This window comes from Bubalus bubalis, chromosome 11 (genome assembly GCF_019923935.1).
Source record: "Bubalus bubalis isolate 160015118507 breed Murrah chromosome 11, NDDB_SH_1, whole genome shotgun sequence".
Lineage (NCBI taxonomy): Eukaryota > Metazoa > Chordata > Mammalia > Artiodactyla > Bovidae > Bubalus > Bubalus bubalis.
The window spans coordinates 16624559-16695334 of record NC_059167.1 but is presented as its reverse complement, the minus strand read 5'-3'; the positions used below and the strand labels follow the sequence as shown (position 1 = coordinate 16695334).

Below are 70776 nucleotides of genomic sequence, written 5' to 3'. Positions count from 1 at the left end.
CAGGCAGGTGGTCTGAGCCACCAGGACACACTTATTAGAATGGCCCAAATCCAAAATACTGATGAAGTCAAATGCTGGTGAGGACGTGGAGAAATAGGAACTCCCATTCATGGCTGGTGGAAATCAAAATGGTGCAGTTTGGTGATTTCTTACAAAGGTAAACCTACTTTTACTGTATGATGCAGCGATTGTGCTCCTTGGTATCTACCCAAGTGAGCTGAAAACATGTCTGCATAAAATCCGGCAAGGGGGGGCTTCCCTGGTGGCTCAGTGGTAAAGAATCTGCCTGCCAATGCAGAAGACACAGTTGGATCCCTGATCAGGGAAGACCCCACAAGCTATGGAACAACTAAGCCCATGCACCACAACTAAGTCCAGAAGCCACAATGCTGGGCCCACGTGCTGCAACGACTGACGCCTGCTCTCCCCAGAGCCCGTGCTCCACAATAAGAGAAGGCACCGCAATGAGGAGCCACACACTGCAACTAGAGAGTAACACTTGCTTGACCCAACTAGAGAAAGCCTGCGCAGCAACAAAGACCCAGCACAGCCAATAAATAAACAAATAAATACATTTTTTAAAAAGCCTGGAAGCAAATGTTTACAGCAGCTTTATTCATGATTGTCAAAATTAGGAAGCAACCAAGATGTCCTTCAGTAGGTGAATGGATAAACTGTGGTATATCCAGACATTGGACTGGTATTCAGCATTCAAAAGAAATGAGCTATCAAGTCATGAAATGACATGAAGGAAACTTAAATGCATATTACTAAGGGAAAGAAGCTAGTCTGAAAAGGCTACAGATAGTGTAATTCAACTGTATGACATTCTAGAAGAAGGGAAATTATGGATGCAGTTAGCAGATTAGTGGTTTCTGGTGGTTACTGGGGAGGAAGGAATGAATAGGTGGAGCACAGAGACATTTTAGGGTAGTGAAATTACTCTGTATGGTACTATAATGATGGATATATGCCATTATACATTTGTCTAGATCCGTAGAATGTACAACATTAAGACTGAATCCTAAAGTAAATGACGGACTTTGGGTAAAGATGTGTCAATGAGGTTCATCATTTACAGTGCACCGCTCTGGTGAGGATGCGGATAGTGGTGAAGCCTGTGCCTGCCGGAAGGATAGGAAGGATATGGGAAAGGATATGGGAAATCCCTGTGGAAGGATATGGGAAATGATATGGGGAATCCTTGTGGAAGGATATGGGAAATCTCTATACTTTCTGCTCAGTTTTGTTGTAAACCCAAAAATGCTCTAGAAAATAAAGTCTATTAAGAAGCAGAAACAGATAAAACACCATAATGTATATGGTTAAGGGCATGTGCCTTGGAGCCAGACTGTGTTTGAGTCCTAGGTCTGCCCCCTAACGAACTGTGATCTACAGCAAATTAACTGAACATTCTATGCTTTTGTTTCCTCATCTGTGACATGGGGATAACAATATGCCTGCTTCATATTTGTGTGTGTGTGTGTGTGTGTGATGATTTAAAGAATTAGTAAATTTTAAATCATTTAGCACAGTGATTGTTAATTAATTATTTACTCAATTAATATTAGCTACTATTAAAAATGTGAATCTTTTTTAAGAGTTGATTTCATTTGTTTGGCTGTTGCCACCACTGACCATAGCAATCCCTTGTACTCAGGAGAGACAATTGATGTCTGACAGAATGGAACTTCTCTTTATTGTATGTTGGTGTAGAAGATCTTTTTCAGAGCCAGAGCTTTCAAGCCCACACATGCTCTGAGACCCAGAGAAGATGCTTCTTAATAGGCCCAAGCCAATGGATCAGGCAGGGAAAAAAGCAAGGTACCTACATTTCAGATTCCCTGGTGGCTCAGCTGGTAAAGAAACCATCTGCAATGCAGGAGACCTGGATTCAATCCCTGGTTTGGGAAGATCCCCTGGAGAAGTGAACAGCTACCCACTCCAGTATTCTGGCCTGGAGAATTCCATGGGCTGTATAGTCCACGGGATCGCAGAGTCAGACACGACTGAATGACTCTCAATTTCAATTTTACATTTCATTTGCCTGAGTGACCTGGCAGATCCCCCAGTCTCCATTCTTTGCTTCACCAGCCAAACACTCTTCGGTCTCTGATATCACTCTGGGGAAGAAAGCTCTGTGTTAGAGTAACAAAGATTGTTGTTCAAGCTTGAGGTAATTTTATCATCTTTGACCATTGCAAACACCCTTGAGTACCATGACCTTTGAGAGATTAGTTGAGAACAGCTGATGAACTTTGACATTTTTTCACATACTTTTAATGCATTTAATGTTTATTGGACATTCTCCCCAATAGTTCTATTAGCATAATTGAATTTGGAATTTACACATGTGCATTTGCACTGCAATTAGGATTGCTTTTTAAAGGACCTAAGAACTTTAAATGATATATATTGCTTTAGGATACAGAATGAACTAGGTATTAATGTAATGAAGATCAAGTAGTATATACAGTAGTTGACTTCATCCAAAAAGGGTCACTTAGCCACAGCCTGTAAAGAAACCAAATGAGTGCCCTCAATAGGCAACTCCAGCCACTTCCCCTTCCATGAAGATCCACTTGCATCACCATTTCACTGGTAGTGATAATTGTGATCGAGGCATCTATCTCATGGAATGTTAAAGTCTGCCAGGGGCTTGCATGAACATCAAATTGTTTCCTTTGACCCTCACAACAGCTTTGTTAGAGGAACCTGACGCTCTCGGAGACCAAGGATCCCACTCAACTTTTTTCAGTTGGTAAGAGGCACCATTTGGACTCAGTTCTTTGGCCAAAGCCATGCTCCATCCTTTAAGTTTTAACACTTTCTCCCTTTGCTGGAAGTTGCATGTCTAACTCCCCACCTCTGCCTTCTCCGCTGGTAGACCTTCTACTTAGCTCTGGTACCCATGTAGCCTCCAAGGAATGAGGCAGATCACAACCAACCTAGCACCCTAGCCAGTGATTGGTCTAGAGATGGGCGTGTGACTAAATCTGGCCAATGAGATGCAAGAGGGGTGTCTAAGGAAGCGGTTTTTCTGACCTTAAAAACTGAGTGTGGAAGAAACCATCTTCGATTGGTGCGCAGAGCGCTGTCTTTCCGCCATTTTATTTTGATTTCTGTTTTACTGTTCATGATGTCTTTTAAAGAGCACCTGACTAACTTCCTTTGACTGGGCCTATGGGCCCTAGCTTATCTCTGTTGACACAGAGACTGAGTCTGGGATGTAATGGCACCTGGCTACTGTTCCACACTAGCCCAAGGCAGGGAGCCTTCCCCCAGGGAGAGGGTGCAGCTGTCTCTGCTGGATGAGCCTGGCCAAATGGGAGCATGTGTGGACTCGGGTCCACCAGTTGCTCTTAGAGGAGGCTGGCAGCCAACCCCCTGACCACACATGTGATTTACTTTGATGCTTCAGTAACAGTGGTGGGGGGAGGGGTGACAGGCAATGGTGCCTCCTTAAGGGAGCTTTCTCTGAGACCATGATTACTAAGCCCTGTGGCTTGGAAAAGCTTTTTCTTCTTTGAGAGGCCAAGTCCCAAATGAGAAACCTCCAAGAACCAGAAACTAAGCTTTTACACATAGACATTAACCCCCTGGGTCTTCCCTGGCAGTCCAGTGGCTAAGACTTGGTGCTCCCAATGTAGCGGGCAGGGGTTCCAACCCTGGTGGAGAGACTAAGATCACAAAGGCAGCATCAGTTCAGTTCAGTTCAGTCGCTTAGTCATGTCCGACTCTTTGCGACCCTATGGACTGCAGCATGCCAGGCCTCCCTGGAGGCCTGGAGATGTCCAACTCCCAGAGCTTACTCAAACTCATGTCCATTGAGTCGGTGATGCCATCCAACCATCTCATCCTCTGTCATCCCTTTCTCCTTCTGCCTTCAATCTTTCCCAGCATCAGGGTCTTTTCAAATGAGTCAGTTCTTTGCATCAGGTGGCCAAAGTATTGGAGTCTCAGCTTCAACATCAGTCCTTCCAATGAATATTCAGGACTGATTTCCTTTAGGATGGACTGGTTGGATTTCCTTGCAGTCCAAGGGACTCTTTGCCAAAAAAAAAAAAAAAAAAAAAAGAAAAAAGAATATTAACCCCATAGTACCTTGGCCAGCTTCCGAAATGGGTTTGGTAAATCTTAACTGGATATGTAACATTAACAGCATAGAATGATTACATGGTGTTTCTGTTTTCAGAGTGAATCTTCTATTGCTTCCTTCATTCTTCTGTGAACCCCTGGAGGAGGGCATGGCAACTAACTCTAGTATTCTTGCCTGGAGAATCTCCATGGACAGAGGAGCCTGGCGGGCCACAGTCCATGGGGTTGCAAAGAGTTGGCCATAACTGAGCAACTAAGCACAGTGCATAGCTGGAGGTAGGTGAGCCCTGCTCAAAACCAGGTCTCAGGGCTCCCTTCTTGTTGCTTGAGCAACAGACAGTCAGAATGGCCCCTGATTTAGGGGAGATCCTAAAGAGATCCCTGAGATCCACATGCCCCACGTCCAGCTGGCTTCACCGCCCTTGTCTATTTTGCTTCCAGGCAGTCTTCATTGCTGCCAGGATCTTGTCTTTTTGAGAAAGTTCCAAGCTCTTCTCCCATGCAAGCAGCACCCTGAGCCTCTGACCCAAGCTGGGTTCAGACCAAGGCTGGACACCTTGTCAGGGGAGATTCAAACTATAGCATCCAAGCACTCCCTTGCTGAGCCCTTACTGGTGCGAACCACTGTCCCAAGTGTTTGCAGGCAGTAACTCTTTGAATATTTATATATTTAAATCTTTATAATACCCCTATGTTTATGTGTTAGTCACTAATTTGTGTCCCACTCTTTGCGAACCTATGGATTCTAGCCTGCCAGGCTCCACTGTCTATGAGATTCTCCAGACAAGAATACTGGAGTGGGTTGCCAGTTCCTTCTCCAGGGGATCTTCCTGACCCAGGGACTGAACCCAGGTCTCTCACATTGCAGGCAGATTCTTTACCATTTGAACCACCAGAGAAGTCCCCAGTACCCCTGTGGGTTGGGTATTATCACACACAGCACCCTCCCCCCCCATTTTAATGATGATGGAATCGAGCACAGAGCTGTTAAGTAACTTGCCCAAGACCGCACAGTTAGTATGTATCAGAGAAAGGGACAGTCTGGTTCCAGAGTCTATGCTCTTTGCCACTGTGCTCTACTGCCCTGCATGATGAAATAACCTTTGAAGATCAGATAAGTAGATGAAAACCTTGTGTTTGGATGGCCACGGGTGACAACCTGAGACCTCATGATGATGGAGATCTGGGAGAGTTAGGGCTGGGCAGTGGAGTCTGAAGAGACCCCCTGGAGCACTGAAACTGTGACCCGTGGGAGAAGGGAACACGTTCCTAGGAAGCTTTTGATAAGACACCTGCTCCTGTGAAGAGAGGAAGAGGCCTGGGGCACCAAGCTGATTTGGAGAAGAGGCTCTGACCAGGAAGAGAAAGGCTGGTTTCTCTGTCTATCTTGTCTATCATTCTCCTTTGCACAGTTGTAATTATCTAGTTAATTAGCTAATGACTTATTCACCAAAGAACTGGGCCAGCCTTGTTCACGATTGTATCGCCACAGTCCTGCACATGGAATGAAGTATTTGTTGAGTGAATGAATGAAGGAAGGAATGAATGAAAATCCATCCCTGTGGTCTGAAGTATACTTTCAGTCGGAGCGCTGGGGAAGGCTCCTGAAGGGGAGGGCACAAAAATAACAAGTTGGCATTTGAGGAAGTATTTGAAAGGAAAGGCAGGCTTTAAAAAGGAGGAAGGGGAGGATTAGAGAGGTATATTTAAGAGATAGAGAAACACTGGCGGGAGGCGAGGGTAGGGAAATGTGGGCATAAAACCTGAAAGGGAGCCTGTGAGGCTGGCCGGGGCTACCAAAGGCTCCTTGTCCAGAGGACTTCTCTGGCTGCAGGGCGAGCGGCCCCCCTCAGAGCCTCATCCTGCGGCCAACCCAGATGTGTCCTTCTAACAGCAGTGAGTTCTATTTAATGACTGTAAATGTTTTCTCCTCCTTGCCCAGGGACAGCACCCCCCCTCCCAGGTTCCAAGTGTGGGGAACTCTTCTGGTTCCTGGGTTGAATTTCTGTGAGCTTGGCCTGGGGACAGGTATGGAGCTCTCTGGAAGGCACCCTTGGGCCAACTCAGGGTGGTGTGCTTAGGAAAGTAGGTGGCAAAACCTGGCCTGGATTGCCTGGAGCTGGAAGAGCGTTCCTAGAAGTGAAAAATCCCATCCCTCCCCCTACACTGGGGCTCACACAACAGCCCAGTCATAGGGCCCCCTCCCCTTGGCTCCTTCCCACACCTCCGTCTGCCACACCACCAAAATTGTTGAGTGTAAGAGGAAACGCCACCTCCCGCAGAAAACCTCGGGGACGTTTTTTTTTTCCCCCTTCGATAAACATTTGCTGAAATAACTTTTTTATTGGTGGTTGTTTTAAAACACAGAGCATAAAAAGAGTCCTGAGAATTATTCCCATCATAACTTTTGTTCAGCTGGATCTATGTCATCAGCGTGGGCCTCAATTTCCTCATCTATAAAATACAGCCCCTTCCTCACTTAAATATTCTACAAGTGTGTGCTGTATGAGGAGTGACTGATCTTTTATATTCTGCTCAGCATCTGTTTGATGAATATTCCTTAAGTGCTGGGAGCCCAGAGTGCTTTCGACATTATTGGGGATACAAAAGATATTATATTCTGACTCTTGCCCACCACTTATTTAAGTGGCCATTAAATGCAAACCTCAAAGTCAGTATATGACAAGTGCTATAGGAGTTTTAGAAATGTAAGATATCCCTGCATCTCTGGTAACCTCAAGCACACTGGAATGACACTGTGTATATGAAATAAACAGAACACTTTTAGGGACTTCCCTGGTGGCCCAGTGATTAAGAATCCACCTTGCAACACAGGGGATGTGGGTTCGATTCCTGGTCAGGGAACTAGGATCCCACGTGCTGCAGGGCAACTAAGCCTGCAAGTACCAAGCCTGGAAGCCACAACCAGAGAGTCTGTGTGTCTCAACGAAAGATCTGATATGATGCAACTAAGGCCCAGTGCAGCCAAATAAACAAAAAATTTTTTAAAAGAGAGAACAATTCAAAATAGCATATGATTACTGATAGATGGGTGGGGATATGCTACTCAAGGTTGAAAGGGAGAAATCTCTCTGGGTTTGACAAATCTAAAAGGTTACTTAGCAATAGGGCTTGGGTTGGCTAAAACGTAATGAGGATGGTGGTAAAGATGATAATGACGAACACAGGCAAACTTACTGAACTCCGCGTGGCAAGGTATTAATAATAAGTATCACATTGAATCCTCACATCAACCTTCTAAAGTAGGCACTATTATTGTCTCCATTTGGCAGACAGGGAAACTGAGGTCCAAAGATTTTATGGAGGAATTTCACCAATCCATAGTAACACTTTGTAGGTATGAAGGGACAGGGGTTAAGAAGAAAGGAAAACGTGAAGAAGGGTCCTCCATCTGTCTAGAAGCAGCATTCCTTGGGTGCTAAGTGGAAACATTTTCATAGCATAATGTCAACGCTTTCAGATTAAACTCCTTCTTTTAAAAATGACTTGAGGCCTCTAGAGTCTATATCCCTATGTTTATAATGTACTTTCCAGATCTGAACAAGTAAAGAGGACTCATCTCAGATCTTCTCTATGTTACATGTGACCATACTGACAACCCATTTTGGCTTCCGTGGCAGTGGGGAACCCACTCCTGTGTCAAGGGAGATGAGATCTGCAGAAACTTGAGGTTCTGTGCTTCTGGGGGTACTCTTTGTCTGCTAACTTCTTTGCCTCCTCTTATAGCCCCAGTTTGTTAATTATCATCATCTCCTAAGACTGAGTCCTAGGCCAGCTTCTGTTTACTCATTCATTAACTCAAAATTTGTTAATCACCTACTATCTGAAATTCAATATTTCTAAAGATCATCTTTAAAAGAGTTTGGTGATTCTACCTACAGTCCTGGTGTCAACTTCAGGGAGCACCTATATATGCATCACTTACACCAATAACATCCCCACATGGACCTTTCATCTTCTCCCAGGTGTTTTCAAGACATATGCTGAAACAGAATATTCTGGGAGCACAATGCATCAGCTCCTCCCTAGATCCCTTAAGTCCTCATTTCCCCATTTTAATGAATATCATCCATCTTCCTGGTCCTCTATTGTGCGTTTTTATGGGCAAGGATGATATCTTCTTTTTGCTTTGCCCCCTCAAATAGACTGGTATATAGTGTATGCCTCACAGCAAACATTCAAACAAAGGTGTCTAAATTATTTAAATGCCCAACTGAACTCTGAACTGTAATAAGGCAGCTCAGTGTAGTTCTGTACTTGGTCTCAGATGGTTGAGTGGCAACTCAAATTTTCTTCTTAAATACTTCAGCCATGAATATATATACATACATATATATGGGAAATTTTAAAAACTTTAAGCCAGGCACACCCCACCCCAAATCACTACCACGTAGACTTCTCCTCCTACCCTAAGGAAGAGAGTGGAAGGCTCACTTCTCCTGGTCTCTCCTGTAGATATTTCATTGAACCAGGGGAAAGTAGGAGGAAGAAACTATCGTAAACAGGTCTCTGTATTTTTTAGACTATATAACAGCCAGTCTCAACTTCTTGTTTGATTTTATGATACCATCCTGCCCTTCACCTAAGAACTCTCTGTGGCATTTTTTAAGTGTAGTTAATTTTTTAAAACCTTGTTTTTGAAAAATTTGTGATAACCCCATGGATCACTAGGGCCACTGAAAGACTGATATTGAGATTCGTTTTACTTATACCAGGAGCTGCAAAATCAAATGCTTCCAGAGGCCAGGCAAGCCATGTAAATGCCCCAGAAGGCTGGGTAGAAGCTCTGGCAAACTGAGGGGTTTAAGTCCACCCAAGGGGCCAGCTTCAAGTAGGCTGCAGCCCACTGTTGCCATAAGACAGTTCATGATGGGATATATATTAATGTTCACTAGGACATAGTTCTCTTCTTCTCCTGGTACATAGGAGGACTGAATTTCTCCACCTTTTTGAAATTAAGAATGGCCATGTGTCTTGTTTTGGCCAAAGAGATGTAAACTAAAGTGAGGTATGTTACTCCAGGAGGAAATATTTAGCTGCTGCTGCACGGCCCCCTCCACCTCTCTCTCTTTCCATGCCATCTTGACCAGGGACACATTTGCTGATATGGAGGTGCCATACTGAGCCATCACCTGCAGGACAGCTGCCCTGATTGTCACCTCAATCCACAGTGGTCTTGTGTAGTAAGAATCATCTCTTCTCATGTTAAGCCACTGAGTTTTGGAGGATGTTTACTACTGCAGCATAACCTGTCCTAACCTATATTTCTGTTTTTGGATTTTTTTTTCCAGGAAATAACTTTTTATTTTCTGTTGGAGTACAGTTGATTAATAATGCTGTGTTAATTGCAGGTATACAGCAAAGTGGTTCAGTTATACATGTATCTATTCTTTTTCAAATTCTTTTCCCATTTAGGTTGTTACATAATGTTGAGCAGAGTTCCTTGTGATATATAGTAGGTCCCTCTGGTTATTCGTTTAAAATATAGCAATGTGTACACATCAATTCCAAGTTCTCTAACTGTCCCTCCCCGCTATGACCCCCCAACCATGTTTGTTCTCTAAGTCTGTGAGTCTGTTTCTTTTTATGTACATATAAAGTTTTATTTATTTATTTTTGGCTGTGTTGGGTCTTTGTTGCTGCGCAACTTTTCTCCAGTTGTGGTGAGTGGGGCTACTCTTTGTCGTGGTGCATAGGCTTCCCATTGCAGCGACTTCTCTTGCTGTGGATCTCGGGCTCCAGGACATGCAGGATGCCATAACTGCAGCCTGTGGGCTCAGGAGTCATTCCCGTGCTTTGGAGCACAGGCTCAGTAGTGTGTGCACGGGCTCAGTTGCTCCACAGCATGTGGCATCTTCCCCGACCAGGGACTGAACCGGTGTCTCCTGCATTGGCAGGTGGATTCTTTACCGCTGAGCCACCAAGGAAGCCCAAGTATATTTCTTAAACTGATTATTATATGTTACCTTTGATTTTTTTCAAAAGCACAGAAATGGAGATTTTTGAAATCTTCAATAAGTTAAAAAAAAAAAGGAGTTTAAGGTTGACCAGCAAAGCCAAAGTCACCCTGGCAGCTGCTAGTTTGCAATTTTTGGTCTGTACAGTTTGAGTAGAGAATGGAACAACTAATGAATGATTTTTCTATTGTGCAACCATCCTGTCTGAACTCCTACGTTGCTTATAGGCAGTGTCACTCAGTAGCTTTTAGTTACTCTTGGTCTAGCGGTTTATTAGTGTTCATGTCATCCTTCCTAACTAGATGGGAGGTAGGGACAGGCGAGGAATCATGTCTTAAACTTTGTGTACCTCACAGGCACAAAATATAATTTCAATAAATTCTCAGCATGAAGGCTAGTTAGTTGGTTGTTTACTCTGAATATCACTTCCTTCACTAACAGTGGAGGAACAGGTGTGGGCAATTAATTCTTTTACCTTGTCAGTTCACTTTTTCCTGTTTGCAAAGAGGTTGGGATTCATCAGGGCTTCCCTGGTGGCTCAGACTGTAAAGAAGTTGCCTGCAATGCAGGATACCCAGGGTTTGATCCCTGGGTCGGGAAGATCCGCTGGCAACAGGAGTGGCTATCCACCTCAGTATTCTTGCCTGGAGAATTCCATGGACAGAGGAGCCTGGCAGGCCACTGTCCTTGGGGTCGCAAAGAGTCGGACATGACTGAGCAACTAAGCACACATGGGCTGAGATTCATCAGTGTCCTTTAAGCTTTAAATAAGTCAGAAAAGCAAAACAGTGTATTAATCAGGACTTTTCTAGCTGCAAGGAATAGGAAACCTAAATTCAAACTGCCTTAGGTAAGATATAATGTACAGCTTTCTGCAACTAAAAATGCCAGAGGCAGGAATAATGTCAGGCCCGGCTGGATTGAAGAACTCAGACAATGCCATCTGAACTTTATCTGTCTTGACCTCCATGGCTTGGTTATTCTCCTCTCTACTCTTCTTTGCATTAGCTTCACTCTCAGTAGACTCTCTTACATGGTAGCTTCTGGCAGATTCAGGCCCAACTTTCGGTAGCTTCTCTTCCCAGTAGGTCCACAAAATTGCTAGTCTCATCAGGCTTACTTGGGACACATGGCAGGCTCTGAGGCAATGCACTGACCAGGGCTGGATATATTAACCAGGACTTTTTTAGCTGCAAGGAATAGGAAGCCTAAATTTAAATTGCTTTAGGCTGGGTCACTTGTCCATCCCCAAGAGCCAGTGGTAGATCAGTTCCAACAGCAAGGCAAGGAGAAGCAGACCAACGTGAACATAAATAGGCCAATTTACAGTCTCTCCCTCCAGAGACTTCTAGAGGCAATGACTATGTAGAAGAGCCTAGTAGAGGATCATGTGGCTGGAGGTCTGTCAGTAATGCCTAACGCGGCTCCCATTAGGCATTACTGACAGAGGTCTTAAAATTTAAAAGCATCCATATCAAATAATGGAGGAGACCTAATGGATATTATAGGGAGATGGAAGGAGCTAAAGATCTCCAAGTTACCGCTTGGTGCCACCCCTGTAGTGTATTTTATTTGTGAACGAAGCAAAAGCCCAGTTGGCCTGCCAGTGCACCAGTCAACAGTGGAGAGGACTGATCTAACCACACAAACTAATTATTAGTCCCACACATAGATCAGCATCATCGACTGAATGGACATGCATTTGAGCAAACTCCGGGAGATAGGGAAGGACAGGGAAGCCTGGCATGCTACAGTCCATGGGGCTGCAGAGAGTCGGACACGACTGAGCGACCGAACAACCCATAGATCAGTTTGTTTTTCCAAAGTCTCAGATGAAGACGCATAGAGTAACATTCTCCCTGTTCAGTGTTTTCTTCCACATAACTGTCCAGACTTCAGTCTCAGGGAAACAACGTAAGCTGGTTTCACAGTACCCAGCTTTGATCTTTATGCTATAGAAAAGGTGTAGTTGACCTTTCTGTAGCTGAGAGTCATGTTTTTTCACAAGACTATCAAATTACCACTCATTTTCCATTGTACCTTCTTTCAGGGCCTTACTTTCTTTTTACTTGCTAACGTCAATGCTTTGAGGGAGAGAGTTGTCAGTGAAGGTGAAAATGGTCAGTGTCATGGGGATTTGCTCTGTCTTTCCTGCCATAACACCAGTCCTCTGATCCAGAAATACTTCCTGCACTGGGGCCATAAGGAGAATAGGACCTCACTGTCCTCCTGTTGAAGAGACCTGCTCGCTGGGCTCTGCTCGCTTGCTCCCATCTGTCTCAAGGCTTGTTGTTTCTTTCGCTCTGAGCATCTGCACTCCAAGAAGGCATGAACTTTTTCTTTCACTTCCTTTCTTCTGCGGGTGATGATCTGACATCACCCTGAGAAAGAAGCTGAAGGTCGCCGAATATAAACACTGTCACTCCTCGCTGGCTGAGGCAGAAAGGCAGAGGGTTGAGTGAGCACCCAGGGGTCTGGAGGAAGGGGACAGAAACCACGATGCCAAGGTCTTGGGCGCCACTTGTGTGCTTGAGGGCTCAGGGTCTCTGTGCCTTTATACACTGAAGGCACCGGGGAGGACACATTTCCTCTGGAGTCACCCTTAACCATCTGCCACTCTAGGAGGATGAAGGTAGGAGTCCAGTTGGCAATGGAAGTTGTCATGGGGAAGAAGGCCATTTGGGGTGGGCTGAGGGCTGGGCTGCTCACAGGAGTGTCCCTGGGCGGAAAAGACTAGGGGGCAAACTGTGTGAGCCACTGGGAAAGGGAAAGGGGCTCAGGTTGCTGCCCAAGGAAGGCAGGTCTCTCGCACTGAACCACCACCCTGGGTCTTAAGGACAGCTGAAGTGGCCAAGTGGGCTAGTGGGTCGGGGGGAGAAGCACCCAACAAACGCCTTGGTCCTCTGCCCATCCTTCTATAGAAAATGAAACAGGCTTGCGAGATATTTCCTCACTCAGTGCTGAAGTGTCCAAGGATGAAAATGTGTTGAAATCTCTCTCTCTCTTTCTCTCTCTCTCGGTTTGGGAAAAAAAAAAAAGAGCTAAGGATTGAGGAAGATGGTTCAACACAGGCTACGTCTGCTCTCCAAGGGGCTCTGGACTTGTCCCGCCGCAGCCTTCTCGGCTCTCCCGGCCAGAGCTCGTGTCTCGCGGTGGAAGCCGGGCGGCGGTGCGCGGGGGATGCTCTTACATAATCGCCCGGCCGCGTCCTGCTTCCTCGCGCGCGCTCCTGCACCGCGCGGGCTTGGAGAGCCTGGGGGGAGGGGGGGTACCGCGATGGAGCCGGGGCAGGCGCTGCGGGGCCGGGGCCGCCCCCGCGGGGGGAGATGAGCGTGAGGAGCTGCGGGAGGAGGGTTCGAGAGGCGGCGGGGGAGGTGAAGGTCAGTGGGTGTGAAGCGCCCGATGCACACCGCCCCCCCGCCCCCGGTCCTCCCCTGTCCCCTCCTTCCCTTCCTCTCCGTCCCCCTCTGACGTCTGGAGCTGGCAGCCCGGCCGGTTCCGCATTCCCGACCCCTCCCCGCCGCCCAGGGGCCGCTATATAGCCGGGGCTGATGCAACCCGTCCCGCCGCCCGCCACAGCCTGCGGGAGGGACGCTCGGCGGCCGCGACGGAGGTGGGGCGCTGCAGCGGCGGCGGCGGCGGCGGCGGCTGGGCTGGCGCCGCGGCGGCTCCCGGGCCGGGACGGGCCTGGGCACCGGGCGGAGCTCGGCGGCCGGGCGGCAGCGGCGCTGAGCGGGCACGGCGCCTGCAGCAGGGCCCTGGCCCCGGGGGCGCCGCCTCCGCCCGCGGCTTCTGCACGGTGGGTGCGAGGGCGCGCGCGCGCCGGGGGGCGCCGGGTGGGAGGGAGGGGTGGGGCGCGCCGGGCGCGGGCACCTGGGACGGCCGCACACCCCACACCCCCAGTGCGGGCGGAGCGCGCCGGAGCCCCCGGAACCCGAGCCCCGCGGGGAGGCTCCCGTAGCCTTGGGAGCCCGCGCGGCCCCGGAGAGGGGGCGCTCTGCAGCCCGGACCCGCTCCCGCTAAGCGCCCGCGAGCGGGTGGCTTTCTCTTTGGTTCCCGCCCTGGGACGGGAGGCTCCGTCCGCTCCCGGGACGGCCGAGGAGCTCTCTCTGCCTCCCTCCCGCGCGCTCCTCCCCCGTCCGTTTTGCAGGGAGGTGCTCTCGCGCGGCGGGGAAGGCGGGTGAGTGGGGAGAAGACGGCCCTGGGGTGGAAATGGAGGGTTGAAGGCCTGGGAGGTGCAAGGGTGCCGGTGGTGGAGGGATGACAGGGACCTGCTGGCAAGTCGTGCCCGCCCCTCCCCTTCGCAGGGAGGAAGCGCGGCTCCCTGAGGACCTGGAAGAGGGCGCTGACAAGGGCTGGGCTCTCCATGCAATGAAGAGGGTTTCCCTCAGGGCCATTGCTCGGGGATTCCCCCTCTCGGAGGGGGGTGTGGGGGGGTCTAAGGGCGGCCGGGTCCCCTTTGGGCTCCCCCAACTGCCAAGCCAGGTTACATAAGGAGTCAAGCCGGCTGCGCTAGGTAACCAGCCCCGCCTCTCCGGCCCAGCCCAGTTTAGACGGCTCTCTTCTGCCTCGCCCCTCAAAAGAGCCTGAAAGGTTAGGACTTAACACGGCCTGGACCCCTGATCCCGGGGTTGCACTCCCAAGTTTTGCCTGGGTCAGTGGTGGGGTCGGGGGTGGGACAGGGAGGCCCTCTGCTCTTCGGCAGGGAGGATGGGCTGTCCCGCGGCTGAAGATGGAAAGAACTCGACTGATCCCTTGGGTCAGCTGGGAGGGCAAGGTTGCTTGACCCTTGCCCACTGTGCCGCCCCCCACCGACTGGCATCTAGGACACTGGGCTGTGGCCTGACCGCACGTGCTCAGAGCAGCTGGGTTCAGGTCTTCTTCTCACAAGAGTTTGCAGACCCGTGTGTGTTCCCAGGTTTAAATCTCGGTGGACTGTCCTCAGGGTCTTGGTTTGGGGAACATGAGAGACTGGAGCTTGAAACTATGCTTGGGAGCCTGCTTATCCTTTAAGACCTTGCAGAAAACTGTGTTCACATGTCATCTGCCTTCCCCCAGGGTTTTTAAAAACACCTCCCATTGCTTTCATCTTCCCTGCCAATCTGGCTGCAGTTTGGATGGACGCCTTATCTTCCTTCACAGGTTTCTAGGGGAGAGTTTAGCCAGGTATCAGGTGTGAGCATGGCTCTGATTTTATATAAACCTGACGACCAGGGAAGAGAAGCACGATCTGTTCTCGTGCCTCGGGCTGGTTAAGATTTCTCCTTGTTTAAAACACGGAGAACTGATTTCTCAAAGACTCGTCTGTTCCCCTTCTACTCTGGCTTTGGTTCAGAGCTGTAGGTAGCCCTAGAATCTTCTTGAAGAGCTGGGTGCTGTGAGATTTGAAGGGCAGCTAGAAAGCATGGATTGGTTGAGATGGTCAAGAACCTGCCTGCAATGCAGGAGACCCAGGTTTGATCCCTGGGTCGGGAAGACCCCCTGGAGAAGGGAATGGCTACCCACTCCAGTATTCTTGCCTGGAGAATTCCATGGACAGAGGAGCCTGGAGGGTAGAGTCCATGGGGTTGCAAAGAGTCGGACACAATGGAGCAACTAACACTTTCACTTTCACTCAGAAGGCATGGATGTAGAGGCTTCTGACTTTTCTCCTGGGTTGGTTGCAGCCACCTCCAAGGAGATGTGTTGATAACTGGTGACAGTGTCCCCCAAGGAAGAACTTGGACAAGAATCTCTCCATTCACTTGCTGCCTAGCTTTTGCAGCCACCAGCATTTGTCGTTGCCTCTCCCACCTGTTTGCAGGATGTGTAGGCATCTTTTCCAACCTGCCAGACCCTTGGCAGAACCCTGAGACGGGCTAGGCTCTCCAGGCCTTGTTTGTTGTGGGGTTGCTGGTGTTGCAGTGGGGCTGTCTCTGACACAAGTGTCTCTGTTTCCAGTTCTGCTCTGGAAAGAAGGGGCCAGTGCAGACTCTAGGTTGGCCTGCTCTGTATTCATTCAGGCCCAGCTCAACTTCAGCAGTCAGAGCCAGGACTGAGGGCAAGCTACATTCTTTTCTGCTTTTCTGCTGCAGGATGCAGTTTGCTTTTTTTCCATGTGAATGAATTATGTTGGAAACCGAAATAGGAAGAGAAAACTAGAGTGTGTATGGGTATGTGTGTGTGCATACCTATATAGGCAGGGGGAAAGCAGCGGGCACATTATTTTTCCATTTTCCTTTAATTAAGGCTCTGTGGAGGTGTGTTTGAAAACAGAGGGTCTCCTATGCCTTTGAGGAGGGTGAGAACACTGTTTTGGCTGCGTCCCGGGCCATATGCAGCGTATGGTGGCCAATGAAACTGGGCCTGGCTCGTTCTGTTGCTTGTCTTGGCAGTAGGTTCCGTGGCTTGTATTACCAGCTCTGGAACTTACAGGCTGCCAAGCTCTGTATGCCTGTGTGTGTGCGCGCACACATACGTGTGTGTGTGTATGTGCGCGCTTGCTCTTGTGCATGTGTGTGGTTTGGCCTCTCGAAACTCAGCAGAGACAAATGCCTTAGCAACCCAGGGTTGGAATTTTCGGCCTGTGTTTCTTTACACTCATGGCTGGCTGTGGGAGGCCCGGCCAGAGCCCACCATTCTGGGTTTTTTTCCTCTCTTTTTTTTTAGTCTGTTTTCTTGCTCCTACCCATGGGATTCCATTTGTGGAGCTCAATTTCTAAAGCTTTAACTGGCCGATGGCATAATTTTTTAAAAAAGGGCCAAAGGATCGGTCACAGGCTGTGTGTGTGTCTGTGCTATGTATCATAATATGAACTCCTGGAGCCAGGAACAAGACAGGGTGAGCAGGGAAGAGAGTCTAGGAGGCCCAGAGACAGTTCCTTCTCAGCTGCTTCTCGCTGCTCAGAATAAGGATCCAGGCAGAAATGACTTACTGTGTATTTACTGAGCACCTACATTAGGCAGGAGAGAAAGCCTGTGCTTATAAGCAGGGCTTGTCTAAAGCATTTCCCTGGTCTCTGGGGAAGAACCTTTCTTGGGGATACATTCTAGTTTCTTTCATGGCTGGGTTGGCTACGCAGGGCTTACACTATGTCAGGGGCTTCTTCTGACACCTACCACCCCTCATTTTTTCTTATGAAGATCTGAGGAGTGACCCCTTCTAAGCAATGTAGGGGTACAGTGAGTTGAAAGACACAGCAGATACTGGCCCTCTTCTTCTGGAGGTGGGCATGGAAACCCAGCCGTGGGAGCACCCTGTTGCCAGTGATCGCTGTAGTTGTCCTGGCTGGCGAGATGGAGAAGCACTTAGGAGAAACCGAGGCAAAGGGCAGGTGCTGGGTCTCATTCTCATTTCCACACTTTTGTACCCAGCCCCGATCTGCCACCTGTTGTTTCTCTTCTGCAGTAACTGCCTGGATGCAGGATGGTCCTGCCCTCTTGAGGTTTTGAGTTGGAAAGGAGAAGAGCAGAGAATCCTCTGGGCCGGGCTGGGCGTGACGGTGGCGTGGATCCTCTTCTTGGCCATAGGATAGGGAGATTGGTGTTCGATGGGAACTGGGAACAATGCAGAAGGAACCTCGAGGGCTCACCCAGCACTAGTGTTGCTCCAGGAAGGAAGGCACTCAAAGCCACACTGACGTCATGCTCACAGGTGCTGTTCCAGGTGCTTTCCAAGCGTTAACTAATTAAATCTTCTTCTCAGCCTTACAGGGAAAGTAAGGTGACTAGTCCCACTGTGCAGCAGAGGACAGGGAGGCACAGAGAGGTTAGGGAACTTGCCCAAGGTCACACAGCTAGTAGGAGCAGAGCTAGGATTCATACTCAGATGATCTGGCTTTGGAGTTTCCACTTTTAACCTGCCTCACTCTCCTGCCTGCAGAGCTGAGCCAGCCGTCGGAGATGGTCTTCTGCTGCTTGCCCTTGTGCTCCGTCTCGGAGCTTTCTCCACCTTTTCCTCCTTGCCTCCTGGATCTCCTTGTCTTTTGGAAGCTGATTGGCCTGCATCATTTCAGATTCCAGGAGAAAGGTCATCTCAGATAACTCCTTAGCTCCAGGGACAGATTTGGTGTTTAATTCTCTAAGATTCATGATTGTTAGTGCTGTGCTCTGTGATATCTGGCCTGGCAACTTTCTGGCCTCTCTGCCCTCTACTTGCTGCCATGGACTTCTGCCCTCTACAGCTTCTTCCTGGGAATCTTCTGAGGCTCCAACTCCTAAGACCTCCAAGTCGCTCTTGTTGATTTCAATTACCAGCTGCTTGCTCTTAACTTCCAACCCCACTAGTGCTCCTGGGGTCTGATCCTATGAACTCCATTGCTCCTTGACCTGCTCTCACTCACCTCCACTTTCTGCACCAAGCCTTGGGCCAGTGGCACTCATTTGCACCCCTATTTCTGGCTCCCGATGCCTGCCCAGGCCAGCTATTTGCTTAGAAGGGAGCTAACCCCCAGGGATTTTAGAGCTGTCCTTAAACTTTTGTTTTTATGGGCAGAAAGTTCATGAGGCAGATCCTAACCTTTTCTTAACCTGTCTTTTTGGGAAAAAAAAAAATCTGTCTTTGCCATTTTAGATCGAGATGCCCATTATTGGGCACTTTCTAATAAGACTAGCCTTTCAGAAGTTGGGACTGTTGTTTATAGATACTCCCATTAAAAAAATATAATAATATCTTACAGGTTTACATACAGTAAACAAGGGAAGAAAATAAGAGGGAAAAACTTATCTCTACACTTCCTTCTTTTGGCTGGAATGACTCTTCATCTTAATGTCTCACATTAGGGCCCATTTTTGGAACTTGACGTGTTTTGTGGTTTTTCTTCTACTTGTATTAGGCAGTACCCCCAGACCATGTGCCTACAAGTCCCTGAGGAAGTCAGGATAGAGACATATCAGATCTTTTCTTTAGGTTCTTTTCCCCTTGGATCTACCTGGTCCCTGTTTCTTTCAAGCTGGCTTTTAGGGAGCTGCATCAGACCATCCCAAATCTTAGGCTCAACAACAGCGTAGGATCCACTGTGACCTCCAGAATGTTTTCTGTCTCATTTATGCCTTGCTTGTCTGTCTCATCTTGGATCTACACAGTACCCAGTTTTTCTCCACTGGCTAGTTTCCAGGTCGTTCCTGGTCAGTGTCCCAAATTGCCAAAGTCTTTTTGATTCTAGGCCTGTCTTTTGAGGCACAAGAGCTATTTGCCAATATGGGTCTTCTGCCAGCATATAGAGTTTGCTCTTTCTTTATGCAACCCAGTTACTAATGAGACATGGAGGATGTCCTCCATGTCATGGAAGGCATGGAGGATCTTTATGTTCCATATGGACCCCTGGGCCCAAAGGGCAACACTCAGTTCTTCCCTTAAATCTCCTGCTGTTTAGTTCTCCTTTTCCCACTAAATTGTTTATGGAACAACCAGTCTGGGAGATGATTTCACCTCTTGTCATCTTCCGTCTGTCTTCCTTGAAGTGGGTCAATTCCTCCTGACTGTTGTGGGTTCCCTGCCACCCCTCTCCCCTTCCCACACACACCTTCTAGTCGATCCCTAAATCACTGCAAGTTTTCAAATCGCCCAAGTTGCCTTTCAGCCAGGCCTTGTCAGCTAGCTCTTTCCAGTTAATGGGGATCCAATTATTAGAGGCAGCTGCTCCAGCTCCTCCATCTCTGCACCCCCCCCACGCCACCCCTGGAGCCATGTAGGATGACTTCTTGCTGGTGGATGTCAGCTGTTGTGGTTGTCTTCTTGGAATGGCATGTGTTAAGGACTTTGTGGTTTGTATCTGAGCATTTAGGGGCGCCCTTGAGGGGAAGGGCAGGAGAGGGAGATTTTTTTTTCCCACTTTTGCAAAGGAAAGCCTGGTGCCTAATCCCCCTGAGTGAGGCTTGTCCTTGGGGTGTGTTTACAGAGGAGCAGGAATGGGAAGAATTCATGGGGCTGCTGCTCCCAGGGGGTGCTCCCTCTGGCAGGGGTGGGGTTCTCACGGTAGCAGAGAATTCATTATACTTTGGGATCATTTGTTAGTGTCTCATTTATACCATCTGTATGAAAATAAACAGAAGCTGCAAGCCGAGCCTATCGTTCCCGGAACACAGAGGCGTCTGGCTTCCATCTCCTGAGATGGCTTAGGCGAGGAAACATCCAGAAGCCTCTGGCGGATTTTTCTTGGGGGCTACTGTGGGAGCGCATGGTCTGGAGGTGGATGACAAGCGTCTAAACCTCCAGAGACAGATCCTCACCCGACTCACTGAATTTGGCTCCCCCATGAACGTATCCCTCGTTCATTCATTCAGTCAAGTTTTTGTGGATTATCCTTTCTGTGCCATAAATGATGCAGGCATGGGGTCCCATGGGGCAACAACAGGCATGCCTGTTGCTTACCTTCCACTGGCTAAGTGGCCACATGGCACATTTTGCCACATGCGTGGGTCCTTACACTCCAGGGAGGTTCTGGGACTTCGGGCCAAGGAGAGGACCTTGCACTCTATTTTGCTTTGCTCCACACCTGAGGCGTGGTGCCTTCCTCCCCTGTTAGGGGTTGGTGTTCAGTTGAAGTGCCAGGTATAGAACATTGTCAAGTTTCCCAGCTCCTGTCCACTGTGACCTGCTCAGTTAAACATCCTTCCTGGGATTGCTGACTCTTTGTAGCATCAGTTCAGGTCTAGAAGGGGTGCTGGGGGTGGGGGTGGGCTGTTGTAGGGTTTTTTTTTCTTTTCTGAGAAGAAGATATGAGTTTGCTTTGTCAGTTTGGCTCAGGTAGCCTGAAATTGGGCTTCCCAGGCGGTGCTAGTGATAAAGAACCGGCCTGCCAGTGCAGGAGACATCAGAGCCGTGGGTTCAATCCCTGGGTCGGGAAGATCCTAGGTATGGTTTCCCCAGACAGGAGTGAGTCCTTATACTGGCCCTTTCTTATTCCCTGCAGGAGTCCCCAGAAGACATGTGACTCACCCACTGTGCCCTGGAGCAGCCTCTGGCCTGGCAGCCTGTTGCCCACTCTGCACTGCAGGCCTGGCTCCAGAGGGTGGAAAGTGAAAGTGTTAGTTGCTCAGTCATGTCTGACTCTCTGTGACCCTATGGACTGTAGCTTGCCAGGGTCCTCTGTCCACGGGGTTCTCCAGACAAGATTTCTGAAGTGGGCTGCCATTCCCTTCTCCAGGGGATCTTCCTGACCCAGGGATGGAACCTGGGTCTCGCACATTGCAGGTAGATTCTTTATCATCTGAGCCACCAGGGAAGCCCCAGAGGGCGGAGGAAGTGACTTTATCACCAAACCTGGATTCCAGTCCAGCTCAGGCCTAGAGAGGGTCATAGCACATTGACCAACCACATATAAGTGGTCCCAGGGACTGTTTCTTCTATGTCTGGACTTCTGCCTAGCCTGTCATGTAGTTCTTCAGGGAACTTCTTGAACCTGGATCTCCATGGAAAGCAGAGTAGAGGGTCCTCTATGCAAGAGAATGATCCTCCATTGTGGACTGATGTCTGAAAATCCACCATTAGAAGGTCATTTCTTCCGCACTAACATTTCTTGGACCACCAGAAGGGAAATAAAAAGGGTGGGGTGAGAAAGCTTTGGTTCTAAAATCCAGGGCCCAGGAGTCCAGCTCTGTCCCTCTATAGCCGTGTGATGGTGGGCAAGTCATTGAACCTCTGAGCTTGTTTCCTCCTGTACAAAATGAGGATGTGGTTTAGATGAGCACAGGGCCTCCTCCAGCTCTAAGACTATAACTTGATGTGAATGAGCCTGAGATCCTTTTCTGAGAATGGCCCAGGGGACACTGGGTGCTGAGGAAGGGGAGAAAGGATGTGGGGTGGGGAATGGGGGGTGCTGAGTGGCCAAGTGTGGGAGGCAGAGCAGGTAGAGCACAGAGGAAAGAGCCTGGGGCCCGAGTGTAAGGTGGGGTGCGAGGTGGGGCGCTGTGTGCAGAAGACTTCATGGCAGATGCGGCTGGTGCTGAGGATGAGATGGCAGGTCTGCTGTCTGCTCACAAGTGCCTTTCTTTCAAGAAAGTTGATGTCCAGAGGAAGTGTTGGTGGTCTCAGGGTGCAAATCACCAACATGTTTTTCCCCCCAAAGTGCAGAACCAATTGAGAAAGAAACACAGGGTTGGATACGGAACCAAATTTCACCTTTAGAAGTGAAATGGAGATGGAGAAGGTGACCTGGGCTCATGACCCGAATGGCCTCACTAATATGCTGCTCTCCTTGAAATCTAGACGTGAGAGCCTGAGACCCAGACAGCATGGCCACAGGAGTAACTGCCCAGCAGAGGCGTGAGGTCTGATGGACATCCCGTCTTCCCTGTCTCGCTAAATACACCCCTCTCCGTGGTAGAGAGATGGGCCAGAGTTTCTCCCCCAGGATTTCCAAGACAGATGAAGTGTTGATTTGATAGCCCTGTGCAGAGATGCATGAAGAGGTGGGGGGGTGGGCAGAGAAATTATTTTCTTTATAGGACTAGAATCCAGAAGCATTTTTGTACTAAAATACCACTTACAAGGCTGCCTAGAAGCCAAGAATGTGTACAACTGATCTCCATACTATTCTCAGTGCCTCTCAGCTCATAGTAGGTAGTTGACAATTGGATGGATGGGTGGATGGTTGAATGGATGGATAGGAGCCCCGTAAGTGACCGTAAAGTCTGGCGTTACTGGCAGACAAGGTCTCTTCGCTGCCATCTGTGCAGCGAAGTGATGGTTTCTTATCCATGAGCTTCCCCCAGTGAAAGGAAGGAAGAAATAAGAATTCCCTGGGTGCTGACCTGTCTAATTTATGTCTTTCTTTCATGCCTGAATCTGTCTTCCTTTGCACACCTTCTGAGTCTGGAGGAGCTAGAATATGTGCTTGCTTTGAGAGTGAAGAGCCCGTGGAGGACTTTTCTTGTCCTGGGCTCCACGGGGAAAGCACATGCTAATTAATTCCATCTCCTTTGCCTCAGTCGCTTCCTCATAGATGCCAGGTGCAAGAACTCTCACACGCACACACACTGTTAACTTCAATTTGCTTCATCTCGTATTCAGGGTGTCTTAACAAGTAGGCAGAATGGGATGTGTGATTGGAGGGGAGGCACCATGCCAGCCTCAAAATAGCTCCCTCTTAAACATGTGCAAAGGTGCTCGATGTGCCTCCATTCTGATCCATTCCCTTTGGAGGCAGCGAGCTGCAGTCTAAATCCAGCTCTACCAGTTTTAAAGTGTTCAGTCTGGAGTGAGTTCTCTTTCTAAGCTTTCCTTCTTCCTCCATGTCCTGGGCTCTGATCTAGCCTTTTGGGGCTGGTGGAAGGATGACCGCAGTGCTTAGCTCAGAGCAAATACTGAATCCATGTGGCCTGTGATTGGGTTAAGCATTGCCTAGGTGCCAGTGATAACCTTGGTGTGAATTGATTGATCAAGTTTCTCTCGATAACAGAATGGATGTAAGGGCAGGAAGAGCAACTTGGGGTGGAGAAGGGGTTTAGGGGGACACTGGTGAAAGAAAGGGTGGGGTCCCGGCAAGACTTGGGACTTAAGCCCCTCATGGAAGCTCTCACCCGGCTGACCGTGCCTGTCCTGCTCTTCTGTCCACTCCAGGCTGGACTGCCACTCCTCCTGCTATGATGCCTGGGCAGATCCCAGACCCTTCCGTGACTGCGGGCTCTCTGCCAGGGCTTGGCCCCCTGACTGGACTCCCCAGTTCGGCTCTGACTGCAGAGGAGCTGAAATACGCCGACATCCGCAACATCGGGGCCATGATTGCCCCTTTGCACTTCCTGGAGGTGAAACTGGGCAAGAGGCCCCAGCCTGTGAAGAGTGAGGTGAGTGAGCCTTGTTCCCCCAGGCAGGATCTTGGGGAGGGTAAGATGCCTGGGTTAGCATCCCAAAGTGAAAGTGAAAGTTGCTCAGTTATGTCTGACTCTTTGTGATCCCCATGGACCACAGTTCATGGAATTCTCCAAGCCAGGATACTGGAGTGGGTAGCCGTTCCCTTCTCCAGGGGATCTTCCCAACTCAGGAACTGAACCTGGGTCTCCTGCATTGCAGGTGGATTCTTTACCAACTGAACTAGCATCCCAGGTCTAGCCCTAAACTTGCCAGGTGACCTAAGCTTTGCTGTTTAATGTGGGGTCTGAGGACCAATAGCATCCATGTCACCCTGGGGTTGTTAGAAATGCAGAATCTCAGGCCCTACCCCAGATCTTCTGAATCAGGACCTGTATTTTTAACAAACTGCCCCCCTACTCCCCAACACACACCAGGATATTCATGGCCACATTAACATTTGAGAAGCACTGGGCTAGGTCAGGATGCTAAACCTGTCTCTGGTTCTTCAAGGGGCACAGGAAGAGTGATTAATCATGAAAGTATTGAATAATACCATCTGACCATCACTCTGGAGTGTTGAGGGGGGCGGTGGTCAGCGGAGGCAATGGAAATGTACACATGCTTTGAAAAGTATATACGGCAAAGCCAATATTGGGTTAGTTAAAAAAAATTGTTATCATTGGTCACATCATTGTCTTTATTGCTCTTGGCTCCAGGTTGGAGCTGAAAGCAGGAACTTGGAGGAGGGCGTGGGCTCCCTTCCCAAAGCACTGCCAGAGCCGGGCCTGGCCTCAGTTGCCCAGCGTCACCCGTTTTAGCTGATATTTGCAGAGGACCCACCGTGCAGCCTGCCTTCCTCAGGTCCCTTGCAGCTGCAGCTCTCATGAGCCTTCCTTGTGGAACAGCAGCATTTCCCTGGGGACTAGTGAGAAGCAGAAGTCCCCCAGGGTGGGTGATCATCAATGCTGGGCACGCCCTGGGTCACTGCCCCAGGGCTGGCAATTTGTCCAAAGGCCTGCCCTTGTGAGGTCCCTGTCAGGGCCATGTTTTCAGAGGCCAGACTGAGTAGCTGCCCACCTGGAAGGGAGAAGGAGCTGGTGCTGGGAGCCATGCTAAACATACTAAAGTCACTTCTGTCGTGTCCAACTCTTTGGTGATGCTGTGGACTGTAGCCCACCAGGCTCCTCTGTCCATGGGATTCTCCAGGCAAGAATATTGGAGTGGGTTGCCATTTCCTTCTCCAGGGGATCTTCCTGACCCAGGGATTGAATCTATGAATCTACATCTCTTGTGTCTCCTGCGTTGATAGGTGGGTTCTTTACCACTAGCGCCACCTGGGAAGCTGGAGAGGTGTCAGACAGCAGGGTCGGGTGGGGGAGCTGAGTCTCAGATGCTGGGCTACTCTCGGGGAGGGAGCATTCAGAAACGTGCTCCGGGATGGGGGCTCATCCTGTAGGATGGAGCTCACAGGGCTGGACCTCCCAGAGAGGGGGACTCTAGGTGGAGAAAGGTATCCAGGTACTGGTGGGGGTTGGGGGGGGGCAGTTGGGTATTTCATGGTGCTTCTGCTGTGCCCTCTGCCCTTTGTCTCCCCCAAAAGCACCATAAAACTGCACAGAAGATCTGCTGGGAGCTCAGCTGGCGGGGGTGGCATGCTGGCCATTGGCGGGGCTGGCCATGGCTCTCAGGTGTGTTTGGTTTGGCCTGCACAGTGTTTTAAAAGAAGCTGGAGCCAACCTTTCACTTGAAAACTTGGATTTTAACCTTTGATTACAAAATGGGGCGATCTGGCCACAGCCGGCCCTGTGCTGGCGTGGCCATAGCTCCCTGAAGGGACCCTCTTCACTTTCCTCTCTCTCGTCTCCCACGGGCCCCTGAGCCTCTCTGTTAACTCTCGATGATTTCGCTTCCCCTTGTTGGCTTGACTTTCACTGCTGCCTGCAGCTCTCATCTACCCTGGGCTACGTGGCCCCTGCTGTAGACTTTTGTACTGGAGACACCTGGGTTAGGTGCCCTGTAGCGGCTCCCTAGAGACTGTTGATGACAAGATAAGAGTGGATAGTAATGATACTCTTCTAAATTGACTTCATCCGTGTGCTGTGGAATACACCTCCCAGCTTACTCGGTGCTCTCTGCATTCTTCGTGCAAAGACTTGTCTTGGGTTTTTTTTTGCTATTTCACTTCCCCAGGCCCAGAACTTGAAAGTATCCATTTCTGGGTCATTCCACAGTATTTAAAACCATTTAAAACCAGTAGCTGAGCAGGGGGCACTGAGGCTGTTGGGGTTGATGAAGAGCCAGGTGCCTTGGTCTCTGGGATCTGCCCTGGGGAGGGGGGGCAGGGGCTGAGTTACCACCTCTTCCCTCCACAAAAGGTGCCAGAGGAGCTTTCTTTTTTGGAAAATGCCTTTATTTGGATTGCATATTTTTACATTTCACAGCCTCCCCCAATTGGTGGCATATGCCCTCTACCTGACAGTGACGTGCTGTCCTCACAGGCACCCACAATACGCACCATCCAGGCTGTGAAAATAACAAGCCTTTTTTTAGGGTGTATTTGCATGTCCTCTCCCCCGCTGTCAGACTGCTGTGCTGCGGAGGCGATGAGGCCAGATGGAGGAGCACAGAGGCGCTGGTGTGGAATAAGGTCAGCCCTGCACTGGGAGCCGACCTGCAAGGCGCTAAGTCAGACCCAAGGTGGGTGGGGGGTCCCTTCTGAGAGCAACTGAAAAATAAAGGGGGTTGAGAGAGAACCTTGCCACTGGGAACCTTACATCCTGAAGAGTCATTTGCATATGGCACACTGCCTTTGGGGAATTTTCACAGTAGCACTTGGACTTGTAAAAGTTTCTTGAATAACCGTAAAATACGAATTTACATCTATGGAGCGTTTAATACGTAGCAGGCCTATTGCTAACGGCTTAACACGTATGATCTCTTTTGTTCCTTACCTGGTCCTGGTGATCCGATTCTCCTCCAGTTTAAAGAAGAGGAATATGGGACCTCCCTGGCAGTCCAGTGGTTAGGACTCCATGCTTCCGCTGCAGAGGGTCAGGGTTCAATCCCTAGTCGGGGAACTAAGATCCCTCAGCCCAAGAGCTGTGGACAAAAGAAATTTTTTTTTTTTAATTTAAAAATAAAAAAATAAGAGGTAGTTGAGATCCAGGGAGGAGGAAGTCAAGTCACGCAGGGTTGCACAGCTGGAGGATGGCAGAGCTGGGAGCTGCACGGGGAAGACACCGCTGCTGTAACTGGCGGGGTGCATCTGGCACAATGCTGGGCATGCTCCGCGAAGTATCTCACCGAACCCTCTTGAGAACCCTCTAAGTCATTATTATTACTGTTGTTATTGTTATGCCCACAGTATGGATGCTGTCAACAAGTCTTGGGGACATCCAAGGTCGCACAGCTGGGAAACAGGCCTAGGCAGTCTGGCTTTTCAGCCAAAGCTTTAACCTCATGCTCTGCTGCCCTTTGTGCTCACTGCCTGCCTTCCAGGATTCTAATCAGTGCTCTAGCAGGCTGGGGAGGCAGATGAACCTGGTCCCAGAATGTTCCATCATTTTGATGACGTGGCCCGATTAGCGCTGAGCCCGGCAGTTCTGCAGCCGTCTCATCTCTCAGGCCCCCAGAGAGTGGACAGGCCAAGCCGCTGTGCAGGCAGCTCCATCCCAGCCGGCTCTTGGGCTGTCCGCCTTGTGGAGGCCAACAGCCTCTTGGGCCATGTCCAAATACACAAAGCAGTTGCGTAAGAGAAAATCGGAGGAATTAAGTTAAAGGACAGGTTTTGTAATGATAAAGTGCTTCGTGCTGATGTTGTTATTATTATATGGTTGACACATCATGTGTAACTATTTTCATGCCAGCTGCTTTCCTGCAGTCCGTTTGTCCAGCAGATACTTGCTAAGCACCCACTGTGTGCCAACCACTGGGCCAGACACTGGATATTGAACCGTAAGCCAAGTAGACAAAACCCACCTTCTCTTGGACTATGTATTTGGAGTGGGGCATCTGAGAATAAGCAAATTCACATACAATATAAAAGGCCAGGTAGTGGTCAGTGTCATGAAGACAAATTCAGTAGACCAAGTGGATGGCCATTGGCCAGATTGCGTGTTGGCTAGGGCATGTGGGCATGTTATATTGTGACTTATGGCAGTTTTAGAGCTGATGCTTCTGTCTTGCCTCTTTGTTCTTCTTTCCTTTCCAATACTCCTTTTCAAGGCAGCTTTGCTCCCTGGCTTTCTCCAGAGCTTTCCTTCCTTCTTCCATTTTTTTTGTTCTGTAGCCTCTTAAAGCTGGACTCCTCCACCAAGCACTCTCTATTGTCCTGGAGGTCTCGGCCTGTCCCAGCTGGGTCATCTCTGAGTGGGCTACTTTGATTGTGGTGGCCACACCCTGCCTCTGGGCCTGGAATACATTTCCAGTAGTGGGGAAGGGAGACTAGAAGCCCTGTCCTTGCAACCGCCCCCCCCCCCCCCACCCCCGCTAAGCACTGCTCTAACAGCCTGCTGGATAGAACCCCTCACCCTCTGTGCCACTCTGGGGTGCTCTAGTAGGGACTCAAGTTCGTGGGAGGTTAGCCTGGATGACCTTTTAAGAAAGAGATTGCAAACTGTCATTCCATGGGCAGGAGTCAGCCTACAGATGAATCTTGTTTGGCCTTCACCATGTGGGTTTTTTTCTTCCTTTCTTTTTTTTTTTTTAATTGAAAGAGTTGCTATATTTAAAAGTGAGGAAATGTGGACTTTTTGGCTTCTTTAAAAAACCCAGAATATGTGGCCCCTCTAGGCCCACAGCCTTATATGCACCAGGAAGCTGGAACTGAGTAGCAGACATTCACTGTGTTGGCATGTGGGCCTCAGTTCTCTGCAGTCCCCACTGCCCCCTATTGCCTTCTACCCAGCCCATTTCACACCCTGTCACCAGCCTGCTTTTGAGCCTGTGTCCTGTGTTTAGGTTCCAAGGACGGGGACTACATCTTTCATTCCTTCCTTTTTGTTTCCACCAGACGGTGGACAGTGCTTGGCCTATGAAAGTGTTAGTCGCTCAGTCCTGTCCAACTAGTTGTGACCCCATGGACTATAGCCTGCCAGGCTCCTCTGTCCATGGAATTCTCCAGGCAAGAATGCTGGAGTGGGTAGCATTCCCTTCTCCAGGGGATCTTCCCAACCTAGGGATTGAACTTGGGTCTCCTGCGTCACTGCAGGCAGATTCTTTACCGTCTGAGCCACAAGGGAAGCCCGTCTGGTCTATGGATTGTATGTTAAGACATGCTTGGTGGTTTGAACATTAATTAGCTGTATCGACTCGGCAAGTCACCTAAACTTTCCATCCCTTAGTTTCTATATCTCCCAGTTCTCACTTCCAGGCATTTGTCCATTTTTTTTTTCTGTTTGTGAGCATAAGGGACTTCAGGCTACAGGCAAGAGGACACAGTGAAAATCAAACCAGCCATTCCCAAACTTGGTTGATCATCAAAACCACTTGGAAAGCTTCTTACGAATCCAGATTCCCAGACGCAACCTTAGGCCCAGGTACTCAGAATCTCTGAGGGTCCAGGGAATCTGTGTGTTTAGAGGGCCCAGGGAGTACTTGGCTACATTTGGGAACCTGACTTTCTGTTTGTACTTCTTGTACTCTTCTGATTCCCCAGGAATCAATGTCATTCCATCATGGTTTGCCTTTCCAGCAAAATCCATGTGGTGACTAGATCCTTATCCTCACCATCCTGAAAGCAGGAGAGGAGACTTACCTGTTTGTGGATTTCACATTGGTCACTTCCCAACTTCTCTAGGGGACCCTCGAGAACATTTAGAAGGTTTCCCCCTTTGGAAGAAGTGGGACTTTGAATCAGTGAACTATTGTGTAATCTTGGAAGGTGTGCTCACTCTTAAGAGTTTGCTCACCAAAAAGACCAAAATGTTCATCCATGTTTAGCCTGAGCAAAAAATTGCCCCAAACCAGCTGATGTGCTGGGTAAATGTTGGCCTAAGCATGCTTGTGTTTTTAGTGATTTAAAACATAAAGGCAGCCCACTGACATTTTTTCGCAAGCCTTGCATAATTGGTTTTTAATTTGTGGCTCTTTGGAATAGTGTTGGCCTTATTCCCTCTGACTCAGATGCTTTTTCTGTCTCGTACTTGCTTGGCAGAGAGATCCAATCTGTCCCTTCTTGGAATAGAATCTCCCAACTCATCTTTGAAATCCTAAGTTTCCACTTTAGTTCCGTCACTCTTTGTTAGCACATTTTCCAAAGCTGTTAGCTTCCCCCACCCCACTTTAATCATTGAATTTGAGGGCGAATGATAGCTAAAGATAGCCGTGCATGTGTTTAACTTTGACCCCTGTGGTATTTACTCTTATTTCATACCGTAACCTGAGCATTCACAAGGTTCCAAACTTTTTTTTTTTTAAACTTTAAACTTTTAATTTACTATTGGGGTATAGCCAATTAATAATGTTGTGGTAGTTTCAGGTGAGTGGCGAAGGGACTCAGCCATATATCTATATATCCGTTCTCCTGCGGATCCCCTTCCCCTCCAGGCTGGCACATAACTTTGAGCAGAGTTCCATGTGCTTGTTGGTTATCCATTTTGAATATAGCTTCCCAAACTCCCTAACTATCCCTTTCCCCCAGCAACCATAAGTTCATTTTCTAAGTCTTTGGGTCTCTTTCTGTTTTGTAAGTTCATTTGTATCATTTCTTTTTAGATTCCATATGTAAGGGATGTCATATGATGCTTCTCCTTCTCTGTCTGACTTACTTCACTCAGTATGACACTCTGAAAGTCCATCCACATTGCTGCAAATGGTGTTATTTCATTCTTTTCAATGGCTGGGTAGTACTCCATTGTATATATGTACCACATCTTTATCCATTCATCTGTCGATGGACATTTAGGTTGCTTCCCTATCTTGGCTATTGTAAACAGTGCTGCAGTGAACGTTGGGGTGCATGTATCCTTTCGGATCGTGTTTTTCTCTGAATATATGCCGGGAGTGGGATTGCAGGGTCATGTGGTAGCTCTATTTTTAGTTTTTTAAGGCACCTCCATACTGTTCTCCATAGTGAAAGTGAAAGTGACTCAGTTGTGTCCGACTCTTTGCGACCCCATGGACTATATACAGTCTATGGAATTCTCCAGGCCAGAATGCTGGAGTGGGTAGCCTTTCCCTTCTCCAGAGCTTCTTCCCAACCCAGGGATCAAACCCAGGTCTCTTGCATTGCAGGCAGATTCTTTACCAGCTGAACCACAAAACGAACTCAAATGGCTTACAGACAAATATATGTATGTGAAAATCTCTTAGTCGCATCTGACTCTTAGTGACCCCATGGACTGTAGCCTCCCAGGCTCCTCCGTTCATGGGATTTTCCAGGCAAAAATCCTGGAGTGGGGCGCCATTGCCTCCTCCAGTTCTCCATAGTGGCTGTAGCAGTTTCATTCTGACTAGCTGTCTAGTAGTCTTCCCTTCTCTTCACACCCTTTCCAGCATTTGTGGTTTGTGCATTTTTTGATGATAGCCATTCTGATTGGTGTGAGGTGATATCTCATTGCAGTTTTGATTCCTAACTTCTTTTTTAACGTCAAAAGAATGTTATCCTAGCGCCAGGCCCCTTGGAGAGGTGGTGGTGGGGACATGGCTGGATCTGTATGTTCTTAGCAGAAATCAGACATTTCCGAAAAGTTCAAGGAGTCCCATGCTGCCTTCTTAGATCTCTGCCTTGAGATGGGGATAATAATAGCTCCTACCTGCTAGTGTTGCTGTATAATTAAGTGAACTAATGCAGGTAAAGAAGGGCTTCACATGATGCCTGGCACTTAAGAAGATACACAACAAATGTAAGACATGACTGCAATGACTTTTCAAATGAGTCAATCAGATGGTTTTATCATTGATTCAAAAATTGATTCTTGGGCTTTCATTTGCTTGTGGTATTTTATCCTTGGAGGTGGTGAGTGGCCTGAGTGAGTGGAGGTGTCCAGGTGTCAGGGGAGTGGGGCAGCAACCTGGCTGCCTAAGCAAACGGGCTGCTTCTTGGGCCTAGAAAGAGCTTTGGGCTTGGGTTCAAGCTTCTGGCTTCAGAAATGGCTCCATCGCCTACTCCCTGGACAACTTTGGACAAGTCAGCTGATCTTTTTGAGTGTAGTTTCCTTGTCTGCAAAAGGAGGAAACTAAAACTCTTGAAATTTCGTGGTGAACTTAAAGTGAGGTACTGTGTGTAAAGATAGCCTGACTATAGTCATCGCACCCTTACATCACCTTTACTAGGGACTGAGTCCACTTGCAGTGAATCACACTAGAGTTTCTGACAGCAGGGGTCTTTTCAATGTGTTGTATCTATGACCACGGTGTCAGAGATGCAAGCTGACCTTCTTGTTTCTGGTTGTTTATGTTTAAACATAGCCAGAGTTTTAGTTACCATCACAAACTGTGAATGAAAAGGCCCTTCAACCCTCAGGTTTCCACTAAGTTGCCCTGAGTGACCTCTTATCTCATTTCCTGTGGTGTTAAGGGCATTGCTAGTTTCCCAAGAATCCTCCGTATTTTTAGCAGCTCTGTCAACGCTGGTCATCTTACATTGGTGTCCCCAGACCCGCTGGCAATATAGACTCAGAGTTGGGAAACTGAGTCCCCTCACAGGTCCTCCTCTGGCTGAACAATTCTGCAAGTGTATAAGTGAAAGTGTTAGTTGCTCAGTCGTTTCTGACTCTTTGTGACCCCCTGGACTGTAGCCAGCCAGGCTCCTCTGTCCATGGAATTCTCCAGACAAGATTTCTGAAGTGGGCTGCCATTCCCTTCTCCAGGGGATCTTCCTGACCCAGGGGTGGAATCTGGTTCTCCTGCATTGTGAGCAGGTTCTTTACCACCTGAGCTGCCAGGGAAGCCAACTCTGAAGCCAGCCAGATCTCTTTCCCCTCTGCTGCTGCTGCTGCTAAGTCGCTTCAGTTGTGTCTGACCCTGTGCGATCCCACACACGGCAGCCCACCAGGCTCCCCTGTCCCTGGGATTCTCCAGGCAAGAACACTGGAGTGGGTTGCCATGTCCTTCTCCAATACAGGAAAGTGAAAAGTGAAAGTGAAGTTGCTCAGTTGTATCTGACTCTTAGCGACCCCATGGACCCCAGCCTACCAGGCTCCTCCATCCATGGGATTTTCCAGGCAAGAGTACTGGAGTGGGGTGCCATTGCCTTCTCCAATCTACTGTGCCCCAAAGATACAAGACAACTTCAGGAGAGCTTGAGCTCAGAGACCTAGAAGGACATTGAGCAGATTCGGGCTGGCTGCAGAGATACTTGGAATGAGGTTGGTGGGCTAGAACCTGTGTGCATGCTGGCCTCTGTGGGGCTCACTAGCTGTGCTCTGCTGTTTGACTGCAGTGTCCCGCTTTACTAAGCACTGTGCACGTGCATGTCCTGGGTGACAGCTTCTTCTGTGGCTTGCCTCCATGCCGCTGCTCCCTGTCTCTCCCCCGAACCAACCCCAATACAGAACCTTGGCTCTTTGGAAGCCATGTAACCAAACAGGACAGCTGATTGGAACAGTCTGGCTCTAGAGAGGTTACTAGACATTTGAGCTTCAGCTTCCTCCCTGTCTCACAACAGATACAAAAATTAACTCAAATTGGATCAAAGACCTATAGTAAGAGCTAAAACCACAAAACTCTTGGAAGAAAAAGCCACAAATCTACGTGACCTTGGATTAGATATGACACCAAAAGCACAAGCAATGAAAAATAACTTGGACATCATCAAAATTAAAAACTGTCATGCTTCAAAGGACCAAAAGTGAAAAGACAGTCCACAGAATGAGAACTTTTGCGAATTATAGACCTGATAAAGGATTTGTATCCAGAATATATAAAGAATGATTAAAATTCTTATTAAAAGACACATCATATCATATTATATCATATCAGTCGCTCAGTTGTGTCCGACTCTTTGTGACCCCACGAATCGCAGCACGCCAGGCCTCCCTGTCCATCACCAACTCCCGGAGTTCACTTAGACTCACGTCCATCGAGTCAGTGATGCCATCCAGCCATCTCATCTGTCGTCCCCTTCTCCTCCTGCCCCCAATCCCTCCCAGCATCAGAGTCTTTTCCAATGAGTCAACTCTTCGCATGAGATGGCCAAAGTACTGGAGTTTCAGCTTTAGCATCAGTCCTTCCAAAGAAATCCCAGGGCTGATCTCCTTCAGAATGGACTGGTTGGATCTCCTTGCAGTCCAAGGGACTCTCAAGAGTCTTCTCCAACACCACAGTTCAAAAACATCAATTCTTTGGCGTTCAGCTTTCTTCACAGTCCAACTCTCACATCTATACATGACCACAGGAAAAACCATAGCCTTGACTAGACGGACCTTTGTTGGCAAAGTAATGTCTCTGCTTTTGAATATGCTATCTAGGTTGGACATAACTTTCCTTCCAAGGAGTAAGCATCTTTTAATTTCATGGCTGCAGTTACCATCTGCAGTGATTTTGGAGCCCAGAAAAATAAAGTCTGACACTGTTTCCACTGTTTCCCCATCTATTTCCCATGAAGTGATGGGACCAGATGCCATGATCTTCGTTTTCTGAATGTTGAGCTTTAAGCCAACTTTTTCACTCTCCACTTTCACTTTCATCAAGAGGCTTTTTAGTTCCTCTTCACTTTCTGCCATAAGGGTGGTGTCATCTGCGTATCTGAGGTTATTAGTATTTCTCCTGGCAATCTTGATTCCAGCTTGTGTTTCTTCCAGCCCAGCGTTTCTCATGATGTACTCTGCATATAAGTTAAATAAGCAGGGTGACAATATACAGCCTTGATGTACTCCTTTTCCTATTTAAAACCAGTCTGTTGTTCCATGTCCAGTTCTAACTGTTGCTTCCTGACCTGCATACAAATTTCTCAAGAGGCAGATCAGGTGGTCTGGTATTCCCATCTCTTTCAGAATTTCCCACAGTTTATTGTGATCCATACAGTCAAAGGCTTTGGCATAGTCAATAAAGCAGAAATAGATGTTTTTCTGGAACTCTCTCGCTTTTTGCATGATCCAGCGGATGTTGGCAATTTGATCTCTGGTTCCTCTGCCTTTTCTAAAACCAGCTTGAACATCAGGAAGTTCACGGTTCACATATTGCTGAAGCCTGGCTTGGAGAATTTTGAGCATTACTTTACTAGCGGGTGAGATGAGTGCAATTGTGTGGTAGTTTGAGCATTCTTTGGCATTGCCTTTCTTTGGGATTGAAATGAAAACTGACTTTTTTCAGTCCTGTGGCCACTGCTGAGTTTTCCAAATTTGCTGGCATATTGAGTGCAGCACTTTCACAGCATCATCTTTCAGGATTTGGAATAGCTCAACTGGAATTCTATCACCTCCACTAGCTTTGTTCATAGTGATGCTTTCTAAGGCCCACTTGGCTTCACATTCCAGGATGTCTGGCTCTAGGTGAGTGATCACACCATCGTGATTATCTGGGTCGTGAAGATCTTTTTTGTACAGTTCTTTTCTGTATTCTTGCCATCTCTTCTTAAAAGACACATAGCCTAATTTAAAAAATGGACAAAGTATCTCAATACACATTTCTCCAAAGAAGATATATGAATAGTTAATAAGCACATGGAAAGATGCTCAACATCATTAGCCATCACAGAAATGCAAATCAAAACCACAATGAGGTACCACTTCACACCCACTAGGATAACTGTAATAAAAAGGACAGATAATGACAAGTATTAGTAAGGGTGTGGAGAAGTTGTAATCCTCGTCCACTGCTGTTGGGAATGTAAAATGGTGCAGATGCTTTGGAAAACAATCTGGCAGCTCCTCAAAAGGCTAAACATAGTGTTACCATGAAATGAAAGTGTGTTAGTCGCTCAGTCGTGTCCGACCTTTGCAACCCAATGGTCTGTAGCCACTCTCCTCTGTCCATGGGATTCTCCAGGCTAGAATACTGGAGTGGGTTGCCATTTTCTTCTCTCTATGACCCATCAATCCCACTCCTAGGTATATGTGATCGAGAGAAATTAAAACAGAAACTTATACAGGAGTGTTCACAATATCTCAAAAGTGGAAACAGCCCAAATGTCCATTAGCTGATGAATGGATAAAATGTGCCATATCCATATCGTGGAATATTATTTGGCCATAAAAAGGGATTAAGTACGTACCACAACATGGATGGACCTTGCAAACCTTACGTGAAAGAAGCCTGTCACAAAAGACCACATGTTGCATGAGTCCATTGTTATGAGATGTCCAGAAGAGGCAGATCTGTAGAGACAAGAAGGAGAACTGGTTCCCTGGTGCCTAAGGTCGGGAGAGATGGGCGAAGTTGGTGTGATGGCTCAATGGTATGGAGTTTCTTTTGGGGGTGATGAGAATGCTGTAAAGTTAATTGTGATGGCTGCCCAGCTTTGTGAATCTACTCAAAGCAATTGAAGTGTGCACTTTAAGTGGGCTGAACTGTATGGTATGTGTGAATTTTATCTCAAAGCTATTGTAATACGGGCAAAAGTAATATCTACCTCACTTGGGTACAGGGAGGATTAAAAGGGATACTGTATGTTAATCATATAGCATGTGTGATGCGGTGATGCCACAGCCGTGATGCCACACAGCGTGTATCGATGCTCCAGAATTAGTAGCTATGATGATTAATACCCCTGCTACTGCCCCTTTTAGGCCAATAGTGGCAAAAAAGCCAGGGTCTGGTTAGGGATATTTTCTCCTCTCTCTCTCTTGTTGCTAGAGGCCCTGCAGAAGCAATGGGAGCAGCCTGGCAGGGTTTTGTATGGAACTTGGGAAGAAATATGGCATAATCCTGCTTATTCATTAGCATCCCCTGGAGGGCGTTTTTAAAAAAATACCGAAATTCATCCCAGTGATTCTAGCTCAGTTGGTCTGGGTGGGGCTGGCAGGTGGTTCTAATCTGTAGCCATTGGTTGAAACCCATGTTACCTTATAAACTGGCCCAGGTCTTTGAAAGAGTAAGGACATTTGCCTTCAGGACAGAAGGATCACATGAGCAGTGGATTTTATGGTTTGAAAACTACTTTACATAGATTATCTCCTTTGATCTCTTCAAAAACCTTATGAGGTAGATGTTTTTTTAGTACCACTAGTTGTTAGGGAACCAGCAGCTCAGAGAGATTAACTTGCCAGAGTCTCATTTTTAAGGCATAATTTTATCTAATCCTTTTTTTTTTTTAAAAAAAAAAAAGCAAGTTCTACACCCATGCTCATACGTGTTAATGATCAAATCTGACACTTTGGAGAGCACTGCCAAGGTGACATCTGGTGCCAGGTGGGTCTGTTTTGTTCAGAACAAAGGTCTTTCTGCTACTTCTCTTTACTGCTGAGCCTTGAGAGTGCAGGGCAAGCTGGAAGACCATTATTTACGTATGTATGTGTGTATGTACTTATATAACACATACACACCCGTTTGCAACTACCAATTTATGTGTGCAGGGGAAACATAAGACAGGAATAATTTGGATCCTGAAGCTATCATAAACCTTCAATTTTCTCCCATAACCTCTGAGTTAAAGATTTTGCATCAACCGGAACTCATTTTTATATTCTTCTTGAATGACTCTAATAAGTATATGATACAATTTGAGCCCCTTACTAAAATACCACCTTTATCAATTTAGTATATCGTTGTTGTTCAGTTGCTAAGTAAGTCTTGTCCAACTCTTTGTGACCCCATGGACTGTGGCACACCAGGCTTCCCTGTCCTTCATGATCTCCCGGGGTTTGCTCAAACTCATGTCCATTGAGTCAGTGATGCCATCCAGCTTTCTCATCCTCTGTTGTCCGCTTCTCCTCCTGCCTTCAATCTTTCCCAGCATCGGGGTCTTTTCCAATGACTCAGCACTATTCAAAGTCAGGCGCGGACCCAGTGGCATCTGGGAGTGTGTGAGAAGCACAGACTCCTGAGTCTCACCCTAAACCTACTAAAGCAGACTCTCTAGAGGGTGGGGCCCTTGAATCTGTGACATCAGAAGCCCTCCAGTAGGTTTTGATGTTCTCAGAACTGAACATCGCTTCCAGCTCTGACTGGTGATGGTTCTCTCGGAGAATGGCTACAAGGGCTTGAAGCCACATTTTTCTTCAAACCTATCTCAAGTTTCCTGGAGGAATCTGCATGCCATCATGTGGTATCTGAGTGTGTAAGGCAGGGTTGTTCTCTGAGTCTGCAAACACCTTAGCATTTCCAAAGCAGTTATTTCCAGGTCTTGTGATGCTCCTGCTGCCAGCATTCACACCCAAAGGGACTTCCCAATTAATTAAGCTGCTGAGCTTGTCAATTGGCCAGCTCCTTTATTGTTGTAGAAGGGCGAGAATCAGATACACTGTTCTGATGCCAAAGGAGCTTTCACTTGCTGTATCTGGCCCAGACTTTTCAGCAGCTCTGGTCTGAGAACTGGGCAGTGGGGGCTTTCAGCCCCCGTCATCTGTCTAGATGCTACGAAACCCTGCCTTCATCCACTATGAACTTTAACTGCAACCATTTCGTTGTATAAGTCATGCATGGTGAAATCACCCTTCCAAGCTCCAGGCCAGGCATCCCTGGCTGTCAGTTCCTTTGACCACTGTCATCTGGATGGGATTTTTATTAGCTGGCTTTCTGTTTCCTCAAAGTAGAGGTCTCCGTTTCGCTCAGTGATTTGTTATCTGTGCCTCGTGTCTGAAAGAAATTGGCTGAAATCTGTATTTCAGCTGCACACCCTGCATACAGATTAAACGGAACTGCGTTGGTGGAGAATAATTAAGCCAAGGACCTTGTTTTTCACCTTCATGATGAAAGACGAATGACTTCCAACGCTTTAATAGGATGATGGCACTTGAAATGTTCTACTTTGGCCAACTCGGGACTTTCAGAACAGACCTGTTCATAAATATTCTTTGCAACAGCTGCATTTTCATTTAATTATAGACTGTCATTCAGTCACTTGCAGGGGCTCTTGTCTCTCTCTTTTTTTTGCCCTGTGCAATCAAGGTATATTACACGGCTCGTTGTTATTGCTATTGTTAAAGACCCAGTTTCTATTGTATGATTAACTCTTTTTGTGAAGAAAATGGATTTTCCCCTGTCAGGTATATTCTGCTTCTGACCATTCTTTTGGGGGTGGGGAGAATCTCATATGTGGAGGCTACTATTTCTGTCCTTTTCTCATCTTTTTGAAGTGAATGTCAGTTGGGCAAGAAAATTGATTGATTGCCTAGTGGGAAACCAAACCTCCCTAAACCATAAATATGAAACAGGCCTGGAATAGACAGATTTCAACAACAAAAAAGAGCCATCATTCTTCAAATAGCTCTTGTCCGCAAAAGGATTTCCCAACAACTTTTGTCCCTTTTCTCTTCCTCTGCCTGAGCCAAGGTGATTGTTGCCTCTATCTCCCAGCCTCCCCTCCACTTTCACAGTAACAGAGTTTGCCCTTCGATCAGCAGGGCCATCCACAGATGGGTGCCACCCTGCCCAGCTGGCTATTTCAGGCTTTGTTCCAAACACAATGCTGCCTTTTCTTAGTGGTAGAAACAGGCTGTTCTCCACTGCTTTTGAGAGAATGGCCCTTTCCTACTCTGTGCATAAACCAGCCTCAGGCCTTGGGTGGCCTATTTTTTTAGAGGTTCTCTTAACCCTGGAAAAGGTTTTGACTGAGGCCCATGAGGCAGGGGTCATGAGATGCTTCCTCTTACTGAGATGCAAGACCTCAGAGAAGTCTGTTTGATTAGATCCCCTATGGCTCTAATGCAACAAGAAGAATAGGAGCGGGCTTTCATCCTAAAGGAGGTATTCCCTGCTTCTTTCCAGAAAGCAGTGGGGTTCTGGGTGGTCTCACCACTGTCTGACCCAGAGACCTGCTTGGACTCACTCTGCTTCCCTGAACTTGAGTTTCCAGCCTTTGGATGCGGCAGGAATCAAGGATCTCTAGGTCTTCTTAGTTCCAGAACCTCAGGATGGAGAGTAGCTTGCCACCTTGCTGTTCCCCGCGCTTTCGTGCAGAGGCCCAGTGCCCTGAGCAGTCACCTCTCCACCTGCGCTCGCCCCCAGCCAGGAGAGCCAAGTACAGCGAATTGGCAGGTGCAGCCATTGCCTCTGCCAGCTCCTGTTCAGAGCCTTCACCTGGTGGTTGGCTGGGCTGGAGCTTTGAGTGAGCATGGCATCCAGATGTGTGGGTTTGCTTATAGGTGAGAGTGTTGGATTACAGCCTGACAGTGGGGACAGTTGGAAAGGGCACTGGGTTGGGAGTCAGGAGTACTGGGTTCTTGTCCAGGTCCCCAGCTCTGGGGATCAGGCCTCCCTTAAGCAAACGTTTATTGAGTGCTACTGATGACCATAAACTCTACAAGGTGCGGGGCACGCAGAAAGTCAACAAAATACGGACTTTGCCTTCACAGAACTCCCATTTTAGTGGAGGCAGAAACTAGGGCTAGAATACAGCACAGTAGAGGCCAGGATAAATTCAGAGTTCTATGGAAGCCCAGAGCAGAGGAACACCTCCCCAGCTTGGAGGGGATGAAAATCAGGGAGGACTTCCTGTAGGAGGTCACACTTGAGCTAAATGTACAGCAATGAAAGTAAACCAAGGGGACAGCAGAGGCAAAGGCATGAGGCCAGGGAAGTGTGAGGTATAGTAGAGGCTCAGTGTTGCAGGATGAGGGTGTGGGATAGATGAGAGGTGAGACCAGGGCAGGTGGGGCCAAGTCACCAGGTGCCTTGTTGGGTGTATTAAGGAGCTTGGGCTTTATCCTGAGGGTAATGAGGAGCCCCTGAAGGTCAGTAACTGGATCAGATTTGCATTTTAGAAACTTCCCTTCAATGGCTGGAGTAGAGGATGGTTGTACACAGTCAGGAGGCCTCCCAGGAGGTGGAGCAGAAGAGAGAGAGATGGAGAGACAGAGAAACAGAGACGAGAGAAGAGAGAAAACCTGGAAAATGGCAGGGGGGTAGAGAGTGGAGAGCAAGTCTGAGGATGATATAGGATGTAGAATTGGATGGCTTGTCTGGTCAAAACTGGAGACAGGGGAGGGACAGGTGAGCGGCAAGGCCTGTAACCGGGTGGGCAATGGTGCCCAGCTAGGGTGGAGAAGAGAGATAAAGCCACCGGTTGAGGACAGTCTGGATCGAGCATCCAGCAGATAGTGGATGTTTTGCCCTGAAAATAAAGACTTGGTTGGCATTTGAGAAGAGGTGGTGGCTGAAACCACTCAGTGCATATAGAGGGTCCTGGGCAGGGAGGTGGGCAGGGCCCACAGCCCCTGGCTCCCAGCAGCTGTGTTTATGTGGGAGAATGTCTGGTATGTTTGGTATCTGGGTGTTTACTTCCCAGGGTGCTCGTGGGTCCCTGGTGTTGAAATGTGGTTCCTCCACGGAAGGGGGAGGGTCCCAGCAGGCACGGCCAGGGCTTGACTTGGAGGCTTGAGGGCGGTCACTCAGGCCTGCCCACTGACAACTTGTGTGCCCTGAAGCACCCTCACCCTGCAGTCGGCCCCCAGGGCTCCTTTTATGCCGGGTTCTCTCTGTGTGGGAGGTGGGCCTGGGGCAGCACAGGCTTCACCTAGAAAGACAGGGCAGCTGGAATTTTCAGAGCCCTTCCTGTGTCCCCAGCTCTGGGATGAGACTTAAGTCGTCATGGCAACCCTGTGCAGCACGGCTCAGTGTCCTCCTTGTACAAGTGATGCTCAGACAGGCTGAGGGACTTGCCCGGAGCACTTTTTAAAAAAATGTTTATAGAAAATTTTATTCAACATATAACATCTTCCAGCAAAAAAAAAGGCAATACACAGGAAGAGTTGGTGTACAGAGCTGCTAGGGTGGACCCAGGCCTCTCAGGCCCCAGAGTTCATGCTGACAACATTGATGCCCCAAGCCTCAGATAAGCCCGCTTCTCTCTGCCTGGGAGACAGTTTTCAGTCTAAGATAAGTCTTTCAGCCCTTCACTACTCTGCTTAGCACTGCCGGTTTGACTTGATTTTTCCCTCTCGGTTTCGGCTGGGCACCTGCCTCATTGTCCTTTTCTCTATTGCTTTGTCCATTGAGAGTTTCTGTGTTTGCCATGCCTGAGGTTACCAAGTGTCACTGCTCTTTCTCATCCTGATTCTTTGCGGGTCTGTAAGAAAAGACCCTGATGCTGGGAGGGATTGGGGGCAGGAGGAGAAGGGGACGATAGAGGATGAGATGGCTGGATGGCATCACCGACTCGATGGATATGAGTTTGAGTGAACTCCGGGAGTTGGTGATGGACAGGCAGACCTGGCGTGCTGCGATTCATGGGGTCGCAAAGAGTCGGACGTGACTGAGCGACTGAACTGAACTGAACTGAAGATACATATTTGGAAATGCTTATGAAATGTCAGGATTCAAAAATCACATCTGGGTGACTTGCCGCTGTGTGAGAGCCACGTGGCTGGCAGACAGGGCCTGAGAGTCATGACCGGAACGGGGTGGGCCCCCCTGCGTAAACTGTGCTGCTTTCATGCTACACTCTTGTGTTAATTGCGCAACAAATATGCTTTACTTAAAAATACCCAGGCAGATATATGCAATAAATAGCCAATGGGAATTTGCTGTGTGACCCAGGGAGCTCAGCCCAGTGCCCTGTGACAACCTGGAAGGGGTGGCATGGGGAAGGAGATGGGAGAGGGATTCGGGACAGGGAGGGGATACATGTATTCCTGTGGCTGATCCATGCTGTTGCATGGCAGAGGCCAACACAATATTATCCTCCAGTTAAAGCACTTATCCTTTGATTAAAAAAAGAGAGAGAAATACCCAGGCAGGAAAAAATAAAACGGTCATTGTCCTCACAGTTAGATGCTTAATAGTTCCATTCCTGGGCATGGAGCTGAAAGGGTCAGTCGGGGTCTTGTTACCCAGACAACCTGCCCTTCGAAGAGCAGGAGATGCTCAGGCCCTGGGCCCCAAAGGCCTGGATTCGAAGCTGTCACTGCCCTTTGGGCAGCCTTGATGTCTTGATATCAAGCTTGATATCATGAGTTTGCACATGTGTGAAAGTGAGGAAGATAGTAGGTCTGTCCTGCTTGGCTTCCTGAGACCATTTAACCCCCAGGGCCCTGAATCCCCGGGGTTTCCTTCCTGCTGAGGTGACCCACCTCTGTTTGCTCAAGAGCTCGTCTGCATCCAGGCTCTGCCGCTTTCCCAGCTCTTCTAGAAGCATTGCTCCTGGGTAGGCCTTCTCTCCTGGATTCCTGGGGACCACCCTCTGCACACCTGGCATCACCTGACTTCACAAGAGCGGGACCCTGGTGTCACACGTATCTTTCAGTGGCAAGAGGCAGAAACCTTCTCCAGCTCCCTGCAAGCCAATGGAGGAATTTCCAGGGTAGATTCAGATTCATCACGGACCCCGAGGAGACGAAGCACAGTCAGGCCTCTGCAGGCGTGGAATCAGCGTTCCAGTCTGTCTGCTGTCTGTCCCTCTGTCTGTCTGTACCATCGGCCTGTGGCCACGCCTCTGTGTTTCTGTCTTTGTGGCTCTGCCCCGTACTCTCTGTCTCTCTCTCCACCCATCTTGTCTCTCTGTGTTCTCTGCCTTCCCTGTCTGTGTCTCTACCTTTCTCTGTCTGGAGCTCCCTCTGTCTCTCGGGGTTTGGACAGGATGCGGCAAGCCAGATGCCCAGCGTGTGACAGTTAAGGAGACACCCACCCTCCGGGTGCTGACCCTGCCCTGGCACAAGCTCCAGAGATGAGCACCTCCTTAAATCTGTGCCCTGGGCCCCTTGCTCACCACACCCTGTCCAGGCTGTGCTTCTCTCACTCTCTCGCCCATCCCCTCTGTTTGTTCGACTCGCTCCTATAACCGAATGTCTGTTTCTGTCTTGCCGGGTGGTCTCTGCTCATCTCAACACATCAGCAGCCTGCTCCTTCTGCTTCTCTGGGTTGAAATTGATTGTCCAGCCTGCATACCCCCTGGCCCAGCAGTTTAGTTTCAGATTTCCTCTTGGTGAATACAGCCCAGCTCGGGTCAGCCACTCATACCACGTACAGTCAGCTAGAGCAGGGGCCAGGGTTGCCCTGGGCCTCCTCGGGGGACTTGAGAACAGGCTGTCTGAGGAGGGACTGCTCAACAGTGAGGGCCTCCTTGGCCGTGATCCGGACCCCCAGGTCTGGCCCTCCAAGGTGGAGGATGGTGCAAGGGCCCCCCACCACCTCCACCTCCATCACTGCCAGAACACAGACAGCTTTGTCCTCGGGCCGTCCTGGGAATTGAAGAAACCCAGAGCCAGAACCCAGCTGAAGGACAAGGAACGATCTGCTTGCTCCACCCGCCTGCCCCCACTCACCCCCACCCCGACTATGGTTTTTCAAAGTCTTGAAGCTCAAGCTGCCTCCTCCTCAAACATGCTGGATCCTCCAGCTGTGTCTGCAGAAAAAGTCATCATCTCCCGTTCAGGGTTCCGGTTTTAGATGTTGGAGTCATGTGCGGCAAAAACACGGTGCTGTCTCTCACCCACGCGGGACCAGATGCCTAGAGGATCCGGGGAGCGTCTAGGAGAAGGCAGCGGCCTCAAGCCCGGGGGAGGGCTGAGCCAGTCTCCAAACAGCTCCAGGCAGAGGGCGCAGCCCATGCAGGCCCTGCGAAAGGAGCCCGAGTGAGCCCATGGGGCTGGGGGGCCCGAGGGCACTGCCCAACCCTTGTCTTCCTTCAGGCAGGAACTCAGCTTCTCTTTTCTCTGAGTCCTCTGGGGGGCTCTTAAAGAGCCGCAGGAGGACTGGGGGGAAATGCAGCACAGTTTCAAAGGGGAAAGTGTGGCGAAGGGGTTGTGCAGCCATTTCTTGCTTTATTGGGTCGTGTGAACCAAGGCAGGACACAGGCTTGGGAAAGGCCCAGGCATGGGCTTGGAAGCCAGCGGTGCTATGGGTGCCGGGGTTTTGGGGCGTAAGTACACATAGCCTGATGCTCTCACGTCCTGCATGGGATTCGTGCACTCGCCACAGCCATAGGGAGCTTCCCTGATAGCTCAGTTGGTAAAGAATCTGCCTGCAATGCTGGCAGAGACCCCGTTTTGATTCCTGAGTCAGGAAGATCTGTTGGAGAAGGGATAGGCTACCCACTCCAGTATTCTTGGGCTTCCACTGTGGCTCAGCTGGTAAAGAATCCCCCTGCAATGCGGGAGACCTGGGTTTGATCCCTGGGTTGGAAAGATCCTCTGGAGAAGGGAACAGCTATCCACTCCAGTATTCTGGCCTGGAGAATTTCATGGACTGTCCATGAGGTTGCAAAGAGTCGGACACGACTGAGTGACTTTCACTATCTTTCACTTTCACAGCCATAGGCGGCCTGCACCTCAAATCCTGACTCTGTCTTCAGGCCAGTGTGTTTCTGGGGAAGGCAGGACCCGATTCCCAAGCTTTGCTGGCCTCCTGCAGACAGAAGGATGAGGCCATCCCTGGTGGAGAAGGCTCCTTAGAAGCCCTGGAGCAAAGATTATGCAGATACAGGCAATAAATCACTTTTGTAATTATAGAATTTAAGCCTGTGGCATCTTTCTCTGAATCTTTCATTCCATTCATTCATTTGACTAACATTCGCTGTGCCCCTCCTAAGTGCCACGTTCTGTGCCAGGTGCTGGGGTTACCCGGGTCCCCCGTCCTCCAGACTAGCAGGGAAGGCAGCTACCTATGGAAGCTGAGAATTACGGAGGGGTGTGACGGAGGTTCTTCCATCGGGGAACTCAAAGGGCTGTAGCACTGAAAAAGCAGTTAATTTTTTCTTTTTTTTTTTTAACCAAACTTTAGACTTTTTATTTTGTACTGGGGTATAGCCAATTAACAATGTTGTGGTAGTCTCAGGTAAACAGCAAAGGGACTCAGCCATACATATACTTGTCTCCATTCTCCCCGAAACTCCCGTCCCATCCAGGCTGGCACATATTGTTGAGCAGGGTACTATGTGCTACACAATAGGTGCTTATTGGTTATCCATTTTACATGTATCAGGGTACACATGACCATCCCAAAGTCACTAACTACCTTTACCCGCTGGGTACCATAAGTTCGTTTTCTAAGTCTGTGAGTCTTTCTGTTTTGCAGGTAAGTTCATTTGTATCATTTTTTTTTATATTCCACATATAAGGGATGGCATGTGGTATTTCTCCTTCTCTGTCTGACTTACTTACACTCGGTATGACACTCTCTATGTCCATCCATGTGGCTACAAATGGCATTATTCCATTCTTTTTAATGGCTGAGTAATATTCCAATGTATATATGTACCACATCTTCTTTATCCATTTTTCTGTCGATGGACATTTAGGTTGCTTATATGTCTTGGCTTCCTGGAGGAGGGCATGGCAACCCACTCCAGTATTCTTGCCTAGAGAATCCCATGGACAGAGCCTGGTGGGCTACCATCCCTAGGGTTGCAAAGAATTGGATATGACTGAAGCAACTGAGCACAGCACAGCATGTCTTGGCTATCATAAACAGTGGAAAAAGCAGTTAATTCAATCTGGGGAGTCAAGGGAGCCTTCCTGGAGGAGGTGGTGTTTACTCTTGAGGGTTGTAAGAGTTAACCAATAGGAAAGGAAGGTTATCTCAGGAGGCCTGGCAGACTTGGAGAAGGTGAGACATTTGGAGTCTAGGGTGAGGGTAGGAGGGGACCGATGTGGCTGCAGAGGGCAGGAGGAGCAGCCCCCCCATCTGGGTGTCATCCTGGCTCAACTGATCTCTTAAACTTCCAGCGCTGAGCCTCTTTGTGTCTGCTGCTAGCAAGGCTTCCAACTTTGTAGGATGAGGCCCTGCACAGGGGTGGGGGAGGGAGCCAGCTCTTGAGGGACAGAGGCTGTATCTCCCAGGTTCTGCCAGAACCCGGGGTTTGCTCCGGAGGCCCTGTGCGCCTGGCAGGGCCCAGGTTGCACACATCACCTTGGCAGTTTGTGGGCAAACCCTCTCGGCCGAGGGGAGGTTGCACTGCCAGCCACTTCCTCCAGTTCCTTCCCTCTGCCTGTCGTCACGGTTACCTCGGCCTTGTTGGGGGTGAGGTAGAGGTTGGGCGGAATCAACTCTGTCCGGGTTTCTATTTCCCCAGATGCGGGTCAGCCAGAGGAGCTGTCACTTCTGGTTCGGTTTCAAAGGAGGCCAAGGGGCTGGGAGGTGCTTGGGTGCGGCCGTGTTGACAGGGCACCTCTCCAGCCAGCCTCCCAGGCCGGGAGGGCGTGGGTCAGGGAGAAGCTCCAAGGTGGTGAACCAGGAGACGGGGCTGCCCCTGCCAGGGCCTGTGCCGGGGGCCATGAGTGCTGGTCTCCGGCTCACCCCTTGGTCCTGAGTTCCCGGAGCATGTCGGGAATGCAGGCAGGGAGGCTGTTTATTTTCCTGGCCTGCAGCCCTTTTGGGCCGAGACCTTGTTCCAGGCCTCAGGCTGCCAGAAGCACCCCCACTGGTTCCAGAAGTGAGAGGGTTGGCAGGCCCAGGCTGCCCAACGACTTCTCCAGTGGCCTCAGACTCTGGGCCGTGTCCAGCCCGGCCGATCCTGTGGGTCGTCCAGAATCCCCTAGCAAGCAGTGGACCGCGAGAGGCTTCATGTCCAAGTGATCCTGATGGGCTGGGACTGTGGTCAAGGTCAGGGCGGGTGAAGTCAGAGAAATCAGAGTGGGAAGCCTGACTTTATCATCTCCTTGCTGGAGGGCCTTGGGCAAACTAAGCGGGTGAACCTTAGTCTCACTGTCTGAAATGGGGCAGTCATAGAACTTCCTCATCAGACTGTGAGTGTGAGGATTATAGGACCTATGTTGAAAGCATTGAACAAAGAGGGCAACAGATGGCAGCTCTTGTTATTATTAATGATATTAAACAGTAATAGCCACAGCTCTGGAAGTCCATATTGGCGGGCAGTGACCTCTTCTGTCCCATTCAGTGGGCCCTGTTTCACACATGGTAAGATTCCTAGTGTGTGTGTGTGTGAAAGTCACTTAGTCATGTCCGACTATTTGCGATCCCATGGACTGTACCCAGGCTCTTCTGTTTGTGGAGTTCTCCAGGCCAGAATACTGGTGTTGGTAGCCATTCCCTTCTCCAGGGGATCTTCCCAACCCAGGGATCGAACCCAGGTCTCCTGCATTGCAGACAGATTCTTTACCAACTGAGCCACCAGGGAAATAAGTCTAGAAATTCAGAAGCCTCCACTGTCTAGGTCCTGAGAAGGGCACTTTGGGGAGCCCCTGCGATCTTGGGGTGCAAGTGGGTATCCTGGAGAAAGAAAATGCAGAGGCAGCGTGTGTGTGTGATCAGTTGCTCAGCCGTGTCTGACTCTTTGCCACCCCAGGGACTGCAGCCCACCAGGCTTCTCGGTCCATGAAATTTTCCAGGCAGGAATACTGGAGTGGGTTGCCATTTCCTTCTCCAATGCATTGGCAGAGGGAAGGACGAAACTGGTAAGGGGTGGGAAGACTGCTCCATCAGCAGGATAGAGCTGAGGGTTCGGAAGGACCTGAGAGGGAGGACAGGGAGTGAAAATGGGTGGAGCAGAAGGTAAAATCAACACTCATGCTCAAGGTGTTTTGAAAGGAAATGCCTGGGAGCCGCTGGCCTGGAAAACAGTGCCCAGAGGCCTCGGGCCAGGCCAGAGAACAGACCGCCTGTTGGGTGTCACCTCTGAGTGAGGCGATCGCCAGGCTCCAGGCCTCCTGAACTCTGGCAGAACCCATGTGGCCCTGCCCTCCTGGGGCGCTGATTCCTCCCCAGGATGCCCACCTGCTCCGTGAGCATCCTTGGGACCAGCTGGGAACCACTGCATCCCACCTGCCGAGAGGCCAGTGGGCTGGCAGGGCTGCTCACTCATGGTTAGGTCATCCGTCTGTCCATCTATCTGAGTCTTGGGAGGGCAGCCAGCCGCCAGGCTTGCCTCAGTGTCTCATCTGTGGCTCTTTGCCCCCACAGCTAGACGAGGAAGAGGAGCGGAGGAAACGGCGTCGGGAGAAGAACAAAGTCGCGGCAGCCCGATGCCGGAACAAGAAGAAGGAGCGGACGGAATTTCTGCAGCGGGTGAGGCGGGCAGTGGCCAGGGTGGGCCCCAGCCTTGTCCTTTAGAGGCTTGTGTGCTGGTAGCCCGGGAGACAGCGTCCCGGGCCTGTGGAATCAATGCATGCTCACTGGCATCAGCCCGGGCGGCCACGACCCCTCTGTTCCTACCCTCCTCTCCTATCCAGTGCCCCCTCCCTGAACTGAGATGACCCAGGGGGCAGCCTGATCCCAGGAAGGCCAGAGCCAATGGAAGGAGCCAAGTTCCCCGCCTCCAACTGAGGTATAGATCCTCGGCGCTGAGGGGCCCAGGTGGCCCAGGACAGGTACTCCCCATGCTGGTGCACCGAGGGCTCCCAAACTTGTCTGGCGTGGGTGCAGATGAAGTTGGTGATAGCTCCCTGCACAGGGGCAGTGCATGCAACCATGGGGCAGAAAAAAATCCCTCCCTCAAGTGCAGAAAGCTTTTCTGGCCCTGACTCCCATCAGCCTGGACTCTGTCCCACCAAAGCTGACATCCCCCTACTCACCCCCAGCTCTTGGCTGCTGCCTCCAGGACCACAGAGGTCAGCTCTGCACGCCGAGGCGAGTGGAAGGCTGCCTTGCCTCATGGCCCTCAGAGCACACCCCTGCCCTTTCATTTGGAATGTGTCAAACAGGCATTTGTTCCTTCTTCTGTCCCTTAGGATTTCCCTCCTATTTTTGTTTTTCAGAAATGGTTGATGACTTTGAAGGGACATGACCAAAACGCTAATTGGTCCCAGCCAGTGGTCTCCAGCCTCCCCACTCCCAATCTGTTGTTGGTTTCTAAATAACAATTGTGACATTACAGAATAGTAACGTCCCAGGTCAGGCTGCCTTCTACAGTGAGCAGCAGTTAACAGTGGCTGCTGACATTTGTGATGGAGAAGGCAATGGCACCCACTCCAGGACTCTTGCCTGGAAAATCCCATGGATGGAGGAGCCTGGTAGGCTGCAGTCCATGGGGTCGCTAAGAGTCAGACACGACTGAGTGACTTCACTTTCACTCTTCACTTTCATGCATTGGAGAAGGAAATGGCAACCCACTCCAGTGTTCTTGCCTAGAGAATCCCAGGGACGAGGGAGCCTGGTAGGCTGCCGTCTATGGGGTCGCACAGAATCGGACACAACTGAAGCAACTTAGCAGCAGCAGCAGCAGCAGCAGCTGACATTTGTGAAGTGCAACCCTGTGCAAGGCGCAGTGTGTGTTTTATTGGCGTTATAGCTGTATGAGGTAGGGGCCTGCGTTATTCTCAGTCTGCTGATGGGGACACTAAGGAAGGCACGGGGGTTAAGTAACTTGCCCAGGTCACTCAGCAGTGACCTGGGAGAACTGAGATTCGGCCTGAGGCTAACTTCAGAGCATCTGTCTTCAGCACTCTGCCCTACTGGCTCTCATTCATTCATTCCTGGGTTTGTTCATTCATTCTTTTGCTTGGTTATTGATTTGTGGACAAGCAGTGTCAAGCATATACTGAGTGCCTGGCCCTGTGCTTGGTGTGCTGGGGACACACCACCTAGGACTAGTCCTGGTCCCTCCTGTGGGAGCTGGAGAGGCGAGGCCAGGTTGGCCTGGGTTTTCTCTGGAGATCGATGGTTCTCTTCTCATTCTTGCAACAAACATAGAACAAATCGGAGGTCATGGGTGTCAGTGCCTTGGGGCTGTGTGTGCACCTCCGGCTGTGAGCGTTTCAGCAGGGGAACGGTCAGTATAGGTGGGACTTAGACTCTGGAGCTGGAAGCCCCTCAGAAGGGATGGTGGACCGACACCAAGAGGGAAGGTTTCAAGAAATTTCTAAGACACGGGTCTCACATAAGCCTTTAAGATGGATGGAGTGTCACACACCTCATTTCCAGCCCTGAGAGCCTGCAGAGCTGGGCGGGGCACAGAGGGAACACTCATATTCCACCCCCGCCTTCCAGGGCCTGTCAGCCAGCCAGCAAGCAAGGTGTGCCAAGTGAATGCACACCAGTGACACACTAGTGTCACCAACGGTTGGTGCCAGATGAGCGGGCAAGCTGCTCTGTGCATTCCAGTGACATGGTCTGAGCACCTACTGTGTGCCAGGCATTTCCTGGGTCCGGTTTATTCTCATTCCACTGAGCACCCTGCCCATCCCCCTTTTAGACACGAACCTGTAGCACAGAGAGGTCAAGTTCCTTGCCCGAGGTTACCACTGCCAGCGTGCGGTGGAGTCAGGGTTCATCCATCCGTTTGCTGACCCATCCATCCCTCCTCAGTGCCGAGTGAGCGCCCGCCGCACAGTGGGCCCGCAGGCCGTGGCTGCGGGGTGGCAGGGGAAAAACAGGGATGGGATGTGTGCTGAGCATGAGGTTGGGCGAGCCCGGGGGAGCTGTGAGCACAGATGGGGGCGGGGAGGGGCAGCTGTCCAAGTCGAGACTGCAGAATGACTCCTGATGGGCACATAGACCAGGGGCGGGAGCCCACTTAGGGAGGGACAGTGCTGGAGGGGTCACCACCAACAGCCAAAGCACAGGCCAGAGGCCGAGGTGTCCTTTAAGGTTGAGGTGATGGGATTGAAAAGAACGCCGGTGTGGCTAGAGTGTAGGATCCACGGAGAGAAAGGGGCCCAGAGCCTTCACGTGTGGGGTGGTCCCTGTGCCGGCTTGTCCGGGGCAATCCCGCTTTAACTAAGCCTGTTGTCCTGGCCTGATTATTAAGAGCACCTTCTTTCACTCTCATGCCCTGTCCCTTTAGGATGAAGGAGTGTGCAGCGCCAGAGAGCCATGGGAGGGTTTCAGGAGGAGAGGGACACAGCCTGTTGCTGTAGTTACAGCGAGGGGTGTGGACTGGCCCCCCCCCTCCTTCGGGGCCCAAGTGGGAAAATCGGTTACATCGCTGTGTTATCCCCAGGGGAGGAGAAGGCAGCTGTTGACCAAGAGAAGCGCATGGCCTTGGGGTCTGGGAGGGGGGCCTGGGCAGTTCTGTCGGGGCCCACGCCCAGCCCCTCACCATGCTCCCCTCCTCCCCTCTGACCATGGAGGCTGAGGCCACGTGTAAGGGTTAAGGCCCAAAGGTGGAGGCTGTGTGGACAGTCCGTGCCTGATGACATGAGGGATTCTCTTGTCATTTATTTTTTAACATGTCATATATATACAAGGCTCAGAGGTACAAAGGTATATGTATGTGTATGTGCACACACACGCACACACACACATGTGTACACACATATGGGCTTCTCAGGTAGCACTGGTGATAAAAGAACCCACCTGCCAATGCAGGAGACGTAAGAGACGCAGGTTTGGCCCCTGGGTCAGGAAGATCCCCTGGAGGAGGGCACGGCAACCCACTCCAGTATTCGTGTCCGGAGAATCCCATGGACAGAGGTGCCTGGCAGACTGCAGTCCATAGCATCGCACAGAGTTGACATGACTGGAGCGGATGCGTGCAGGTGCATGCAAACACACGTATATGTACAATATCAAAAGTCACCCTCCCATCCTTGAGCCCTGGGGACTCATCCAGCCTAGGCGATTTCTGTGGCATCTCAGACGTCATCTGCCTCGACCAGGCAAGGCCCTGAAGGAGGCAAGAGGCAGGCCTTTGGGTCAGATCCCTTGCCCTGCAGGCCCCAGGGCTGCCTGAGCACCTCTGCTGTCCACGGGCAGGAGCAGTGGCTGCTGTAGGGCCGCCTCTGCAGCTCCACCGGGCCGGACACGGTTCCCTGGGAGTGGGCAGCAGTTAACACCATCGCAGGCTCCCCTGGTGCGCGTTGCTCTTCAAGGCCCCTCTCCCCTTGGCGGCCACAGTGACTCTGGGAGGAGGCAAGGCAGCCACATCCACTGGCTCAGATTCTGAGACTCGGAGAGATTCACACAGTGGCCAAGTCAGGATAGGGACCCAGAGCTTCCTCCCCTGCCCGGCCCTCTACTCACCCTCCCCCTAGGGATCTTGTTCACAGCAGCCTAGCTGGCAAGCGGCAGAGTCAAGATTTTAATTCAGGCAGGGCTTTGGGGCTCAGAAGTCTGCCTCAGGCTATTTTTTTTTTTTTTTTACAGAAAAAAAATGTTGGGAAGTGGAGCTGTATTTTAAGTGCATTAGGGTAACTTTGAAAAATAAGAGTCAGAGAATCTTCATGCTGAAAGTCCCCTGGGCCAATCATATTTTCTGTAGGGGTGGAGGAACTGAGGCCCAGAGAAGGGAAATGACTTGGCCAAGGGCACACTGCTGGGACACCTCAGCCCCTCACCCTGTATTTTCTCTACTGCCTTCACTGACTGCCACGGAGGAGACAGAACCTCCTTCACATGCATTAATTCCATTCTGAAATGACAAATGGTTTCATTTTCTCTAGGGCAGTAAATATCTACCAGAGGCAAAACGATAAACAAAAATGCAAGCAGAGTTGTTCACTTTCTAATTAAGGTGTGAAGATCCTAGCCCATGTTGATTGAATTAATTAGGAAAACAGATTAGGTAATTGTTGTTCTAAAACCACAAACCACTTCTACAATCACGGCTAAAAAAAAGATTTTTCGAAACTCAGTTTATACTTACCCAGTAAATAAGTATGTAGCATCAACTAATAAAACAGAAGAAAATCAAACAACAGAGCAGCTAGTTACAGCCTGACAGTCAGACTGTCAAAGCGCAGGCTATTCCATGATGTACCCGTACATTTTCAAACCAGCAGAATGTCGTGCCATTGCTATGATAAATACATGGGGAAGCCAGTTACGCACCCCACTTGGTCTTTTTGTGTGATAGAGATGTGAGGTGGGTGTGATGTTTTCTCAAGGGCGAGGATGTGTGTGCAGGCCTGCCGGACCCTGCCCCTGGCATGTCCCATTCTAACTTCCATTTCCAGCACAACCCAGCCCTTCCTCGTCCTGCCCACCACTCTCCAGAACTGCTGCCCCCTCCCTGCTTCCTTGGACCCTCCCCCATGCCCACAGGCTGCTGTCTACCCACCGCCCACTCTGCAGACGCAGGCAGTCTCCCAGACCTGCCAAGTTTTCTTGGAAACGGCCTCCTCTGCTTCTCCTCCTTTGCTTCTTCATCCCCCCTTGCTTGTGGCTTAAAGCAAAAATTCCTTAAGCCTCCCTAACCCTTGGTTTACAAAGTACCTTTCCCACTTGAAGTCATTTAATCCCCCACGATCATCGTTTTTTTTTTTTTGCAGAGGAGATAACTGGGGTTCAGGGAAGTTAAGAAACTTGCTCTTGACTCTGATTTCCAAACCCTGGGTCTGGCTCTAAACCCACCTTCCCAGCTTGGTGCCCTAATAGGTCCAAAAGTGACATGTGGTCATCCGGGAGGATTTTTAATCTCTTAAACGCATCTGACGCTCTCCCATGTCTGCATCCTGGTTCACTCAGAGCTCGCTTCTTGAAACATCTTCCCACTCTCCCACTGACTTTCTCTGCTCAACCAGAGTCAACCCATTTCTCCAAACCCTAGATCAGACCCGGTCATTCAGCCCACTCTCAGAAGGTCTTCTAGACCCTGGAGGGCTGATGGCACTTGATAAGCTCTGCCTGGCTGTCTGGATCCTTCTCCCCCTTGAGTGGAAGCTGCACATGATCCATGTTATGGACTCATGGACCTCGGGGCCCCTTAGAGGGTTCACTGCACAAAGCAGGTTCTCAGCACTTGCTCCTGGGTGGGTGGATTGAACCGAGACTTCTAGAGGCAGCAGCTCAGAGGATTTGAAGTTGGAGCTTAAATTGCGTCTGGGGGGAACCAGATGGTCAGAGACATTCACCAGCTTGTAGACCCAGTGAGCAGGCAGCCCCTACCTGCCCCAGATTCATGGTTCCACATGGGGTCTCTCCTGCCCTCAGAGGCTGTCTGCTTGGGGTGTTAAGAGAACAGAGGACCAGCCTGGCTTCCCTGTCGCTCCTCGTCCTGCTAAATCCAAAACCACCCTAGCTGGCTTTCAGTATTTCCCCCCCCTGAGCATTTTTTCCTTCTTTGAGGCTTTTCTCCCTCAGCATCTTGTCCCGAGGACTGCAAGTCTCAGCAGTTCTGAGTCCCCAGGAGCTGTGCTGCTTCCACAGATATGAGTACAAGGAACAGCTCAGTCAGCCTGGCTGGTGTGGGGAAGGCAGCAGCCCTGAGGCCAGAGGCCCTGGAGGGATCTCTGAGCCCCTGCAGGGAGGGGCCACTCAGCCCATCACAACCACAGCCCGTTCTTTGTCGGATTCGGGTTGCCCGGGCTCGGCAATGGACCGGATGCTTCTTGTGCACTAAAGGATGTCTAGGAGCATCCCTGATCCGCACCCTCTGAATTCCAAGGGCACCCACCTTCCCCAGTTGTAACAACACGAGATGTCTCCAGATACTGTCAAATGTCTCCTGGGAGGCAAAATCGCTTCTAGCTGGGAATGACTGGTCTCAACCTTAGCTGGCCTTTGGGTGAATTCCAACCTCCACACTGGTTATATGTTTTTAGATAGAGTCCAGGAAATACCAATTCAGGCGCTTCCGTATTTTACCATGTTGACTCCCGAGCGTTGAACTGGTGTGCCCATCACCTCTCCACATCACGAACTTGTAAGTAAGTAAGTGAAAGTCGCACAGTCGTGTCCGACTCTTTGCGACCCCATGGACTGTACAGTGGGAGAAGGCAATGGCATCCCACTCCAGTACTCTTGCCTGGAAAATCCCATGGATGGAGGAGCCTGGTAGGCTGGGGTCCATGGGGTCGCGAAGAGTCAGACACGATTGAGTGACTTCACTTTCACTTTTTACTTTCACACATTGGAGAAGGAAATGGCAACCCACTCCAGTGTTCTTGCCTGGAGAATCCCAGGGACGGGGGAGCCTGGTGGGCTGCCGTCTTGGGGTCGCACAGAGTCGGACACGACTGAAGCGACTTAGCAGCAGCAGCAGCAGCAGCAGGACTGTACAGTCCATGGAATTCTCCAGGCCAGAATACTGGAGTGGGTAGCCTTTCCCTTCTCCAGGGGATCTTCCTAACCCAGGGATCGAACCCAGGTCTTCCGCATTGCAGGCGGATTCTTTACCAGCTGAGGCACAAGGGAAGCCCAAGAATACTGGAGTGGGTAGCCTATCCCTTCTTTAGTGGATCTTCCCACTAAAGGAAGGAAATCGAACCAGGGAATAAACCCAGGAATCGAACCAGGGTCTCCTGCATTGCAGGCAGATAGATTCTTTACCAACTGAGCTCTCAGGGAAGCCCTATGAGCAAGAAAACTCCCCATAAATCAAGTCAACATCCTTTCCTCACCCTGGAGCCTCTCCAACTGAACTGGAAGTTCTCTGGAAATCTCACTTGGGGTTGTTTAAAACCACATTTTGGATCCAGAAGGGTGACTATTGATTGCCTCCCAGTGGGCAAAGATTCTAGCTAACAGGGTATAAGGAAGAGACTCCTTAAATAGTCATAGACCGATAACCAGGAAGCACATGTTTTAGGAGAAATTACGTGACCACACCGGGCTTGTGGATGCCACAGGCCAATATATCCCCAACATGCATTTATCACACATAAAGCACTTTCTGTGGCACTGCCATCGTGGGCCACCTCTAACCCCTCTGTGGACCCTCCATGCATCTGCTCTGGATCCACTTGGCCTCCATTCTTCTCCCACCCTTTGTTTTTTGTGCAAAGGTCCTGAGGCAGGAGAGTGTTTGCTATATTTGAGCAACAGCAAGGAAGCCCCTGGGCTTCCCCAGTGGCTCAGTGGTAAAGAATCCACCTGCCAGTGCAGGAGATGGGTTCAGTCCCTGGGTCAGGAAGATCCCCTGGAGAAGGAAATGGCAACCCACTCCAGTATTCTTGCCTGGAGAATTCTATGGACAGAGGAGCCTGGCAGGCTACAGTCCGTGGGGTCACAGAGAGTCAGATACGATTGAAGCAGCTAAACACCACCACCAACACAAAGGAAGCCACTGTGGCTGGAGTGGATTGAGTAGGGGAGGAGAGGGGGAACATGAGTCAGGCTGGCCCAGGATATACTCTGGATTCATCCCACTAACAGCACAGGCCAGTGTCTGGTATGACGGGCAGGACCTGAACAAAGTCAGTTATTCCAGGGGACTCTGTAGCAGATTCTGTGCTTCTCCAGGGGGAAACTGACAGAAAATAGACAAAGGCCAGCCTGGAGCGCCCTGTGACTACCTAGGTGGAGAGCTTCTCCCTGGAGCTGGTCCCCACTGAAAGCTTAAAGCCTCGTCTCTGTTTTTGCATGCAGGAATCTGAGCGGCTGGAACTCATGAACGCTGAGCTGAAGACCCAGATCGAGGAGCTAAAGCAGGAGCGACAGCAGCTCATCTTGATGTTGAACCGGCATCGTCCCACCTGTATCGTTCGGACCGACAGCGTCAAGACACCCGAGTCAGAAGGCAACCCTCTGCTTGAGCAGCTTGAGAAGAAGTGACCGTGGGCTGGGAGGAGGAGGACAAAGGAAGAACGAGGAGTAGGAGATGGCAAGAGGGAGGAAGAGGAGGAGGGCACCAGAGGGCTCTTCTTTGGCGTGTGAAAAACTTTACACCGGAGGCTCAGCACAGCCAGTAATTGGCCGGGCCTTTTTTTTTTTTTTTTTTTTTTTTTTTGTGAAACTCAGATCAGCCACACAAGGGGAAGAGCCGGCTGATGAAACCCAGAAGGACCAAGCGCTGAGACCAAAGTAGACTCGAGGGTGGGGCTGTCCCGCTGGGGCCCAGCTCCAGAGAGACAGGACAGAGGCACCCGGGGCTGGAAAGCAGCCTCAGGCACTTCTCTGGGCTCTCCACCAGGGTACCCACCCCAGGGACCTCCGAGCAGCCAGGAAAAGCCATGAGTTGCAACCAAACACGCGGCTGAGGATCGAACTGAGTGACACTGCCATCTGCCTGCCGACCCTGATGCAAGGCTGGAGAGAGAGTGTTGCGATGCAGGGCCCAGCGGGGCCCTGCTGGGGAGCGGCAGCTGGGTGCACCCTGGCCGGCCCTGCTGGAGTTTGCTGTGGGCACGAGGCGCAGGCGCCCTTCCAAAGCACATACTCACTGAATGTTTACAGACTGGCTGTCCTGGCAGGGCTTTCAACTGCACATGTTTTTTATACTTTCTTTTTTTTTTTTTTTAATATTTTTTACAAAAAAAAAAAGATTTTATACAAGCAATATATATATGGATTTCTATAATCACTCGATGTGATACAGTATAAATATGCTATGGTTTGTTTGTTACGAACAAATATCCAGCAGTTATGGTCATTGTGTGTAACTTCTAAGTACTGTAGTCTCTGGGTGTTGGGGGGTGGCCGGGGAGGGGGTGGGGTGTGTTTCCATCCTGGTAAACCCTTCATAGTACTCAGTCCTGTATCACTCAGTAAACGTTACTCTTACTTACCCGGCCACCTCTTGTAGAGTCTGCCTGGGGAATGGGGGTACAGGGAACACTTGGTCACCCGTGGTGTGTAGTGTTAGAGAATGTTTGGAGCATCTATCATGGGCCCTTGGTTTTCACAACAGCCCTTCCCAGGTAAGTCTTTATATGCCCATTTTACAGATGAGGAAGTTGAGGCTCAGAGAAGTTATTATATATATATACACAGTACTTCATTTATTCACTCAACACCTGTTTCCTAAATGCCAGCTGGGAGTGTGCCAGGTACTCTCACAAGGCGCTGAGTAGTCGCTGGGCCCTGCACTTATGGAGCTGACGGTCATGAGCTAAATCTTGTATGTGCTCCATATACCGTTCATTTTCATAACAGCCTTGACAGGGAGCAGCAATGGCCCCAATTGGTAGATGAGGAATTCGAGGCCTAGGGAGTTTAAAACTTGCCCTGCTGAGGACTTAACAGAGTGACTAGCATATATGGTCTCATTCACTTCTCTCAAAACATGAAATAGGCATCGTTGCCCTTCATTTTGTAAACTGAGGCTCAGAGAGGGTATGTGACTCATCCAAGGTCACCCAGCTAGTGAGGAGCAGAGCTGATGCTCGAACTTTGCTTCCCAAGGCCCGTGACTCTCCCACTGCGGCCAGCTAATTGTGTGATTGCCCCCGTGAGGGAACATCTCACCTGATTAGAACAGGAGGCCTAGGAGGCCATGGTTACAGGGCCAGTTTCTGGGAGGGCTGGATGGAGTTCCAGGCTGTGCCACGATCGTGGAGTGGATCAGTGATGTGAGCAAATGGTATGGCTGTCTTAGCCACGCCCTCACCTTCACAGCTGAACACCCGCCCTGAGGAGCAAGAAGGACTCGATGCCATAGGCAAGAGCTGCCATTCATGTGGCACTTGATGGCTCACAAGGCACTTTTATGCGTGTTGCTGCTGCTGCTGCTAAGTCACCTCAGTTGTGTCCGACTCTGTGCGACCCCATAGATGGCAGCCCACCAGGCTGCCCCGTCCCTGGGATTCTCCAGGCAAGAACACTGGAGTGGGTTGCCATTTCCTTCTCCAGTGCATGAAAGTGAAAAGTAAAAGTGAAGTCACTCAGTCGTGTCTGACTCTTAGCGGCCCCATGGACTGCAGCCTACCAGGCTCCTCTGTCCATGGGATTTTCCAGGCAAGAGTACTGGAGTGGGTGCCATTGCCTTCTCTGTTTATGCATGTTGCTCATCTGATATTCCAGCTCTAGGAGGTAGATGGGATAGGGGTTTCAGTTCCATTGTACTAGCTGTGCAAGCTGAGGCTTACAAAAATTAATGTTTGAGACTTCCCTGGAGGTCCAGTGGTTAAGACTCTGTGCTTCCAACGTAGGGGATGTGGGTTAGATCCCTGGCCAGGGAACTGAGGTCCCATATCCTGCATGGTGTAGCAAAAAAAAAAAAACCCAAAATAATGTTTACGCAGCTGGAAACAGGTAGAACCAGGAGCTGAAGCCTCCTCTTCTACTGTCTACCGGTGTGTTCTCTCTCCTCCATCACCGGGGCTAGATAACAAGTTGCTGCTGGTCAGGCTTCATGACAAGGACAACAGTGAGCTTGGGTTGCTTCTCATGTCTTGAATGAGGACTTCCAGGATGGACAGGAGCCAAGAAAAGGTCATTAAAATGCCTTTGGTCCCTAACTTCCTCGTCTCAGGTCCCTCTACCCAACACACTTGGTGTGCCACCCCTACCCACTTGGCAACCCGCTCCAGGCTTCACCTTAGAAGCAGGGCCTGTCAGCTCCCTGGCAGTTGTGGTGGTACACAGCAACCCCCAGGCTGTAATCCTTTGACACTTGCCAAGCCTTGAGAGAAAAAAAGATGTGGACTTGCAGGCCCCTCACATGAGCTGGTGCCCGTTCTGGCAGGACCACCGCCCACCCTGGCTGTGGTTCCTCTGGTCTTGTCCTGGGAGCTGCCAGCCTGTACCTACCAGTCTGTATCATCCTTCGCCTCCAAGGACAGGCTGTCTCCCAGAATCAGTGGCACGTGCTGTGCCGAGACACACCCTTCCTCACCAGGACCCCTGCTCCCTGCTGTGGGAAGCCAGAAGTCACAGTCATCTGTCTCATAAGAGCTAACGTGTTTGGGTTTCCTGTGCCCCTGGCGTGTTAGATGCGCTACCGTGGCCAGTCTGCATGACCTTGTCAGGAGGTAGGTACCATCGTCCCCGTGTTGCAGATGAGAAAACCGAGGCGCAGAGAAGGAACTTGCCAAAGGTCACAGTCCTTTGAGTGGCAGAGCCAGAATGTTCTTCTAATCTGACTCCAGGTGTAAAAAGCTGGACGGGGCTTCCCCCTGGGGGAGACGCTCTGTGTTTTTGCTGTGACCTCAGTTTTGTGTGTGGAGGCCAGGGAAGATGGCATGGGTTGAGGATTCCCAGCTCTCAGATACCCATCTCCAAGTGTAAGTACAGAAGACCCACTATAAAGGCTAATAGGTTCACGATCCAATCTTCTACTGACTAACCACGAGCCTCAATTTTCTTATCTGTAAAGTGGGAACAGTAACAATCTAAGTCTTTTTTTTTTTTAATAGGGTTGTTTTCATGGTCAAATACGGAATTGGTGTAAAAATGTTTTCAGAAACACAAAGCTCCACAAAGTGGCAAGTCTCTTGCTCTCTGTTAGCATGAACAGTTGTTAACTACTACACAGTACAAATCACTTGAATATCTTTTATTCCCTGGCCATGTATCCAGTTCCCATAGCAATGGACGCTGGGATATGAGAGTTTGCTCGGCTCCTGAACAGTCACAGCCAGCTATATGGGATTCATCATCCTCTCCCTGGGCTTTCTTGTGCCTTCCTGCCCAGTGGTCATAAATGAGATGTGTACCACCTCTGCCCAGGGTTGCTATGAGAATCAACTGGGCAGCCTGAGAAGGATAAGACCCATTAGCAGATGGGCAATAGCCAGTAGTGCCGGTCAGGATTCAGATTAAAGGGAAATAACCTGTGCTGCCAGTGGGAAATTGGTGTGACTGTGCAAAGCAATTTGGCAATAACCGGTGGCACTAAAGCTAAACCCATCCTTTGACCTAGCAATTTCCCTTCTAAGTATACATTTTTGGAAGAACTCCAGCATAGGGGCACAAGGAAAAGTACAAGCACGTTCAATGAAGCTTCATCTGTATTTAAGAGAAGTTGGAAACAACCTAAAAACTGATGAACAGAAGAGCAGATAAACTGTGTTTTCATAAAATTGAGTATTATTCTGCAGGTAGCTAAAAAGGATGTATCAGAACTACAAGCATCAGTGTGGATGAACCTCAGAAACACACTATTGAACTAGAGGATGGGAAGCAAGTTGCAGAAGAACATATATGGTGTGCCATTTATGCAAAGTTTCCAAACATGGAAATTGATCCTTTATTGTTTATGGGTACACATAGATCTGGGTGATAGAGGTGTAAAAGCATGCATAGGAATGCTATTAATATCAGAATCAGTAACAGGGAATTACTCCTGGAGAAAGGGAGGAAGCGGTTTGGGATGGTATCTGCAAGGCTATAGAGGACACTGGGTTTCAATTGTATGTGTAACATTTCATTAACTTTTAAAAATCTGAATCAAATGTAGAATAATGTTTGCATTTGTCAGAGATGGGTGATGGGCACACACATGTGGGTTATCTTTTCCAACTTCTCTGTATGCTTGGTTTATTTCCTAGTAAAAAAAAAAAAAAAGAATAAGCCACAAACAACACCAATAGAAGGTTTTGTTTTTCCATCCTTTCCTTGGCAAGCTCAGGAAATAAAAAAATCTGAAATTACAAAGCCGTAGCAGCATATGCTCTTTGAATTTATGCAAATTTTAATTGCATGCCTTGAGGGAGAGAAAGTTGATACAAAGCGTGTGATTTGTTTAGCTGGCCCTTCTAGTTAATAAGCTGTATGCCTGGTGGTGAGGGTGCCCCGGGGTGAGGGCACCTTGGGGATAGTTGATCTGCACCACTTCAGTGGGCCCTGGTACCTGTTCTCTACACAATGAGCCATGGAAGGCATGTTCAAGGTTAATTCGGACTCTAACTTTTCTTGTTAGGTCCTGAATTTTCAACCCAATCCCTGTGTAAAATGCAACTCCACCTTTAAAGGCAGCTTTTTAAAGCAAAGGGGGAGCCTTTTAAAGACCCAGTTGTCCCAGGGTATTGGATTCCTTTTGCTGCTATAACAAAGTGCCACAGATTTAACACAAATTTTAATACCTTAGAGCTCTGAAGGGCAGAAGTCCAAAATGGTTAAAAACAAGGTACCAGCAGGCTGCATCCTTTTTGCAGGCTCTGGGGAAATCTATTTTCTAGCTTTTTCCAGTTGATAGAGGCTGCCCACCTTCCATGAGCTCGTGGCCCCTTCCATCTTAAAAGCCATCACTGGTTGGTTGAGTCTTTCTCCTGTCAATTACTCTGACACTGACATTTCCTCCTTCTCCCTTCCATCTTTTAAAGATGCTTGTGATTATATTGGGCCCATGTGGATAATGCAGGATACTCTTGTTTTAAGGTCAACTTTAAATTTCATCTGCAACCTTAACATTCCCCTTGCAGTGTGACATAACATATTCATATGTTCAGTATTTGGAAGGCATTATTCTGCCTATTTGGAGAAGGCAATGGCACCCCACTCCAGTACTATTGCCTGGAAAATGCCATGGACAGAGGAGCCTGGTAGGCTGCAGTCCATGGGGTCGCTAGGAGTCAGACATGACTGAGCGACTTCCCTTTCACTTTTCACTTTCATGAATTGGAGAAGGAAATGGCAACCCACTCCAGTGTTCTTGCCTGGAGAATCCCAGGGATGGGAGAGCCTGATGGGCTGCTGTCTATGGGGTCACACAGAGTCGGACACGACTGAAGTGACTTAGCAGTAGCAATAGCAGTATTCTGCCTATTACAATAGGAATCTAAGAGTTGGAGATTCTAAACGCCAGCCCTCCTCTTTCCCTGGCAGAGAGAGGCTGTTTTCTGTGTAAGTGCCGTGAGGATGGAGTCTCTACACAGACAACCCCAGCGCCTGGCACCTAGAAGCAGTCCTAGAAATCAGACCCTCAGGGACATTTAGGATGGGATATTCAGACCTGAGTCTATTTGCAGTGACAGTCAGTGGGGTGGCGAGAATCCCTGACCTGTTGTTGTTCCTCAGACTCTTCTGTGTGGATCGAGATGTCATATGTGATATGGGTAAAAAGACAAGTAATCTCTGGGGCAGCTGGATGGTATGGGGATAAGTTAGAAAATTCGAGTCAGTTGCCCTTTGTTAACCATTTTGAAAGCCTCAGAAAAAGAAAATATAAAGCTTGAGTTCAGTTCAGTCACTCAGTCATGTCTGACTTTTTGTGACCCCATGGACTGCAGCATGCCAGGCCTCCATGTCCATCACCAACTCCCGGAGTTCACCTAAACTCATGTCCATTGAGTTGGTTGGTGATGCCATCTAACCATCTCATCCTTTGTTGTCCCCTTCTCCTCCTGCCTTCTATCTTTCCTAGCATCAGGGTCTTTTCAAATGAGTCAGCTCTTCCATCAGGTGGCCAAAGTATTGGAGTTTCACCTTCAACATCAGTCCTTCCAATGAATATTCAGGACTGACCTCCTTTAGGGTGGACTGGTTGGATCTCCTTGCAGTCCAAGGGACTCTCAAGAGTCTCCTCCAACACCACAGTTCAAAAGCATCAATTCTTTGGAGCTCAGCTTTCTTTATAGTCCAACTCTCACATCCATACATGACTACTGGAAACACCATAGCCTTGACTAGATGTACCTTTGTTGATAAAGTAATGTCTCTGCTTTTCAATTTGCTGTCTAGGTTGGTCATAACTTTCCTTCCAAGGAGCAAGCTTGAGTTAAGCAACTATAAACTGAAGATGCGCTGTGAAAATCAGAGTGCATTTTTTGGTAGTATTTAAGGAGATACTTGTCTCAGGCACACTGTGCTGAGAGTCAGGCCCAGAATCTAACTGTAAGGGTGGCAGACCCATTAAGAAGAACCAATGTCCGTCCTGGAACTGGCAACCCCCTCCGGTACTCTTGCCTGGAAAATCCCATGGACAGAGGAGCCTGGTAGGCTACAACCAATGGAGTTGCGCAGAGTCAGTCACGACTGAGTGACTTCACTTTCACTTTTCACTTTCATGCATTGGAGAAGGAAATGGCAACCCACTCCAGTATTCTTGCCTGGAGAATCCCAGGCACGGAGGAGCCTGGTGGGCTGCCGTTTATGGGGTTGCACAGAGTCAGACACGACTGAAGCGACTTAGCAGCAGAAGCAGCAGCAATGTCCATCCTTGAGAAATTTTCAGTCTCAAAGTCAGGATGCTAAAAGGGAAAAATGTAGAACCTTGAGACCTGAAATGGGACCTTTGGATAAATGAGACTCTGAAACTCTACAATCCCTTGAGCCCTCTGGACTGGCAGAAGCAGTCCCCTGCCCCTTAAAATCAGCCTCCCCTTGCTTGGAGATCATGGAAGGATTGCTCTCAGAGCAGCATGAAATTTATCCCTCAAGATCCACCTCTGCTACACTCTTTACTGCCAGGCAGATAAACAAGGTCACCTCTCAGTTCAGCCCAAGCAGGGGAAAAACAGTCCCTGCTCCAGAAGGACATCACTTATCTGTTGAAAGAACTTCAGGGCATGGCTGATCTGTATTATCAGGCATCAGGGAAAGACAAATAAGAATGATTGGGTCTTTATAAGTGATTTAAACAGCCACAAGGGCATGACTCAGGAATTCTCTCTCTGAGGTTGTCTGTGTCTATCCATCCATACTGTACTCTTTTTTCCTTCTTCACTTCAGTCATATCCAACTCTGTGCGACCTTATAGACTGTAGCCTGCCAGGCTCCTCTGTCCATGGGATTCTCCAGGCAAGAATACTGGAGTGAGTTGCCATGTCCTCCTCCAGGGGATCTTCCTGACCCAGGGATCGAATGTGCATCTCTTAAGTCTCCTCTTTGGCAGGTTCTTTACCACTAGTACCACCTGGGGAGCCTATAGATGATATGAACCTACAGTAAATGAGGTAGAGATGCTCAACTTGCCTTGGCAGAGAATTAAGGAAGTGTCAGAAGGTCCTAAGGTCCTGGGAGGGGGCCATGGTCAGATGAACTGATCTGCCGTGGTCAGATGAGTTTGTTATGTGAGATGTCACCTGACCATGCTTCTCAGGAGGGCTGGAACATCACTAAGACAGTGATGACATACTGGAGAGAGGGCCACTGGCATCTCGGAGAAGCCCTGACCTGGCCACCTCTATAAGCCAGGCTGGACAACAGGAGGTGCTGCCATAGAACTGGAGTTCCCTAGTGTCAGTGGAGATTATGGAATTCCAGAGTGGTAGAGGTCCTAAAGGACACCAGTCCTGGGTGTTCATTGAAAGGACTGAGGCCGAAACTTCAATACTTTGGCCACCTCATGCAAAGAGTTGACTCATTGGAAAAGACTGATGCTGCGAGGGATTGGGAACAGGAGGAGAAGGGGATGACAGAGGATGAGATGGCTGGATTGCATCACTGACTCAATGCACATAAGTTTGAGTGAACTCCAGGAGTTGGTGATGAACAGGGAAGCCTGGCGTGCTGCGATTCATGGGGTCGCAGAGTCGGACACGACTGAGCGACTGAACTGAACTGAACTGAGAGGCCAGATAAAGGCAATTAACTGGTACCATGGACAGCAAGAGCCTCATGTACTTTCTAGATCTAAGTCAGTTTCCAGACCCAGAGCCCACTGACTGAAGGATAGGCAGGGTCCCCTTGAGGAAAACCCCTATGTTACCATCACATGTATTTAATAAACATTTTCCCAGTCCTTCCTTAAAGAGTACCTAGACAGGAGGGAAGGGAATTCTCACATCTCTTGAGGACCACTGAATCAATCCCAGCACCCGCATTAAAACTAAGGGTATGAGATGACACTGATACCAGGACACCGGCTATCATGCTCTTCTGGCTGGAGATGGGTTTATGGAGAACAGGGGATAAGAAATGTCCTGGCCCATGTCTGCCTCCAGTGGGTTTTTGGGCCCACAGACCCTTCTTATGGCTCTTTCCCCAGCTCCTGACTGATAGAGTGTTTTGGTAGGAAAAACTGAATGGGAGTGCTTGAAACTATAGCATCCCCAGCCAAGACAGAAAATCAGAAATGACACTACATCTTAGGTGCAACTGCAGGAAACAGCACCACCAGCAAAGACTTAAAGGATGCAAGAGGGTGGTGGCAGTTTATATCATATTCTTGTAGAATTCACTTGTTTGATCTCTGTGAAATCAGATGGATGGTGGTGAGTGATGATGGAACATCGTAAACCTTACCAAGTGGTATTCCCTCCCACAGCTGCCAGGCTTGGGGTGTTATCATGATTAGAACAGGTTACACTGCTCCTGGTCTTTGGTAAGTGAAAGTGAAAGTCGCTCAATTGCAAAGTCGCTCACTCTTTGTGACCCCGTGGACTATACAGTCCATGGAATTCTCCAGGCCAGAATACTGGAGTGGGTAGCTGTTTCCTTCTCCAGGGGATCTTCCCAACTCAAGGATCGAACCCAGGTTTCCCACATTGTGGGCAGATTCTTTACCAGCTAAGCCTCCAGGGGAAGCCCAAGAATACTGGAGTAGGTAGCCTATCCCTTGTCCAGTGGATCTTCCCGACCCAGGAGTCAGACTGGGGTCTTCTGCATTGCAGGTGGGTTCTTTACCAACTGAACTATCAGGGAAGCCCCAAGCAGCTATTAATTGATAAATCCATTCTACTCAATTCCCATCAATAAGCAAAATCAATTAAACCAGCTCACTTTTACATGAGAAAGGCAGAAGTGCCCATGTACTGCCTAGCCCAAGGGCTGTATTAACTCTCTTGCCCCCCATCAGAGTCTAATCCATAGGCGCTTTGATCCCCTTGTCATTCCAGAGAGTCCAGTTGCTCCCGTTGTACAGTTGGCACAGTGCTGATGGGACCTGCAGAGCAGACAGTACTCTAGATGCCATTGAAGGTGCGTGAGCACCGGAGGATGGGAAAGAGTCCCGCTCATGAGGATTTCGGGATCTGCATGTGGGTGGTGTGTGTGTGTTTGTTTATTAAGATTTTTTTTTTGATATGGACCATTTTTAAGTCTTAATGGAACTTGTTACAACAATGTTTCTGTTTTTTATGTTTTGTTTTTTTTGGCTGCAAGGCATGCAGGGTCTTAGCTCCCTGACCAGGGATCGAACCCACACTCCCTGCATTCGAAGGTGAAGTCTTAACCACTGGACCACCACGGGAATCCCTTGGGATGGTGTTTTCAGTGGTCCTGTGGTCGGAGGCATTTGGAAGTTCCCCTTCAAGATTCTTTGGTGGCTCAGCGGGTAAAGAATCCCCCTGCAGTGTGGGAGACCTGGGTTCGATCCCTGGGTTGGGAAGATCCCCTGGAAAAGGAAACGGCTACCCACTCCAGTATTCTGGCCTGGAGAATTCCATGGACTGTACAGTCCATGGGGTCACAAAGAGTCGGACCCGACTGAGGGACTTTCACCTTTAAAATTAAGGATAGATAATTGCCCCTGGCACTCCATCACTAAGAGGCACAGGGCCTGGTAGACCATTTCAGAATTTTGGAGGCAATACATATGTACACCTCACTTAGGAATACTGCCCTAACTTATTTATCAGCGGCTTAGAAAGCTGCTAGTTTTGAGTGGTGCCTGGAGCAAGAAAGTGCTTACAGCAGGGCCAGGCTGCAGCACCAGCTACTCTGCCACAGATACCATATGGCCATATATGCTGCCACCCTGGCAGATCCAGTGAGGCTAAGAGGTACCGTGGACTGAAAGGTGCTGGCTATTGTGAATGCACAGCTCAAGCTAAATTAAAATACAGCTTACTATGTTATCTCCCATGATCTCTTTGAAATGTATCCAACAAGGATCATCTTTCCTTGCCCCGGGGTGAAAATTCCAGCTGGCCTGGGGCTTTTCCGCTGATTCTCAGGTAAGAGACAGTCCTGTGCCGTTCTAAGTGTCAACTTGTTCCTTAGAAACCCCAAGCTTCATTGGCTGAGGTCTTCTCCCTGCACAGCAGCACAGGCCTGCTTCAGGCTGAGAGCGGGCAGCTGGGGATCTCTTCTACGCTTCTCCTTGCTGTCTTCTCCCTTCCTTCACCCCAGGTTGGCTGGCCAGTTTCTGGCTCCTCCCAGGGATGGACCCCAGGGTTAAGGCACTGATGAGGGGTTAGGAATGGGCTCTTGACCTAGAATTGTTAGGACCCTAAGCTGACTTTGGGTGCACTGGGTCTGGCAAATATTTAAAGCGAATTCTTTCTTCCTAGGTTATGTCTCCAGGGAATTCTCCATCTGTATGTCCCTCCCCCTGGGCAAATATATTTGCAGGAAGCACTTTTCCTGGGGCCCAGGAGACTGTCTCTCACCTCCAATTTCTTGCTGGTACATACAGGATTTTCTAGACGGCCTTATTAGACAGACCCAGGCCAGCCCACACCAGCCTTAGGAAGATCTCAGTCATTCCTTGCCCAGAGACACGGGGGCACACAGACCTAGCCTGGCACAACTATTTCCTCGAGGGGCTCCAGGGCAGCCCCTCTTCAGTTGGCTTGAGGAAAAGGAGGCAGCAGTCCTCCCTGCAGCCTCATCGGACTCAGCACCACAACAAGGTTCCTTTCTCCAAGAACTGGCTCTACAAATGCTTTCCCCATTTCTCCAAGCCTAAAAGCCCCCCTTATATTCACAAATTGGATAAAGGTCCAGCTACCTTGAAACCAGTTCTTTAAAATGTGTCAAGTCTGCACTTGGTGATGTGCAGATATCACCAAGTATTATGCTTTGGTGTCTCAGTCAAAACTTGAGTTTTAGTATCTTGATACACTCTTTTCTGACTTAATGGGTGCATGCGTGCTAAGTTGCTTCAGTTATGTCTGACTCTTTGTGACCCCATGGACCATAGCCCGCCAGGCTCCTTTGTCCATGAGGATTCTCCAGGCAAGAATTCTGGAGTGGGTTGCCATGCCCTCCTCCAGAGGATCTTCCTGACCCAGGGATCAAACCCATGTCTCTTATTTCTCCTGCATTGGCAGGCGGGTTCTTTACCACTATGATTATAAAGTTTAACAGACTTATGATTATGTAGCTGTGAAAAAGAAATTATCAAAGGCTTGCCTGGTGATCCAGTGGTCAGAACTCCAGGCTCCCAATGCAAGGGGGCATGGGTTTGATCCCTGGTCAGGGAACTAAGATCCTGTCTGCAACAGAGCGTGGCCACACAAAAAAAGAGATTACTACACAATTGCAGCAGAGAGTATGACTTCACAATGAACAAAGGACAGATATTAATGTTTATTGAGTATTTATCATGTGCTAGCTTCTTGTTATAATTTTAAGTTGCATTTTAATGATGAGGAAGCTGAGGAAGTTAGCACCACAAGATTCAATCCCAGCAACATTTTATTGAGCCAGGCTGCAAAACAAATAGGGACCTGATGGAATCCCTGCCTTTAGGAGGTCTCAGTCCTTTGGGAAGGTGGTGGAGGCAGGTCTAAGGCTACAGGTAGGAAGATTCTACCTTGGGTCAGGTGACCCTTGGGTCTGCGCTCTTTCCTTCTGAGGGAAAACAATACCCAATTTTGGCTGGAGCACACATCTTGGTTTGGTGACCGTTTCATCATTTTGCTCCCCCAAAGGTAGTTCTCATTTCAATGCTTTAATCTTTGACAGCAGTCCTGGCCCCTTTGATCCCCGATGGTCAGCCGACAGGGAAAAATTTCTTCTCAGCCATCTGCTGCTCTTAGGTGACCAAGGGGCTACCAGGCAGCGGTGGCTGGGTCCTTGCGGCGGTTGTTCCAATCGGTGTCCATTCCAGTCCCTCAATCCAGCTCCGCCAGTCCTTCCTGTGAGAAGTACCACTGACACACCAGCTGTAGGCCTCACAGTGGATACAAGCTCCCCAAAGGCCTCAAATCCTTCCCTTCCAGCCCTATTTACTGTGGTATTTATAGTCCAAATGTGAAGGGTATTAATTCTCCTTACCTGTTTTTCTTTGCTAGGAATAAAGAGTCAGTCTTCTTTTCTATTAAGTGAGATTTGCATAACACTGCCTGGGAAGAAACCTCCTCTGGGCCCAGGGACCAGAGCCTCTGAACTCTCCGCCTTTATACCAGGTTTCTGAAAAAGCTCTGTTCCTCTTTGAAGGCACAGGGGAGACTTCCCTCAAATGCTTTCCCTTCAAGTAGCTGAACCTCTGCATTTCTAAGCAGCTTCCAGCCAGAGCTCTAGAGAGTTCCTTTCCTCATTATAAAGGGAAGTAAGGAGTCGAACCAAGGTCATCTCTGTGGGTCTCCTGAAATAAGCTCAAGTAAAACATTCAGCTTCTCAGGGAACTGACTCGGAGGGGCCTGGTCAGGTACACCCCCCACTTTCTGCATGGGTAGGTGGAAGGAGAGGCAGCCCCTCAGTCACACTCCATCCCTGACTGGGCGCCCCCACCACGGAGTAGCTGACCCACAAAGGTGCCCTGGAGTCCAGTTTCTGCCCCTCCCACATACTGAATAGCAGTTCTTTAATTAGGCCTTGCAAAAAAAAAGAAAGGGATGGGGAGGGGGTTCT

General features: G+C 49.4%; 1 protein-coding gene across 3 annotated transcripts; it reads left to right on the top strand.

Annotated features, from left to right (window-relative positions):
• The first annotated feature begins 12521 nt into the window (after nucleotides 1–12521).
• JDP2 (Jun dimerization protein 2) lies at nucleotides 12522–58168 on the top strand. Of its 3 annotated transcripts, none has more exons than XM_006053897.4 (4): nucleotides 12522–12708; nucleotides 23617–23840; nucleotides 48742–48846; nucleotides 57025–58168. In XM_006053897.4, exons 2-4 carry the CDS (start codon nucleotides 23640–23642, stop codon nucleotides 57208–57210), a joined length of 492 nt encoding a protein of 163 aa, XP_006053959.1. In that variant the 5' UTR covers nucleotides 12522–12708; nucleotides 23617–23639; the 3' UTR covers nucleotides 57211–58168. The 3 variants fall into 3 exon arrangements, with proteins under 3 accessions (XP_006053959.1, XP_025150965.1, XP_025150966.1); XM_025295180.3 differs by lacking the exon at nucleotides 12522–12708 and adding an exon at nucleotides 13723–13875; XM_025295181.3 differs by lacking the exon at nucleotides 12522–12708 and adding an exon at nucleotides 21230–21249.
• The last annotated feature ends 12608 nt before the right edge of the window (nucleotides 58169–70776 follow it).

Coding starts and splice junctions, on each gene's coding strand:
- JDP2 (XM_006053897.4), top strand. CDS start 23,640: ATGATGCCTGGGCAGATCCCAGACCCTTCCGTGACTGCGGGCTCTCTG. Junction 23,841..48,741: donor CCCAGCCTGTGAAGAGTGAG/GTGAGTGAGCCT, acceptor TTGCCCCCACAG/CTAGACGAGGAAGAGGAGCG. Junction 48,847..57,024: donor GGACGGAATTTCTGCAGCGG/GTGAGGCGGGCA, acceptor TTTTGCATGCAG/GAATCTGAGCGGCTGGAACT.